Source organism: Ranitomeya variabilis, chromosome 2 (assembly GCF_051348905.1).
Source record: "Ranitomeya variabilis isolate aRanVar5 chromosome 2, aRanVar5.hap1, whole genome shotgun sequence".
NCBI lineage: Eukaryota > Metazoa > Chordata > Amphibia > Anura > Dendrobatidae > Ranitomeya > Ranitomeya variabilis.
The window spans coordinates 458,249,674-458,321,762 of NC_135233.1; the positions used below are offsets into that span (position 1 = coordinate 458,249,674).

At 46.4% G+C, this 72,089-nt stretch overlaps 1 protein-coding gene across 1 annotated transcript; it reads left to right on the plus strand.

Annotated features, from left to right (window-relative positions):
* The first annotated feature begins 6,377 nt into the window (after positions 1-6,377).
* LOC143806636 (protein spinster homolog 1-like) lies at positions 6,378-42,049 on the plus strand. Its single transcript, XM_077287401.1, has 14 exons — positions 6,378-6,485; positions 17,087-17,309; positions 17,485-17,550; positions 17,699-17,835; positions 23,121-23,272; positions 25,329-25,398; positions 27,374-27,516; positions 27,608-27,751; positions 27,924-28,113; positions 28,331-28,396; positions 28,765-28,863; positions 32,681-32,855; positions 40,640-40,717; positions 41,214-42,049. Exons 2-13 carry the CDS (start codon positions 17,108-17,110, stop codon positions 40,675-40,677), a joined length of 1,482 nt encoding a protein of 493 aa, XP_077143516.1. The 5' UTR covers positions 6,378-6,485; positions 17,087-17,107; the 3' UTR covers positions 40,678-40,717; positions 41,214-42,049.
* Positions 42,050-72,089: the final 30,040 nt, after the last annotated feature.

Sequence of the window (72,089 nt, forward strand, 5' to 3'; positions counted from 1 at the left end):
TCTCCAACAGAACAACAACTATTGCAGGTCTTTAATAGCAATAACCTTGTCATAAGAGTCAAAGGGGCCTTTTGGGCCCCCTAGGCTCCAAGGCCCGAGTGTGATTGCAACCCCTGCACCTATTACAGTTACACCCCTGGTTGCAGCTCAGCAGACAGTGTGACATTGACAACCTCAAGACCCTCGTATACATTTGACTAAAGTCTGCCAAACCTATCTATATTGGTTTGATTGACCCCCAATCTAATGTGTATGGGGGCCTACCAACTCTTCACTGGCAGATGGTGTCAGGGGAGATAAGGATCAGCACGTTGGATTTCCGGCCACCGATCCTTTAGTTCTCCGTGAGATAAGGCGCTGCCCGAGGAGTGCTAGGCTATGCCGAGCATCCCTGTGTATGAGGGAGTCGGGGGAGATAGCCATGGACCAAACCATCATTCATCCGACAACCATCTAGTGTGTATGGGGCTTTATATACGTCGACTCAACCGACAGCATCAAATGTTATCAGCTTAGATAACTTATCTCAGCATCCAGTATCACACATGATAGACTTAGATACATATGGGGCAATCTACCAAGACTGGAATCTTGTACAAGTAAGGTGCGCCACATTCATTAAGCCAGTCTCATGGTATATGTGTTGCACTTTTGGGTTGTCCGTTCTCCAGAAAATTACATCTACTGTATTAAGGTAATGAGCTGGCAGATTCCTCCAGTTTTCTGGTGTACTTGATAAGTAAATCTGTTGCACAGTAGTAAGCTAAGCCCCATTTTACTAGACATTGTCTACTTTTTGTAAAAGTGTCAGAGCCGGCGCAGAATGTGTCGCAAATATCACTTGCAAAAAATTTGACTATTTACACCAATTTTTAGTCAATAAGGGACAAATCACCTGTTTGCTAGAAAACTTGGGGGAAAAAGTCACAAGTGGGATTTTTGACAAGTTATGTAACTTTTTACCCTTTACGTTGGTTCTGACACTTTAATAAAAATTACCATAACCGGACACTGGCACATGTAGCTGAATGTGTTACCAGCTGTGACTGGCGTACACTCCATTTTCTGTTGCCCAAAGAGGTTACAAATCTAGTAAAAAGCCTGCGACAATCAATACATTTTGCCCACTCTACTCCAGCGATGTAAGAAACGCCGACCTTGATACATTTTCTGCCATATTATGAACTTATTGGTCACTACATTCAGCCTTGTGCCAGACTATCAGATGCCAGAATAGGAGATAAAGATGAGCAAATCCATCCGATGCAAATCAAATCCATGTGGAATTTTTAGGACTTCGCTGAACCTGGCGTAGTCAAACAATTTGCAATGTGTTTTGCATGAAATGTCTATTTTACAAATTGCAGAAGATTTCATCAGCTGAGAAAGCTCATACATGACCTCAGGCACGGCTGCGGAGGCTTCCCCATAATGCCTTGCAACTATCAGAACACATGATATAACACGGCCAATCATAAGAGACTATCACATGCACTTTAAAAGCCAAGGCTAGGAATGTAGCAGCCCCTTAGTGGTGAATTTAGATAGTGATAGAATGTTACAGCTCACTGATTAGCCATAGATGTAGGGAAAGAAAGCTATAAACCACTGAATTAACATTACAGATAATGTGTGACAGGACAGCTGTGAATAAAAGCTACCATCCATTTACCAATAGATATACAGCAGGTGAAATAAGTATTGAGCACGTCACCAATTTTCCATGAAAATATATTTCTATAGGTGCTATTGACATGAAATTCGCTCCAGATGTCAGTAGCAACTCATCCAATCCACACAGGCAAAAATATCAAACCATAGATGTCCTTAAATTATGTTATTTGTTATATTAAGAAATGACTCCAGGAAAAACTATTAAACACATGAAGAAAGAGATGCAGAAATACCTGGTAATTATAAAGCAATCCTGCCACTTAAACAACAAATAATATCACCTGGTTCAACTAATAAAAGGAGTCTCATTACCAAGGTATCACACAAGAAACAGCTCATGATGGGTAAAACCAGTGAGACATCTCATGACCTTTGCAACCTTGTTGTTACAAAACATACAGCATCGGGCACAACAGGGAGGTAGGTAGCAGGGCACCACAGGGAAGTAGGTAGCAACTACCTGCCTGTTAGTATTTAGGCACGTTTTTCTTTTTTTTTTAAGTCCCGGATATCCCCAATAATCTCCATGACCAGCATTCACACTCACAACACATTTACAGTTTGCTCAACAACATTTAGATAAACCTGTGAAATACTGGCAGGATATAGTCTGGGCAGACGAGACCAAAATTGAACTTTTTGAATGCCATAATACACATTATGTTTGGAGGCCAAAGGCACTGCACATCACCCCAAAAACACCATACCAACAGTGAAGTTTGGAGGTGGGAACAGCAAGATGTAGGGCTGTTATTCAGCATACGGCACTGGCAAACATCATATGAGTGGAGGAAGGATGAATTGACAAATGTACTGAGACATTCTGGATAAAAATGTCCTTCCATCTACCAGGATGGTGAAGATGAAGCGAGAATGGACATTTCAGTGAGACAATGATCCCAAACCCACAGCTAAGGGAACGCTCAATTGGTTTCAGAGAAAGAAAATAAAGCTGCTATAATGGCAGAGCCGATCACCGGACCTGCATCCAATAGAAAATGTATGGAAGGAACTAAAGCTCAGAGTTCCTAGAAAGAAACAATGGAAGCTTCAGGATGTGAAGAGTGTTTGTGTGGAAGAATAGGCCAAAACCACACCTGAGCAATGCCCGCGACTAGTTTCTCCATACAGGAGGCGTCTTGAAGCTGTTATCACCAACAACAGTTTTTGTACCAAGTATTAAATAAATTTCAGTAAGCATGTTCCATATTTTTTCCCTGTGACATTTCTCATTATTACACATAGCTTAATTTATGGACATCTATGGATTGATTTCAAGGCCTATGTGGATTGCATGGGTTGTTACTGGCAACTGGTGAGAATGTCATGTCAATAGCACCTTTAGAAATAGATTTACTTAGAAAATTGGTGATGTGTTCAATAATTATTTCACCCGCTGTATATGTTGAGGCCACTTTATGTTCTGTTACAGAGCTTTAATACAGTCCTAGGAGACCTTGAAGTGTTATATACGTCTTTTCAGGGCAATTGAGGCTTTGCAATACTTTTAATTTGTGTCAAATCAATGACAAACTCGAATTTCAAAAGATTAGATCAGCTCAGATCGCAGCTATCTCCAATACTGGTTCTTGCCGAAGGAGCAGGTGGATTATACCCCGAACCTACTGCAATCTCATAGGTACATTGGGCAGTGCCCACAATATTGTAGTGATGGATATAACCATTGCTGGACTGGAGTCAGCACCCACTGATATCAGATATAAATGTCATCAGTCGTTATGAGGCTAAAATTAGTAATCTGATAGGAAAAATCCCTGTTAAGAAGGATGATTGCCAGAGAGTAGGCTGATCCCAGGTTGTCCCTATTGCAGGTTTCAGCTTTCAGCAGAATCATCAGCACATTGTGGGTAAATGAACTGTTTTACTTGGCACATACAGCAATTGACACAATCCAAAGAGATTACACAGTACAGTATTAGCAAACTCTTATAATTAACACAGCGCCATCTCCTGTTGGCTTTAGATAGTCCCTCCATAGCACAAGTCTGCAGCTGTTGTGTCATCAAACAGTATGCCCCTCCCCAAAGGTGGGATCATGAGTGATCGGCTCTATTCTGTGAGAAAACCTGGCTCTATGTGCTTGTTTTCCCTGCAGCGCCACCTGTGGTGAAATATAACATTACAGAGTGCCCATTCACATTGATCTATTGTACTTTTATGACTTGAACATGGCAGGGTCTCCAGAGAGGGCACTATTTGTATTTCTTCTTAATTCTTGTTACTAAATGGAGGCAACAAACAGGTGCGAACACAGAAATCATGTGGTCCCATAGTGAAAGTCCAAACAAATCACCCCCCCTAAAAAAAATTAATTATTGATTTGATCCGGTAATTTTTTCTACGACAACTTTGTCTATCAATTCCATCATTGCATTTAACTGTCTGGAACTCAAGTATGGAGACCCTCAACTAGCAGCAGCTACTTCATGGACCCAACCCAGGGGGCTTCTGCAGCAAAGGCCAGATCCCTTCATAGGGGGTGAATGGGTGACTACAGCCAGCGGATCCCTGTAACCTGCTATGCTAAGTGACTTCAGCCAGCTCTGGCAAATAAAGTGTTAAAAAGACTTGACAGACCTCTAAAACATCTATTATTTATGTTCTAGATGGACTATTATGTGGCTGCTGTACAGCAGTGCTGTATAGGTCATCTATGGAGGTATTATGTATGTACTGTATGGCAATATTACGTAAGCTCCATTACATACGTTTGTTCTATATAGCACTATTATGTTGGTGCCGTATAGCATTATTATCTAGGTATTTCTGATTGTATATTATATTAACTACGGTGTGCACCCATCCTTGTTATTGAAATGTTTCCATTTAAAAAAACAGTGATCACAAAATAATCTGAGAAGTTATAGTGCTGGAAGTGTCGTGCTGCGGTTTCAGCTTCCCCTTGTATTTTCAATACTTTTGATACCTTGTCCCATAAATACGCACAGGATGTAGTCATACCTTATGTAGGCACCACTATATAGCTATGGTATGGCACTATCATTTTAGAATCGTATAGCATAATATTGCAGATATTTTATAGTATTGTATAATACTTTTACACTCATGGGTAAAAGTGTTGGCACCCCTGAAATTGTTCCAGAATATGAAGTGTTTCTCTCAGAAAATGATTGCAATTACACGTTTTGTGTACACATGTATACTTCCCTTGTGTTTATTGAAACAACACCAAAAAATAGATAAAAAATAGGCAATTTCTACATAATTTCATACAAAACCCCCCAAGATGGGCATGACAAAATTGTTGGTACCTTTCCAAAATAGTGGGTAAACAACTTTGTTTCAAGTATGTGATGCTCGTTCAATCTCACTTGTGGCAAGTAACACGTGTGGGCAATATGAAAATCACACCTGAAACCAGATAAAAAGGGGAGTTGACTCAATCTTTGCAGTGTGTGTGTGTGTGTGTGTGTGTGTGTGTGTGTGTGTGTGTCACACTAAGCATGGAAGACAGAAAGAGAAGAGAACTGTCTGAGGACTTGAGAACCAGCTTTGTTGAACAATATTAACATTCTCAAGGTTACAAGTCCATCTCAAGAGATTTTGATAATCAAGAAGTTGACAACCCATGGCAATGTAGCTAATCTCCCTGGACATAGAAGGCAGAGAAATATTGATGGAAGGTTGCACCGCAGCATAGTCCAGATGGTGGGTAAGCAGCCCCAATCAAGCTCCAAAGCAATTCAAGCTCAGGGTGCATCATTGTCAGCCCAAATTATCCGTCCACATTTGAATGAACGGCAGGAGACCTGGGAAAACCCCACTGCTGACACACAGGCATAAAAAAGCTAGACTGCCAAAATGGACATGAGTAAGCCAAAATCCTTATGGGAAAGCATCTTGTGAACAGATGAGACCAAGGTTGAGATTTTTGTTAAAGCACATCAATGTACTGTTTAACAAAAATGGAATGAGGTCTACAAAGAAGAGAACACAGTACCTACAGTCAAATATGGTGGAAGTTCAAATAGGTTTTGGGGCTGCTTTGTTGCCTGTTGCACTGTGTGCCTTGACATTGTACAGGGCATCATGAAACCTGAAGATTACCACAGGGTTCTGGACTGCAATATAGTGCCCACTATAGGAAAGCTGGGTTTTGTGTCCTAGATCATGGGTCTTCCAGCAGGACAATGTGCGTCCCGTGGAGAGATCTTAAAATTGCTGTTGGGAGAAATGAGAGAATTGGAGCAGTTTGCAAAAGAAGAGTTTTCCAAAATTCTAGTTGAGAGGTGTAAGAAGCTTGTTGATGGTTATAGGAAGTGATTGATTGCAGCTATTTATTCCAAAGGGTGTGCAACCAAATATTAAGTTGAGGGATCCAACACTTTCGCCTGGCCCATTTTTGGGGTTTTGTGTGAAATTATGTCCCATTTGGCTTTTTTTTCTCTGATTTTATGTTGTTCCAATACACACAAAGGAAATAAACGTGTGTATAACGAAACATGTGTAATGGCAATAATATTCTGGGAGAAATACTTCATTTTCTGGAACAATTTCAAGGAAGCTAAAACTTTTGGCCATGACTGTATGTACTGTACATGCATTGCATGATGACATCACAATGGCGTAGAACCCTCGGTGACACGCTGATGATGTCACAATCGGCCCAGGTATAAAACTACGAGCGACGGCCTGAGCCCAGTCACTTTCTAGTGTGTGTTGCAGTCACGAGTTGTGTGTTGCAAAATCTGTTATAGAAAGTGATTATTATTCTGGAAGCGATAATTATTTATTATTATCAGCGCCCTCCGGTGGACAAAGAGAGAAAGGTACGTCTGAACTTAGTCTAATGAGTTATGGGGGTCTTTCCCGGGAGGACACGACCTGCAGATGGTGATAGAGGGACAGATATAGATTTCCCTATAGAATTATCCCCAATAACAGTACAGACACATTCTTAGAAATCACCATTAACCCTTTTTAAAGCAAGGTCAGTATATTTCCTCCTCGTCTTCATTTCTCTTTCACAGTCAGGTGAAAGCTTGTTTTTTTGTGAGACGAGTTGTTGTTTTTAAGAACACCATTCATTTTACCTTACCCTGAAAAAGGAAAAAAAATTACAACTGTGGTAAAATTGTGAAAAAAAGAAATGATGCAGCTGTTTTTGTGGTTTCATTTTACCTCATTCATTTGGGGGAAGATTGAACTAGAAAAATGATTCAGGGTCAGCAAGATTACAGCAATACCAAATATATTGCTGCTTATTATTATTATTATTATTATTATTATTATTATTAATATTATGGTTACAAAATGTTCAAAACTTTGAAAAAAAAGTTTTTTTCTTACCATTTTCTGAGCCCCTGCAGTATATATTGAACTAGATGTTTTCATCGTGCTGTAGTACCACAGCATTCAGCATGCACTTCTAGAAAAGTATAGCACTACAAGTGTCAGCATGTTCTGTCATCAGAGTTTTCATCATTCTCTAGTACTACAACACTCAGCATGTACATCTGGACAAGTATAGAACTAGCGCGCTCCATCCTCGAGCTTTTCATTGTGCTGTGTTCTATATTGAAATTAATGTTCCTCTTTATGGATAGAAAGATAGATGATAGATAGGTAGATATGGGATTTGTAGTGCTTCACCACTGATACACAGCTATTATCTTATTTTAGTATGTTTCTGTCGCTATACTTGTGAAAGTGCATGCTTGTATACATATAGGTCAGCATGAGAGTATATGTGCATATACATATATATATACACTAGCTATTGAACCCGTTCTACGCCCGGGTGGCGAGCATTTATATTGGTATATGGTCTCCATCCTGGTATGTGCTGCTCCCATCTTGCTCTCCCATCCTGTCATGTGCTGCTCCATCCTGCGCCCCCACCCTGTCATGTGCTGCTCCATCCTGCATCCCCATCCTGTCATGTGCTGCTCCATCCTGCATCCCCACCCTGTCATGTGCTGCTCCATCCTGCATCCCCATCCTGTCATGTGCTGCTCCATCCTGCATCCCCATCCTGTCATGTGCTCCCATCCTGCGCCCCCATCCTATCATGTGCTGCTCCATCCTGTGCCCCCATCAGTGCGGGCGGCTGTGCTGAGTGCGGGCGGCTGTGCTGAGTGCGGGCGGCTGTATGTGGCTGTGCTGTGCGTGGGCGGCTGCGCGTGGCTGTGCTGGGTGCGGGCGGCTGGGCGTGGCTGTGCTGGGTTCGGGCGGCTGGGCGTGGCTGTGCTGGGTTCGGGCGCTGTGCGTGGCTGTGCTGGGTGCGGGCGGCTGCGTGGCTGTGCTCGGTGCGGGCGGCTGTGCGTGGCGGTGCTGAGTGCGGGCGGCTGTGCGTAGCTGTGGGCGGCTGTGCGTGGCGGTACTGAGTGCAGGCGGCTGTGCGTGGCTGCGGGCGGCTGTGCGTGGCTGTGCTAGGTGCGGTGGCTGTGCTGGGTGCGGCGGCTGTGCGGTGGCTGTGCTGGGTGCGGTGGCTGTGCTGGGTGTGGTGGCTGTGCTGCTCCATCCTGCGCCCCCATCCTGTCATGTGCTGCTCCATCCTGCGCCCCCATCCTGTCATGTGCTGCTCCACCCTATCATGTGCTGCTCCATCCTGCGCCCCCATCAGTGCGGGCGGCTGTGCTAAGTGCGGGTGGCTGTATGTGGCTGTGCTGTGCGTGGGCGGCTGTGCATGGGGGTGCTGAGTGCGGGCAGCTGTGCGTGGCGGTGCTGAGTGCAGGCGGCTGTGTTGTGAAATTTGATTCTGGGCTCCCCCGGTGGCCACTTGTGGAATTGAACTTGTGTGCATCATCCCCTCTGTTCACCTGCTCCTATCAGGATGTGGGAGTCGCTATATAACCTTGCTCCTCTGTCAGTTTCTTGCCGGTCAACAATGTAATCAGAAGCCTTCTGTGCTTGTTCCTGCTACTAGACAACTCCCAGCTAAGTTGGACTTTTGTCCTTGTGTGTTTTTGCATTTTGTTCCTGTTCACAGCTGCTGTTTCGTTACTGTGTCTGGAAAGCTCTTGTGATCGGAAATTGCCACTCTGGTGTTATGAGTTAATGCTAGAGTCTTAAAGGAATTTCTGGATGGTGTTTTGATAGGGTTTTCTGCTGACCATGAAAGTGTCCTTTCTGTCTTCCTGCTATCTAGAAAGCGGACCTCGATTTTGCTAAACCTATTTTCATACTACGTTTGTCATTTCATCTAAAATCACCGCCAATATATGTGGGGGCCTCTGTCTGCCTTTTGGGAAAATTTCTCTAGAGGTGAGCCAGGACTGTCTTTTCCTCTGCTAGGATTAGGTAGTTCTCCAGCTGGCGCTGGGCATCTAGGGTTAAAAAACGTAGGCATTCTACCCGGCCACTTCTAGTTGTGCGGCAGGTTTAGTTCATGGTCAGTATAGTTTCCATCTTCCAAGAGCTAGTTCTCATATATGCTGGGCTATGTTCTCTCGCCATTGAGAATCATGACAGTTTGACCGGCCTAAAAAAGGGTTAAATTACTGGCTGAGAAAGGAGAGAAAAAAGAAGTCTGCTACAATTTTTTTTTTTTTTTCCTCTAGTTCTGAGTGTGCTCTTAATTGAATCACTTGCTAGTCTGCCTATACTGCAGCCTTCCTCTCTTTCTCTCCTTCTAATCCTTGAATGGCTCTGTGTTCACCTGTTCAAAATGGATCTTCAGAGTGTAGCTACAGGTTTGAATAATCTTGCCACAAAGGTACAAAATTTGCAAGATTTTGTTGTTCATGCACCTATGTCTGAGCCTAGAATTCCTTTGCCTGAGTTCTTCTCGGGGAATAGATCTCACTTTCAAAATTTTAAAAATAATTGCAAATTGTTTTTGTCCCTGAAGTCTCGCTCTGCCGGAGACCCTGCACAGCAGGTCAGGATTGTAATTTCCTTGCTCCGGGGCGACCCTCAAGACTGGGCTTTTGCATTGGCACCAGGGGATCCTGCGTTGCTCAATGTGGATGCGTTTTTTCTGGCCTTGGGGTTGCTTTATGAGGAACCTCATTTAGAGCTTCAGGCGGAAAAGGCCTTGATGTCCTTGTCTCAGGGGCAAGATGAAGCTGAAATATACTGCCAAAAATTCCGCAAATGGTCTGTGCTTACTCAGTGGAATGAGTGCGCCCTGGCGGCGATTTTCAGAGAAGGTCTCTCTGATGCCATTAAGGATGTTATGGTGGGGTTCCCTGTGCCTGCGAGTCTGAATGAGTCCATGACGATGGCTATTCAGATCGATAGGCGTCTGCGGGAGCGCAAACCTGTGCACCATTTGGCGGTGTCTACTGAGAAAACGCCAGAAAATATGCAATGTGATAGAATTCTGTCCAGAAGCGAGCGGCAGAATTTTAGACGAAAAAATGGGTTGTGCTTCTATTGTGGTGATTCAACTCATGTTATATCAGCATGTTTTAAGCGTACTAAGAAGCCTGACAAGTCTGTTTCAATTAGCACTTTACAGTCTAAGTTTATTCTATCTGTGACCCTGATTTGTTCTTTGTCATCTATTACCGCGGACGCCTATGTCGACTCTGGCGCTGCTTTGAGTCTTATGGATTGGTCCTTTGCCAAACGCTGTGGGTATGATTTGGAGCCACTGGAGGCTCCGATACCTCTGAAAGGGATTGACTCCACCCCATTGGCTAGTAATAAACCACAATACTGGACACAAGTGACTATGCGTGTTAATCCGGATCACCAGGAGGTTATTCGCTTTCTGGTGCTGTATAATCTACATGATGTTTTGGTGCTGGGATTGCCATGGCTGCAATCTCATAACCCAGTCCTCGACTGGAGAGCTATGTCTGTGTTAAGCTGGGGATGTAAAGGAACTCATGGGGACGTACCTTTGGTTTCCATTTCATCATCTATTCCCTCTGAGATTCCTGAATTCTTGTCTGACTTTCGTGACGTTTTTGAAGAACCCAAGGTTGGTTCACTACCTCCGCACCGGGAGTGCGATTGTGCCATAGACTTGATTCCGGGTAGTAAATACCCTAAGGGTCGTTTATTTAATCTGTCTGTGCCTGAACACGCTGCTATGCGAGAATATATAAAGGAGTCCTTGGAAAAGGGACATATTCGTCCTTCGTCATCTCCCTTAGGAGCCGGTTTTTTCTTTGTGTCTAAGAAAGACGGCTCTTTGAGGCCGTGTATTGATTATCGACTTTTGAATAAAATCACGGTTAAATATCAATATCCGTTACCACTGCTTACTGATTTGTTTGCTCGTATAAAGGGGGCCAAGTGGTTCTCTAAGATTGATCTCCGTGGGGCGTATAATTTGGTGCGAATCAAGCAGGGGGATGAGTGGAAAACCGCATTTAATACGCCCGAGGGCCATTTTGAGTATTTGGTGATGCCTTTTGGTCTTTCAAATGCCCCTTCAGTCTTCCAGTCCTTTATGCATGACATTTTCCGCGATTATTTGGATACATTTATGATTGTGTATCTGGATGATATTCTGATTTTTTCGGATGACTGGGACTCTCATGTCCAGCAGGTCAGGAGGGTTTTTCAGGTTTTGCGGTCTAATTCCTTGTGTGTGAAGGGTTCTAAGTGTGTTTTTGGGGTTCAAAAGATTTCTTTCTTGGGATACATTTTTTCCCCCTCTTCCATCGAGATGGATCCTGTCAAGGTTCAGGCTATTGGTGATTGGACGCAACCCTCTTCTCTTAAGAGTCTTCAGAAATTTTTGGGCTTTGCTAACTTTTATCGTCGATTTATTGCTGGTTTTTCTGATGTTGTAAAACCATTGACTGATTTGACTAAGAAGGGTGCTGATGTTGCTGATTGGTCCCCTGATGCTGTGGAGGCCTTTCGGGAGCTCAAGCGCCGCTTTTCTTCCGCCCCAGTGTTGCGTCAGCCTGATGTTGCTCTTCCTTTTCAGGTTGAGGTCGACGCTTCTGAAATCGGAGCTGGGGCGGTGTTGTCGCAGAGAAGTTCCGACTGCTCCGTGATGAGACCTTGTGCTTTTTTTCCCCGTAAATTTTCGCCCGCCGAGCGGAATTATGATATTGGGAATCGGGAGCTTTTGGCCATGAAGTGGGCTTTTGAGGAGTGGCGTCACTGGCTTGAGGGGGCCAGACATCAGGTGGTGGTATTGACTGACCACAAAAATTTAATTTACCTTGAGTCTGCCAGGCGCCTGAATCCTAGACAGGCGCGCTGGTCGTTGTTTTTCTCTCGGTTTAATTTTGTGGTGTCGTACCTACCGGGTTCTAAGAATGTTAAGGCGGATGCCCTTTCTAGGAGTTTTGAGCCTGACTCCCCTGGTAATTCTGAGCCCACAGGTATCCTTAAAGATGGAGTGATATTGTCTGCCGTTTCTCCAGACCTGCGGCGGGCCTTGCAGGAGTTTCAGGCGGATAGACCTGATCGTTGCCCACCTGGTAGACTGTTTGTTCCTGATGATTGGACCAGTAGAGTCATCTCTGAGGTTCATTCTTCTGCGTTGGCAGGTCATCCTGGAATCTTTGGTACCAGGGATTTGGTGGCAAGGTCCTTCTGGTGGCCTTCCCTGTCACGAGATGTGCGAGGCTTTGTGCAGTCTTGTGACGTTTGTGCTCGGGCCAAGCCTTGTTGTTCTCGGGCTAGTGGATTGTTGTTGCCCTTGCCTATCCCGAAGAGGCCTTGGACGCACATCTCGATGGATTTTATTTCGGATCTGCCTGTTTCTCAGAAGATGTCTGTCATCTGGGTGGTGTGTGACCGTTTCTCTAAGATGGTCCATCTGGTTCCCTTGCCTAAGTTGCCTTCTTCTTCCGAGTTGGTTCCTCTGTTTTTTCAAAATGTTGTTCGTTTGCATGGTATTCCTGAGAATATCGTTTCTGACAGAGGGACCCAATTCGTGTCTAGATTTTGGCGGGCATTCTGTGCTAGGATGGGCATAGATTTGTCTTTTTCGTCTGCTTTCCATCCTCAGACTAATGGCCAGACCGAGCGGACTAATCAGACCTTGGAGACATATTTGAGGTGTTTTGTGTCTGCGGATCAGGATGATTGGGTTGCTTTTTTGCCTTTGGCGGAGTTCGCCCTCAATAATCGGGCCAGCTCTGCCACCTTGGTGTCCCCGTTTTTCTGTAATTTGGGGTTTCATCCTCGATTTTCCTCCGGTCAAGTGGAATCTTCGGATTGTCCTGGAGTGGATGCTGTGGTGGAGAGGTTGCATCAGATTTGGGGGCAGGTGGTGGACAATTTGAAGTTGTCCCAGGAGAAGACTCAGCTTTTTGCCAACCGCCGTCGTCGTGTTGGTCCTCGGCTTTGTGTTGGGGACTTGGTGTGGTTGTCTTCTCGTTTTGTCCCTATGAGGGTTTCTTCTCCTAAGTTTAAGCCTCGGTTCATCGGCCCGTACAAGATATTGGAGATTCTTAACCCTGTGTCCTTCCGTTTGGACCTCCCTGCATCCTTTTCGATTCATAATGTTTTTCATCGGTCATTGTTGCGCAGGTATGAGGTACCGGTTGTGCCTTCCGTTGAGCCTCCTGCTCCGGTGTTGGTTGAGGGTGAGTTGGAGTACGTTGTGGAAAAGATCTTAGACTCTCGTGTTTCCAGACGGAGACTCCAGTATCTGGTCAAATGGAAGGGATACGGTCAGGAGGATAATTCTTGGGTCACTGCCTCTGATGTTCATGCCTCCGATCTTGTCCGTGCCTTTCATAGGGCTCATCCTGATCGCCCTGGTGGTTCTGGTGAGGGTTCTGTGCCCCCTCCTTGAGGGGGGGGTACTGTTGTGAAATTTGATTCTGGGCTCCCCCGGTGGCCACTTGTGGAATTGAACTTGTGTGCATCATCCCCTCTGTTCACCTGCTCCTATCAGGATGTGGGAGTCGCTATATAACCTTGCTCCTCTGTCAGTTTCTTGCCGGTCAACAATGTAATCAGAAGCCTTCTGTGCTTGTTCCTGCTACTAGACAACTCCCAGCTAAGTTGGACTTTTGTCCTTGTGTGTTTTTGCATTTTGTTCCTGTTCACAGCTGCTGTTTCGTTACTGTGTCTGGAAAGCTCTTGTGATCGGAAATTGCCACTCTGGTGTTATGAGTTAATGCTAGAGTCTTAAAGGAATTTCTGGATGGTGTTTTGATAGGGTTTTCTGCTGACCATGAAAGTGTCCTTTCTGTCTTCCTGCTATCTAGAAAGCGGACCTCGATTTTGCTAAACCTATTTTCATACTACGTTTGTCATTTCATCTAAAATCACCGCCAATATATGTGGGGGCCTCTGTCTGCCTTTTGGGAAAATTTCTCTAGAGGTGAGCCAGGACTGTCTTTTCCTCTGCTAGGATTAGGTAGTTCTCCGGCTGGCGCTGGGCATCTAGGGTTAAAAAACGTAGGCATGCTACCCGGCCACTTCTAGTTGTGCGGCAGGTTTAGTTCATGGTCAGTATAGTTTCCATCTTCCAAGAGCTAGTTCTCATATATGCTGGGCTATGTTCTCTCGCCATTGAGAATCATGACAGGCTGTGCGTGGCTGTGCTGAGTGCGGGCGGCTGTGCGTGGCTGTGCTGTGTGCGGGCGGCTGTGCGTGGCTGTGCTCGGTGTGGGCGGCTGTGCTGGGTGCGGCGGCTGTGCTGGGTGCGGCGGCTGTGCTGGGTGCGGTGGCTGTGCGTGGCTATGCTGGGTGCGGCGGCTGTATGTGGCTGTGCTGTGCGTGGGTGGCTGTGCGTGGCGGTGCTGAGTGCGGGCGGCTGTGCGTGGCGGTGCTGAGTGCAGGCGGCTGTGCGTGGCTGTGGGCGGCTGTGCTGGTTGTGGGCGGCTGTGCGTGGCGGTGCTGAGTGCAGGCGGGTGTGCGTGGCTGTGGGTGGCTGTGCGTGGCTGTGCTGGGTGCGGTGGCTGTGCGTGGCTGTGCTGGGTGCGGCGGCTGTGCGTGGCTGTGCTGGGTGCGGCGGCTGTGCTGGGTGCGGCAGCTGTGCGTGGCTGTGCGTGGCTGTGCTGGGTGCGGTGGCTCAGGCTGTGCTGGGTGTGGGCGGCTGTGCTGGGTGCGGTGGCTGTGCTGGGTGCGGTGGCTGTGCTGGGTGCGGTGGCTGTGCTGGGTGCGGTGGCTGTGCCCCCATCCTGTCATGTGCTGCTCCACCCTGTCATGTGCTGCTCCATCCTGCGCCCCCATCCTGTCATGTGCTGCTCCACCCTATCATGTGCTGCTCCATCCTGCGCCCCCATCAGTGCGGGCGGCTGTGCTGAGTGCGGGCGGCTATATGTGGCTGTGCTGTGCGTGGGCGGCTGTGCGTGGCGGTGCTGAGTGCGGGCAGCTGTGCGTGGCGGTGCTGAGTGCAGGCGGCTGTGCGTGGCTGTGGGCGGCTGTGCTGGGTGTGGGCGGCTGTGCGTGGCTGTGCTGAGTGCAGGCGGCTGTGCTGGGTGCGGGCGGCTGTGGTGGCTGTGCTGGGTGCGGGCGGCTGTGCGTGGCTGTGCTAGGTGTGGGCGGCTGTGCGTGGCTGTGCTGGGTGTGGGCGGCTGTGCGTGGCTGTGCTGGGTGCGGCGGCTGTGCGTGGCGGTGCTGGGTGCGGTGGCTGTGCGTGGCCGTGCTGGGTGCGGCGGCTGTATGTGGCTGTGCTGTGCGTGGGCGGCTGTGCGTGGCGGTGCTGAGTGCGGGCGGCTGTGCGTGGCGGTGCTGAGTGCGGGCGGCTGTGCTGGGTGCGGGCGGCTGTGCGTGGCTGTGCTGGGTGCGGGCGGCTGTGCGTGGCTGTGCTGGGTGCGGTGGCTGTGCTGGGTGTGGCGGCTGTGCGTGGCTGTGCTGGGTGCGGTGGCTCAGGCTGTGCTGGGTGCGGGCGGCTGTGCTGGGTGCGGTGGCTGTGCTGGTTGCGGCGGCTGTGCTTGGTGCGGTGGCTCAGGCTGTGCTTGGTGCGGTGGCTCAGGCTGTGCTGGGTGCGGTGGCTCAGGCTGTGCTGGGTGCGGGCGGCTGTGCTGGGTGCGGTGGCTGTGCTGGGTGCGGCGGCTGTGCTTGGTGCGGTGGCTCAGGCTGTACTTGGTGCGGTGGCTCAGGCTGTGCTGGGTGCGGTGGCTCAGGCTGTGCTGGGTGCGGTGGCTCAGGCTGTGCTGGGTGCGGTGGCTCAGGCTGTGCTGGGTGCGGTGGCTGTGCGCGGCGGTGCTGGGGGCCTGAGCAGGCGGGGACACGGCGCGCTGTGGGGGTCAGGTGCCGGAGTCGCCGCTAGCTCAGGCCCCCGGCACTTGCTATAGTTACCTGGGCCTGATCCAGCGCTGCACGCCGGTCTGTCTTCCGGGTCCTCTGGCTGTGACTGTTCAGTCAGAGGGCGGCGTGCATTAAGCGCGTCATCGCGCCCTCTGAACTGTGAACGTCACAGGCAGAGGATGTGGACCGGAGGTCGGAGGAGCAGCGCGCAACGGAGGAACGGGACAGGTAAATATATCATACTTACCCTCCTGGCGGTCCCTGCTTCTCCGTTGGAGATCGCGGTGTGCGTTCAGTGTTTACGCATACCGCGATCTCCTGGGAGCGTCGCTCTGTGAGGTCTAGACTGCGCCGGCGCGTGCGCTTGCGCAGTCTATAGAGGCTTCGGACAGAATGACGCTCCCAGCGTTATATTATAGATGATTGTGTCCAGGGGTGAACGCTGACAGCTCGGGGCCCCTATTCTAGAATGTGTCTGGGCCCCCTTCCTTTTTTGATGAATAGTGTTACATGGCGCCCTCCCCTGTACTTTACATGTTGGATTCTCTTGTAATCTTTGTGTTTTATTACATTCCGCCCTCTCTTGTTAGAGAATGTAATGGAATGACGGGTGATGGAGCATGGGAAAGCTTCTGTCCTGATGGAGGAGCTGATGGACTGGTCTTCTGTTCAGATGCCGCCCCATGAGCAGTCATTTTATATCTAATAAGAGAGGACTATGTGATAGAGAGAAGGAGCTGTGAATAATAATAATAATAATAATAATAAAGGAGGAGACTATGTAATTAAATCCCAATATGCGGCAGGTGTAATAATATTAGCAAACACCTCCAATTAGGAATGTAGAATACGATGACATCACAGTGGCTTAGAACCCCCGGTGACGCACTGATGATGTCACAATTGGCGGTCCCTGCCTATACCTATGGGCGATGGCCTGAGCCCAGTCACTTTCTATTGTGCGTTGCAGTCACGAGTTGTGTCTTGCAAAATCTGTTATAGAAAGCGGTAATTATTTCTTATTATCAGCGCCCTCCGGTGGAGAGAGAGAAAGGTACTTCTGAACTTAGTCTAAAGAGTTATGGGGGTCTTTCCCAGTGGAACTCACGACCTGCAGATGATGATAGAGGGACAGATATAGATTTCCCTATAGAATTATTGATTTTTACATTATTTTTTAGTCCCCTTAGGGAACTTTAACTTATTATTCTTTGCTTATTATACTATATATTGCATTACACTGAATTTCCGCACCACAGACTGAGATTAATGTAATATTTTTATTTCTTGTGTTTTTCTCCAGTGTTTGCAGGGCTCTGTGAACATGGCATCTCTCTGCAATTCCACCCAAAAAATGCCAATTCCATCTGTGGAAAAAGTCATTGACATTGAAGAGAAGGATGAGAACGGCGAAACGCAGGACCTGCACGAGCAGACTGGAGTTTCCGTCACCCGTTCCTTCATTACCGTAGGCATTCTAACCTTCATGTATTTAGTCATCACCATGGCTACCTTCACTGTCGCAGGTAGGTAGGGGTACACGGGTTATGTCGGGGGGCAAGGTGTACAAGGCCCCTAACTGCAACGTAAAAGGGAACAAACCTTCATGGCCAACGAGACGGCTCGTTACTTGCTGTGACGTCTGTTCCTACACTTCTCTCATTACAGTAATCACTTGTGTTCCTCTTTTTGTTCTGACAGGAGCGATGCCTTACCTGCAAGCCGCCTTTAAGATTGATGACAGTAAATCCGGCCTTATAAACCTAGGTAAAATTTCAACATATAATCTTATTCTAAAGTGAGGAGGACGTGAGAAGTGTTTAAGTGAAACCGTCTAAATAATCCTCAAATATGACAAAATGCAATAATATAGAAATGTTTTTATTGACCTCTTGTTTTTTCCTTCCCATTTTAGTATTCACAGTCAGCAATGCTTTGTGTGGACTAATCTATGGATACCTGGGAGACCGCTGGAGCAGGAAACACATTGTGTGTATAGGAATGGCTCTCTGGTCAGCCATAATTATCGGCCTGTCCTTCGTTCCCAATGAGGTAAACTGAACATAAAGAGAACCTGTCAGCCCCCCATGCCCTCCACCCAGCAGCGCTCACTTATCTAGGAGTAAATCCCCTGCCTACCAGCCATGTAGAACGTGAACATAAAGAGATCCTGTCAGCTCCCCATGCCCTCCACCCAGCAGCACTCACTTATCTAGGAGTAAATCCCCTGCCTACCAGCCCTGTAGAACGTGAACATAAAGAGAACCTGTCAGGCCGCCATGGCCTCCACCTAGCAGCACTCACTTATCTAGGAGTAAATCCCCTGCCTACCAGCCCTGTAGAACGTGAACATGAAGAGATCCTGTCAGGCCGCCATGGCCTCCACCTAGCAGCACTCACTTATCTAGGAGTAAATCCCCTGCCTATCCAGCCCTGTAGAATGTGAACATAAAGAGAACCTGTCAGCACCCCATGCCCTCCACCCAGCAGCACTCACTTATCTAGGAGTAAATCCCCTGCCTATCCAGCCCTGTAGAACGTGAACATAAAGAGAACCTGTCAGCCCCCCATGCCCTCCACCCAGCAGCACTCACTTATCTAGGAGTAAATCCCCTGCCTATCCAGCCCTGTAGAACGTGAACATAAAGAGAACCTGTCAGTCCGCCATGGCCTCCACCCAGCAGCGCTCACTTATCTAGGAGTAAATCCCCTGCCTACCAGCCCTGTAGAACGTGAACATAAAGAGACCTTTCAGGCCCCCCATGCCCTCCACCCAGCAGCACTCACTTATCTAGGAGTAAATCCCCTGCCTACCAGCCCTGTAGAACGTGAACATAAAGAGAACCTGTCAGCCCCCCATGGCCTCCACCCAGCAGCACTCACTTATCTAGGAGTAAATCCCCTGCCTACCAGCCCTGTAGAACGTGAACATAAAGAGAACCTGTCAGCCCCCCATGCCCTCCACCCAGCAGCACTCACTTATCTAGGAGTAAATCCCCTGCCTATCCAGCCCTGTAGAACGTGAACAAAAAGAGATCCTGTCAGCCCCCCATGCCCTCCACCCAGCAGCGCTCACTTATCTAGGAGTAAATCCCCTGCCTACCAGCCCTGTAGAACGTGAACATAAAGAGAACTTGTCAGCCCCCCATGCCCTCCACCCAGCAGCACTCACTTATCTAGGAGTTAATCCCCTGCCTATCCAGCCCTGTAGAACGTGAACATAAAGAGATCCTGTCAGCCTTCCATGCCCTCCACCCAGCAGCACTCACTTATCTAGGAGTAAATCCCCTGCCTATCCAGCCCTATAGAATGTGAACATAAAGAAATCCTGTCAGCCCCCCATGCCCTCCACCCAGCAGCACTCACTTATCTAGGAGTAAATCCCCTGCCTATCCAGCCCTGTAGAACGTGAACATAAAGAGATCCTGTCAGGCTACCATGCCCTCCACCCAGCAGCACTCACTTATCTAGGAGTAAATCCCCTGCCTACCAGCCCTGTAGAACGTGAACATAAAGAGATCCTGTCAGCCCCCCATGCCCTCCACCCAGCAGCACTCACTTATCTAGGAGTAAATCCCCTGCCTATCAGCCCTGTAGAACGGAAACATAAAGAGATCCTGTCAGCCCTCCATGGCCTCCACCCAGTAACACTCACTTATCTAGGAGTAAATCCCCTGCCTACCAGCCCTGTAGAACGTGAACATAAAGAGATCCTGTCAGCCCCCCATGCCCTCCACCCAGCAGCACTCACTTATCTAGGAGTAAATCCCCTGCCTACCAGCCCTGTAGAACGTGAACATAAAGAGATCCTGTCAGCCCCCATGGCCTCCACCCAGCAGCACTCACTTATCTAGGAGTAAATCCCCTGCCTACCAGCCCTGTAGAATGTGAACATAAAGAGATCCTGTCAGCTCCCCATGCCCTCCACCCAGCAGCACTCACTTATCTAGGAGTAAATCCCCTGCCTACCAGCCCTGTAGAACGTGAACATAAAGAGAACCTGTCAGCCCCCCATGGCCTCCACCCAGCAGCACTCACTTATCTAGGAGTAAATCCCCTGTCTATCCAGCCATGTAGAACATGAAGAGAACCTGTCAGCTCCCCATGCCCTCCACCCAGCAGCACTCACTTATCTAGGAGTAAATCCCCTGCCTACCAGCCCTGTAGAATGTGAACATAAAGAGATCCTGTCAGCTCCCTATGCCCTCCACCCAGCAGCACTCACTTATCTAGGAGTAAATCCCCTGTCTATCCAGCCATGTAGAACATGAAGAGAACCTGTCAGGCCGCCATGGCCTCCACCTAGCAGCACTCACTTATCTAGGAGTAAATCCCCTGCCTACCAGCCCTGTAGAACGTGACCATAAAGAGATCCTGTCAGCCCCCCATGCCCTCCACCCAGCAGCGCTCACTTATCTAGGAGTAAATCCCCTGCCTACCAGCCCTGTAGAACGTGAACATAAAGAGAACTTGTCAGCCCCCCATGCCCTCCACCCAGCAGCACTCACTTATCTAGGAGTAAATCCCCTGCCTATCCAGCCCTATAGAATGTGAACATAAAGAAATCCTGTCAGCCCCCCATGCCCTCCACCCAGCAGCACTCACTTATCTAGGAGTAAATCCCCTGCCTATCCAGCCCTGTAGAACGTGAACATAAAGAGATCCTGTCAGGCTACCATGCCCTCCACCCAGCAGCACTCACTTATCTAGGAGTAAATCCCCTGCCTACCAGCCCTGTAGAACGTGAACATAAAGAGATCCTGTCAGCCCCCCATGCCCTCCACCCAGCAGCACTCACTTATCTAGGAGTAAATCCCCTGCCTATCAGCCCTGTAGAACGGAAACATAAAGAGATCCTGTCAGCCCCCCATGGCCTCCACCCAGTAACACTCACTTATCTAGGAGTAAATCCCCTGCCTACCAGCCCTGTAGAACGTGAACATAAAGAGATCCTGTCAGCCCCCCATGCCCTCCACCCAGCAGCACTCACTTATCTAGGAATAAATCTCCTGCCTACCAGCCCTGTAGAACGTGAACATAAAGAGATCCTGTCAGCCCCCCATGCCCTCCACCCAGCAGCACTCACTTATCTAGGAGTAAATCCCCTGCCTATCAGCCCTGTAGAACGGAAACATAAAGAGATCCTGTCAGCCCCCCATGGCCTCCACCCAGTAACACTCACTTATCTAGGAGTAAATCCCCTGCCTACCAGCCCTGTAGAACGTGAACATAAAGAGATCCTGTCAGCCCCCCATGCCCTCCACCCAGCAGCACTCACTTATCTAGGAATAAATCTCCTGCCTACCAGCCCTGTAGAACGTGAACATAAAGAGATCCTGTCAGCCCCCCATGCCCTCCACCCAGCAGCACTCACTTATCTAGGAATAAATCCCCTGCCTACCAGCCCTGTAGAACGTGAACATAAAGAGATCCTGTCAGCCCCCCATGGCCTCCACCCAGCAGCACTCACTTATCTAGGAGTAAATCCCCTGCCTACCAGCCCTGTAGAACGTGACCATAAAGAGAACCTGTCAGCCCCCCATACCCTCCACCCAGTAGCACTCACTTATCTAGGAGTAAATCCCCTGCCTATCAGCCCTGTAGAACGTGAACATAAAGAGATCCTGTCAGCCCCCCATGCCCTCCACCCAGTAGCACTCACTTATCTAGGAGTAAATCCCCTGCCTATCAGCCCTGTAGAACGTGAACATAAAGAGATCCTGTCAGCCCCCATGGCCTCCACCCAGCAGCACTCACTTATCTAGGAGTAAATCCCCTGCCTACCAGCCCTGTAGAATGTGAACATAAAGAGATCCTGTCAGCTCCCCATGCCCTCCACCCAGCAGCACTCACTTATCTAGGAGTAAATCCCCTGCCTACCAGCCCTGTAGAACGTGAACATAAAGAGAACCTGTCAGCCCCCCATGGCCTCCACCCAGCAGCACTCACTTATCTAGGAGTAAATCCCCTGTCTATCCAGCCATGTAGAACATGAAGAGAACCTGTCAGCTCCCCATGCCCTCCACCCAGCAGCACTCACTTATCTAGGAGTAAATCCCCTGCCTACCAGCCCTGTAGAATGTGAACATAAAGAGATCCTGTCAGCTCCCCATGCCCTCCACCCAGCAGCACTCACTTATCTAGGAGTAAATCCCCTGTCTATCCAGCCATGTAGAACATGAAGAGAACCTGTCAGCTCCCCATGCCCTCCACCCAGCAGCACTCACTTATCTAGGAGTAAATCCCCTGCCTACCAGCCCTGTAGAATGTGAACATAAAGAGATCCTGTCAGCTCCCCATGCCCTCCACCCAGCAGCACTCACTTATCTAGGAGTAAATCCCCTGTCTATCCAGCCATGTAGAACATGAAGAGAACCTGTCAGCCCCCATGCCCTCCACCCAGCAGCACTCACTTATCTAGGAGTAAATCCCCTGCCTATCCAGCCCTGTAGAACATAAAGAGAACCTGTCAGCCCCCCATGCCCTCCACCCAGCAGCACTCACTTATCTAGGAGTAAATCCCCTGCCTACCAGCCCTGTAGAACGTGACCATAAAGAGATCCTGTCAGCCCCCCATGCCCTCCACCCAGCAGCACTCACTTATCTAGGAGTAAATCCCCTGCCTATCCAGCCCTGTAGAACATTCCTCTATAAAAATGAGGTTAAAACCCCTTCATACTGTCCCCATTTCCTATGCTAATGGGGGCTCTCACTAGCTGATGGTCGTTAGTTGCCCAGACTAGTCAGCCGTCCTTCCATGTTATCACGGCCTTGTGGGAGTGATAACATAATTTGCAGGGGCTTTCGTCATCATCACCAGCTCCTGCACATCCCGCGCACGCGCTCCACACATTTCGGCAGCGTCACTGCCCCTCAGCAGCTGGGTGTACGCTTCCTAGCCTCAGACGCGCGCCTTCTGAAGTGACGGCCATGTGCACAGCGCCTTTGAAGTTGGAGAACTGTACACCCAGGTCATGGCCGGAAGCTCAGAGGACGGCTCCCGGTCCTGCGCCTCTGATGCCAGGAAGCATCTGTGGATCTCGATGTCATCATGGAGCGCAATGCACGGACAGGCCGCGGGTCTCCCATCATCACTATCACACTGTCTGTGCATTGTAGTCTGTGATCGGACCATGATCCACAGACGTCTGCAGGAGCCGTAAAGCCTCTCACTTGTCTGTATCTAGATCAGTATTTCCCATTAGTATTTGCGAGCCACAAGCAGGAGCGGCTCCAAAATTAGGGAAAGTTACAAATCTTTCTATTATAGTATTTCTTTAGGTGTCTAAGAAAACTTTCTGAAATAAGCACTGAATATTTTTTTTGTGTTTTCACAGAATTTTACAGCTTTTCTGGTGACCAATGGACTGGTGGGAGCAGTAGAGGCGAGCTTTAAAATAATTGCCCCCTCAATCATTGCCGACCTGTATGTGGGAGACCGGCGCAGCCGCGTGCTCTCCTGTTACTACGGAATAGCATTTATTGGCTGGTGAGTGTGGACCCATTTATTCGTGAGTCATTCCGACAATTTACCGATTTGTTGTGGACTTTTTTCGGCCCAGATTGCGCTCCGCAGATGCATGTTCAAGACATATGGATGGCATCTTACAAAACCTTCTGCAAGTAATGAGGAATCATTAATCAGGAAGGAGGAGCCGGAGAAAGACACTCACACATTTATATGTTTACTAGATGGCGGCCCGATTCTACCGCATCGGGTATTCTAGAATATGTGGACTGACAGATCTTGCTCAGTAAATGTGAGTGAACTACGTGGCACTGTGACTGACAGAACTTGTCCAGTAAACGTGACTGAACTACATCATACTGTGAATGACACACTGTGACTGCGCCTGTTGCTGATTGGTCGCGGGGGCGGCTGGTGCGACCAATCAGCGATGCAGGAATTCCATTACAGACAGAATTAGACGATTATATAGTAGACTAGATGGTAGCCCGATTCTAACGCATCGGGTATTCTAGAATATGTATGTAGTTTATTTATGAAGATTTTAGAATAATACATTGAATACACAGGATTTGTCCGGCCGGGCGCGTCCAATTAGGGAAGCGTGGTTCAAATCCCGCGCCAATTCGCGTCCGGACTGCGCCTGTCACTGATTGTTCGCGGCTGGCCACGTAGTATATAGCACAGCCACGTAGTATATAGCACAGCCACGTAGTATATAACAGCCCACGTAGTAAACAGCACAGCCACGTAGTATATTGCACAGCCACGTAGTATATAGCACAGCCCACGGAGTATATAGCACAGCCACGTAGTATATAGCACAGCCCACGGAGTGTATAACAGCCCACATAGCATATAACACAGCCACGTAGTTTATAACAGCCCAGGTAGTATATAACACAGCTCACGTAGTGTATAACAGCCCACGCACGCAGTATAAAAAACAGCCCACGTAGTGTATAACGCAGTTCACGTAGTGTATAACACAGCCCATGTAGTGTATAACACAGCCCACGTAGTATATAGCACAGCCACGTAGTATATTGCACAGCCACGTAGTATATAACACAGCCCAAGGAGTATACAGCACAGCCACGTAGCATATTGCACAGCCACATAGTATATTGCACAGCCACGTAGTGTATTGCACAGCCCACGTAGTATATTGCACAGCCACATAGTATATTGCACAGCCACGTAGTATATTGCACAGCCACGTAGTGTATTGCACAGCCACGTAGTATATTGCACAGCCCACATAGTATATTGCACAGCCCACGTAGTATATTGCACAACCTTGTAGTATATTGCACAGCCCATGTAGTATATTGCACAGCCCATGTAGTATATAGCACAGCCACACAGTATATTGCACAACCACGTAGTATATAGCAGTGTGGGCACCATATCCCTGTAAAAAATAGAATTGCAATAAAAAATAGTTATATACTCACCCTCCGTCGTCCCCCCGGATCCAGGCGAGGCGTTTACCGATGCTCCTCGCGACGCTCTGGTCCCAAGAGTGGATTGTGGTCTCACGAGATGATGACGTAGTGGTCTCGCGAGACCGCTACGTCATCATCTCACGAGATCGCAATGCATGGAGCGGTCACTGGAGCGTCACGAGGTGCGGAAAAGGCCTGTTCCTGATCTGGGGGGCCGACGGACGGTGAGTATATAACTATTTCTTTTTTTTATTATTATTTTTAACATTAGATCTTTTTACTATTGATGCTGCATAGGCAGCATCAATAGTAAAAAGTTGGTCACACAGGGTTAATACCAGCATTAACGGAGTGCGTTACACACGGCATAACGCAGTCCGTTAACGCTGCCATTAACCCTGTGTGAGCACTGACTGGAGGGGAGTATGAAGCGGCCATTTTGCCGCCGGACTGTGCCCGTCGCTGATTGGTCGTGGCTGTTTTGCCGCGACCAATCAGCGACTTGCGATTTTTGTGACAAACAGAAAGACAGACAGAAGGACAGACAGAAAGACGGAAGTGACCCTTAGACAATTATATAGTAGATATGTGTGCAGAAATGATGACAACTTTGTTTTTGTTTATTACAGTGGCCTTGGTTACATCATTGGCTCTAAAGTGACGAGTGCAGCCTCTGGAGATTGGCGTTGGGCCTTTCGGGTAAGTAATAGGTCTGAGGGATCTTGTGGACAAACTGTGCATCTTAATTATAACTCCTATATGGTTTTAAAGGGATTCTGCCAGTAGGAATTTATCATTTAATCTGAGAACAGGGATACTGTAGGCAGAGGTGTATCTAGGGTTTCTGGCACCGGGGGCAAGAATTCATTTTGTCCCCCAAGGACATACGCGATTTGCACACTTAGTCATGTACCGACGAGCTCCTCTCCCTAATGCTCTCAATATTCAGTGAAAAACTGAGAGAAGCAGGAAGAGAAGCTCATTGTCACAGGACCATAAGTATGAAAGTCGCATCCCACTATTGACCTCTACCCCACACCATCATTGCTCTCTTCACAACCTCCATCTTTGCCTTTCTCCACCACCCCATATAATTGCCCATTCCACAACCTTCATCATTTCCTCCCCCCACCCCATCATTGCCCATTCCACCACATCCATCATTTCTTCCTCCCCCACCATCCCCATTATTGCCCTCTCCCCGTCAACCTTCATCATTTCCTCCTTCCCCACCACTCCCATCATTGCCCATTCCACCACCTCCATCATTTCCTCCCCCCACCCCATCATTGCCCATTCCACCACATCCATCATTTCCTCCTCCCCCACCATCCCCATTATTGCCCTCTCCCCGTCAGCCCCATCATTGCCCTCTCCTCCCCCTACACACACAAAACCATTTACCTCTCTGCACATTCACCCACAGTGCTACCCATGCACACACACACACACACACACAACCTCTCACCTCTCCACACGCTCTGCCGCAGCATCTCCACCTACACACACAGAACCATTTACCTCTCTGCACATTCACCCGCAGCGCTACCCATGCACACACACACACACACACACAACCCCTTACCTCTCCACACGCTCTGCCGCAGCATCTCCACCTACACACACAGAACCATTTACCTCTCTGCACATTCACCTGCAGCGCTACCCATGCACACACACACACACACACAACCTCTCACCTCTCCACACGCTCTGCCGCAGCATCTCCATCGCCTTCCTCTGACACAGCCAGCCGCTGAATGATGACATCATCCAGCGGCACTGCCTTTGTGAGAGGAAGAACGGGGTGGGCAGGAAGACAGATCGCTGCAGCTCCGCTGCTATTCTCTCTTGTAGGCAGCGGAGCTGTAGGGATTTCTCCCTGCCCACCGCAGCCACCCTGCAGGGGCCCTCCTCCACCTCCGGTGCAGCCGCAAAGACTGCACATGTGGTATGTCTGCACATGTTGGGAGCCGGCGCGCTGCAACTTCTCTGTGCCGGCTGTCAGCTTGACAGTCGGCACAGAGAACAGCCGACTCTCAGTTTGGGGGGCACAGAATGCAGCCGCTGGGGAGACACTGCAGACCGCCGCATTAGGCGGCCCGACTGTGCCCCCCTGCCGGCTGCACCCGGGGCTCATGCCCCGGCTGCCCCCCCTAGATACGCCACTGCCTGTAGGGGCAGAGAACCTGATTCTTGCGATGTGTCACTTATTGCTCCTTGTAGTTGTTTAGGAAAAAAACACTGTTTTATCAGCAGGAAATTATGAGGAGGGGCTAGATGTCTCATGCCACATAGTCCTTCTCCTCTGTGTAACCCCTCCCCCACCACTAATTGGTAGCTTTCTGCCTATGTACAGTGCACACAGAAAAAGCTGCCAATCAGTGGTGTGGGCGGTGTTATACAGGGCTCAGCATAGAGCTCTGCAAGATCTACAGCAGAAAAAACAGGGATTTTATCAAAACTGCACCAAGCAGACCAGCAAGTGAGGCATCGCTGGATTAGGGGTCTCTGTCCCTACATCATGCTGCTCTCATATCTGCAGCAAACACCTGGTGATAGACTCCCTTTAATAGAACCAGTTCCACAACAGTCTGTGGTCACATCTTTTTTCTGATGACACCTCTGTATATATGTACGGTAATATGTGATGTCTCCTTCTTCATCTCCACAGATCTCCCCTGCTCTGGGCATGATAGGAGTCCTGCTCATGTTTGTGGTTATGAAAGAACCGACCAGAGGAGCAACAGAAGAAAATAACAGCAAACCGCCGAGCTCCAAAACATGGACTTCGGATGTGAATCAACTCCGTAAAAAGTAGGTGTTTTCTGTGCACTGATTGATGTCACTGATCCACCCCGTGACTTCTGTGTTATTTACATGTTTTTTCCCTTTTCACTTTCTCCAGCTGGAGTTTTTTGTTCTCCAAATTTGGGATGATGAGTGTAAAGTTTGCGGCCGGTGCCATCGGCTTCCACGCTCTCACTTTCCTGAAGCGTGCCCGGGACGCCATTCAGCCATGTCAGACTGAAGTCTGCGACTATAACGACAGGTACAAGTTTACAAACTTTGATTTGACAATCACTGGTGGGAATTTAATATTCCCCCTACCCCAGTTTTCTATCTTAAAAAATATTTTTATTTCAAATGATTATTATATCAAATTATTTATATATCATTAATTCAAGCTCCTTGACTAATCTTGTTACTACTTTTCTTTGCAGTCTGATTTTTGGTGGAGTTATGGTCACCGCTGGCATCTGTGGAGTTGTCTCAGGAGCGGAGATAGCCAAAATATACAGGAAGTACACCCCTCGTGCAGACCCGGAAGTGTGTGGGGCTGGCATGCTCTGCTCCGCCATTTTCCTGTTCTTGGCTATATTTATGGGAAACATCAGTCTGGTGGCCACTTATGTAAGTACCTGATGTGTAGATTGCTTTCATTCCCTTACTGGGTCTCGGAAATAGGACGGATGTAATGAGCAGTAGAAATCATAGACTATGGCGGGTGCACTGTATGACTGTATGGAAGCTGGGGTGGATGAATGGATTAGAAAGACAAAACCTATAGAGGATAGGAAAGTGTGTAAGAAACAAACGTCTATATATGTATTGTTCTTTATCTCTGCAGGTGTGTTTATTCATCGGAATCTTATGTCTGACACTGAACTGCTCTGTTTCGGCTGATATTCGCCTGGTAAGTGGAGAAAAATGCTAAACTTAGCACAGCTAAAATTATAGCTATGTAGTCATCCCGTATGTTCTGTTTCACCCATCAATGCCCCTTAACCCCTTAGTGACAGGGCCAAATGCCCCTTAATCCTGGCTGTATCCAAGCGTTTGTTGGATAATTCCCAACTAAACTCCAAAATAGACTTAGCCCAAGAAGATTAAAATCTTCTCTAATGAAATCTCAGTCCACAACGCGTTTCTGGGCTTCTTTTCCAATCCTGGCTGACTGTGCTCTTTCCTTCTGTTTCATGTATGTTCACTTTGCCAATGTTCTCTTAACTTGCCGCGTCTCGTGACTTTCTTCTGCTCACTCAGAATATTCTCTTGTTTCAGTATGTGGTACCTGCTGCAAGCCGATCAACAGCAGAGGCCATATTTATGATAGGGTCCGACCTCCTGGGGAATGCCGGAAGCGCCTATTTCATCGGGCTGGTAAGTAACTGTTACATATTTACACATTAAGGCTACATTCACACATCTTTTTCCATTTGTACATCCTAGAAACATAGAATGTTAAAGTTGGAAGGGACCTCCAGGGTCATCATGTCCAACCCCCTGCTCAATGCAGGATTCACTAAACCATCTCAGACAAGATGTCTGTCAAGTCTCTGTTTGAAGACTTCCATTGAAGGAGAACTCACCACCTCTCGTGGCTGCCTGTTCCACTCATTGATTACCCTCATTGTCAAAAACTTTTTTCTAATATCTAATCTGTATCTTCTCCCTTTCAGTTTCACTCCATTGTTTCTCGTGTTTCCATGTGCAAATGAGAATAAGGATGATCCCTCTACACTGTAACATCTCAACACACAGACATGTACAGGGGATGTGACTGTAGCCGTATCATGAGGTCTGATTGGTACAGTACCTTATGTAACGCTGTATTTTTATGGTGGTCTCCATGTCTACATAAAGTATCCTAACAGATATATACAGATGTAGCCGCGTTAAATGAACTAGCGAGTCTCACTGTGGCCTAATCATAGCATACTTAAAAGGGTTCACCAGGATTATTTTTGTTTTACTATGGGCCTAAGAACTAGTGGATCGCCCCCAGGCGCAGGGCAGTGGGGTACTCGGTACCGGGTCCCTCTGTCTCGGTTCTGGGGATGTCACGGTGGCCCGACCCGGTCCGTGGCCCTGCTAAGGGGCGCCCAATTAAAGGTGTGGTTTGTCAAGTGTTCGTGACGCCACCTGTGGTATTCGGTCAGGATGGCCGACGCTGCTAGGGGTCTGCTGGGGTGATGGAATGGCAGCTAGATGATATACCTTCCCCTTGATGAGTAGGTGGTAATGGTGGGTGTTGTAAGGCGCGATGAATAACGAGGACACAAAGGTTGCAGTCTCTTTACCTTTTACTGAAGACTTCAGTGTCCACAATCCAGAGCACTGCTAACAGGGCTGGCTGAGTCCGGCCGGTCCGAAGGCACATCCAGAGTTCCCTTTGCAGGTGGAAATCAGTGTCCTTCCTACCAGCGCCTGTGTGTTGTAGTACCTCCCTGCTGAGCACCACGGGATAGTCCTCACAAGTTGTCGGACGGACAAGGGACGGAGAGAGAGAAACAGAAACATACACGACAGTTGTGAGTCACAACTGTCGTGTATGTTTCTGTTTCTCTCTCTCCGTCCCCCAGATGGTATGGATAGGACGACCCGTATGACGGAGTAGGCCTGGAGCTATTTTATAGGGACCCTAGTGACGCCCCTCTCCCACATTTTGCCTCTGTTGTCTTCATTAGGTTAAAGGTTTAGCAGCCAACTTGGAATTAACTGTCCTGCCATTGTTTGAAGTAATGCGTAAAGCCTATTACTCCCTCGGTGTTCCGGCCACCGGCTATGCGCCTCAGAAGGATGTTGCCGATCTTAAGGCAGGACTCCTCCTGGTATTATCTCCCTGTGCTGTGATCTCGTTTCTCACTTCTCCACAATATACTTCGCTTCGTGTCCTTTCTTAAGATGCTGCCGCAATGAGGTGCAGGCGCAGCTCCGTAACTTTCTATCTCTTGCTAAGTCTCTGCCAGGATCCCACCCCTGACAGGGACCTCTGTCTGCAGCTCAGATGTTCCTCCTTCTCCCCCTGTCTGCCTGACAGGTTTTCTCTGGGTCTCACCCAGGTAGCTTTCTGACTAACTTCCTATCCAGCCCCCAGTTTTACCCGAGTGTGAGGAGTGGCCTAATAGATAGAACCTTTTGCTCCCCCTGGTGGCCGGAGTGTGAAGTGTAGTGTGTGACTGTGATAACTGGTCAGGTGAACTCCTTTATTGCCATCAGACGTAACATCACTCCCCCTGGTGGAAGAGCGACATTACTGCAATGACCAGGACTCTGGGGCGCTGCACTAGCAGGCGTGTAGTTGCTAAATACCTGCCTGTAGTGCCCGGTACGCACTGATTTTTGCCGACGCAGAGTGCTCTTACCTCCGATTCAGCGGCTTCCGCTGATGTCACATCGACATAGCAGCATCTTCTCTTCCACTCTGATCTGTTGACACAGAGTGGTTGCTGATGTCATGGTGATTGACAGCTGGCTCCACGCTACCTAACTACGGGGCATCAGCATGGCCTCAGCACTCACGCCCTGTTAACAGAGCAATCTGGAAGAAGAAGAGCTGCTCTGTTGATGTGGAACAGCTGAATCAGTGGCAGGAGGGGTCTGTGATGGCTCTGAGCTTGCGCAGGGTAGAACAAGCAGGTAACTGCCTGTCATAGCAACTACCTCACGTGCCCATTAGTTTTTAGGCTAATAGTAAAAAAAATAGTCCTGAATAACCACTTTAAGCAATTAGATAATTTATTAGGTGGTCATATTTAGCAAAATGAACAATTGCGCTTAGGAATGTTGTGTCCTGCAAATAAATGTTCATGGCCTAATGATCACTTATTCTGCGAATTCTACCTCTGCAGACAGCAGACATTCAGGACATACAAGCAGTATCCATACACATACATTACCCAGCAGGACTATACATGGAAGCTATGCACCAGCAAACTATTCTTACCTTGTGTGCACAGCAGGAGAACTCCAATGACAAGATGGCCTGGAGTGATGTCATAGATCATCTGCTGAGGGAGGATGTCACATCAGTCCTGTCTCTAGACAGTGTGTAGTGCTGGGGCTGCAGAAACTGGAGCCAGTGCTGTTCATGGTTTGGAGGATGGAGCTCCTCCACTATCTGCAGTGAGGCACCTTCTCATTCTATGAGCACCAGATTCCATTGTTATCCATTGACTACTGTCAGTGTAAGGCCATGTGCACACGTTCAGTATTTTTTGCGTTTTTTTGCTATAAAAACGTGATAAAAACACGAAAAAAACGCGAAAAAAAGCTTACATATGCCTCCCATTATTTTAAGTGTATTCCGCATATCTTGTGCAAATGTTGCTTTTTTTTCCGCTAAAAAAATCGCATCGCGGAAAAAAAAGCAACATGTTCATTAAATTTGCGGAATTGCGGGGATTCCGCACACCTAGGAATGCATTGATCTGCTTACTTCCCGCACGGGGCTGTGCCCACCATGCGGGAAGTAAGCAGATCATGTGCGGTTGGTACCCAGGGTGGAGGAGAGGAGACTCTCCTCCACGGACTGGGCACCGTATAATTGGTAAAAAAAAAAAAAGAATTAAAATAAAAAAGTCATATACTCACCTTCAATGGCCCCCCCAGTCTTCCCGCCTCTCCGGTGCACGCTGCCGCTTCGGTTCCTATAGCTGGTGTGTGTGAAGGACCTGCGATGACCGCGATGACGTCGCGGTCACGTGACTGCGACGTCATGGAAGGTCCTGCACACACCATCTATAGGAACGGACGCCGCTGAGGAGATCGGCTGTCTGCAGGTGAGTATAACCATTTTTTTAATTTTTTTTATTATTTTTAACAATCTATCTTTTACTATTGATGCTGCATAGGCTGCATCTATAGTAAAAAGTTGGTCACACTTGTCTAACACTATGTTTGACAAGTGTGACCAACCTGTCAGTCAGTTTTCCAAGCGATGCTACAGATCGCTTGGAAAACTTTAGCATTCTGCAAGCTAATTACGCTTGCAAAATGCTAAAAAAACCGCGAAAAAAACGGGAAAAAACTAAAAAAAAAAAAACATGCGGATTTCTTGCAGAAAATTTCCGGTTTTCTTCAGGAAATTTCTGCAAGAAATCCTGACGTGTGCACATACCCTAAATGTGTCTAGTCAATTATGTTTTTTTCTACTTTCATTCACCACACATAACTATTTATTTCATCATATCTTCAGATATCTGACCGCATCAATCTTCAAGATCCAGTCACGCCTCTATGGAAGTTCCACAGTTTGCAGTTCGCCCTCATGGTTTGTTGTCCCTTTATCGTGGCTATCGGAGGAGGATTCTTTTTTGCATGTGCCTGCTTTATTGAAGAAGATCGTAAGAAGGCAGAGACAGAGTCTGAAGGTTCGTGCACAAATATGTTCATTATCCACTCATATCTCCTGCAGAATTTGGATTAGCATTAGCTCCATAATCAGTAACTGTAATACCCAGCATCTGTATAATACATCTATCTCCATAACAAAGCGCCATAACATAAGATTAACAAAGCTCCATAACTAAATATGCATATGTGTTAACCTGATATAAATTCTGCTCTTCTTCTGAATCTGGCGTTGTTTGTCTTTTGTTCTCGTATCTCCCCATTCCTGATATATGTCTCCCTGTATATTTATCAAGCATTTTAGACAACTAGGCATGATCATCAGGATATTTCTCAAAAAGAGAAAAATTTAGAGGGTCACGCCCACTTGACAAAAAAAATACTAGATTTATATAAATAGAGAAATGAGAACCCCAGGAATAAAGGACGAGCAACGATAATTTCAGAAGAATGATGGCATTTAGATAAGGTGAAAAAAATAGTGAAATGTCCGGTCATCTTGTTCAATTGAGTTTGGAGCGCCCCCAGACGCAGGGCCGCGGGGTACTCGGTACCGGGCCTCTCTGTCTCGGTCCTGGGGTTGTCACGGTGGCTAGACCCGGTCCGTGACCCTGCTAAGGGGCGTCCAATTAATGGTGATGGTGCGTGGTGCAAGGCGCGATGAATAACGAGGACACAGGGTTGCAGTCTCTTTACCTCTTTACTGAAGGCTTCGGGATCCACAATCCAGAGCACTGCTTAGGCCGGAGACACACTGGTGCGAGAGACGGCCGAGTCTCGCTGGTTAAAAGCAAGCTGTGGCACCTGCACTCCGGAGCGGAGCGTGCGGCTCCATAGCAATACATGGAGCTGCACGCTCAGCTCCGGAATGCAGGTGCCACAGCTTGCTTTTAACCAGCGAGACTCGGCCGTCTCTCGCACCAGTGTGTCTCCGGCCTAACAGGGCTGGCTGAGACCGGCCGGTCCGAAGGCACATACGGAGTTCCCTTTGCAGGTGGAAATCAGTGCCTACCTACTAGCGCCTGGGTGTTGTAGTACTTCCCTGCTGAGCACCACGGGATAGTCCTCACAACTGTTGTGTCTGTTCCTGATGTTCTCTCTCTCCGTTCCCCAGATGATATGGATAGGACGCACCCGTATGATGGGGTAGGCCTGGAGTTATTTTATAGGGACCCTAGAGACGCCCCTCTCCCACATTTGCCTCCTTTGTCTTTATTAGGTGATTTAGGTGAGACAGCCAACCTAAAGTTAACTGTCCTGCCGTTGGTTTGAAGTAATGCTTAGAGCCCAATACTTCCTCGGCGTTCCGGCCACCGGCTACGCGCCTCAGTAGGATGTTGCCACGATCTTAAGGCAGGACTCCTCCTGGTATTGTCTCCTTGTGCTGTGATCTCGTTTCTCACTTCTCCACAATATTCTTCGCTTCGTGTCCTTTCTTGAGATGCCGCCGCAATGAAGTGCAGGTGCGGCTACTTAATGATCTGTCCTTTCACTAGGCCTCTGTCAGGATCCCACCCCTAACAGGGAACCCCCTGAATCTTCCCAAGCAACCTCTTCTCTCACTAGATGTTACCTGGGCAAAACCCAGTCAGCTTCTCCCTAACTTCCTATCCAACCCCCAGTTTTACCTGAGTGTGAGGAGTGGCCTAATACATAGAACCCTTTGCTCCCCCTGGTGGCCGGAGTGTGAAGTGTAATGTGTGACTGTGATACCTGGTCAGGTGAACTCCTTTAGTGCCATCAGACGTACCATCACTCCCCTTAGTGGCAGAGCGACAATACTGCACGACCAGGACTCTGGGGCGCTGCAGTTTTATTTAACATTTCCAAATTTTACACCAATAATAATGTTAGCAAGGAGTATAAATTGGGGCGGTATAAAAAGGGAAGAATGGGGTAACAATGGGAAGTTACAGGAAAGAAAGTAAAGTCAAGGCTGCTCATTATTATTAGGAGTAAACAGACTATTATAATATTGCAATTTGTACATAGTATTTATAAACATTTAATTTGGTACATATCTGGTACATTTTGGTAATACACCTCCTTTAGTTTTTAAGTTGTAGGTTTAGCCTGTGTTAAAACAAAAACACTTACATCATGACACTCATCCAACTAAATATGTTTTAAAAAAAACATTTTTACCTAAGTACAAAGTTGAACTTATATATTGTGCGTTGATGCCCCTTCCATTACTTCTGATATTGATGGAGGAATTATTTGCTTCCATTTTGTTGCAATTAAATGTTTAATCACCAAAAAAATGTAACAATAGATATATTGAAATTTGGGTGGGATTTCATCTACATCTTGTCATAATACTGCTAATTATGGAGTAATATTGGGTTTAGAAATTCATAGGAGTAAGTTCGAAGTTTCTTTCCACAATTCCTTTAACCCCTTCATGACCCAGCCTATTTTGGCCTTAATGACCTGGCCGTTTTTTGCAATTCTGACCAAGTGTCCCTTTATGAGGTAATAACTCAGGAACGCTTCAACGGATCCTAGCGATTCTGAGACAGTTTTTTCGTGACATATTGGGCTTCATGTTAGTGGTAAATTTAGGTCGATAATTTCTGAGTTTATTTGTGAAAAAAACAGAAATTTGGCGAAAATTTTGAAAATTTCGCAATTTTCACAGTTTGAATTTTTATTCTGTTAAACCAGAGAGTTATGTGACACAAAATAGTTAATAAATAACGTTTCCCACATGTCTACTTTACATCAGCACAATTTTGGAAACAAATTTTTTTTTTGCTAGGAAGTTATAAGGGTTAAAATTTGACCAGTGATTTCTCATTTTTACAACAAAAGTTACAAAACCATTTTTTTAGGGACCACCTCACATTTGAAGTCATTTTGAGGGTTCTATATGGCTGAAAATACCCCAAAGTGACACCATTCTAAAAACTGCACCCCTCAAGGTGCTCAAAACCACATTCAAGAAGTTTATTAACCCTTCAGGTGTTTCACAGCAGCAGAAGCAACATGGAAGTAAAAAATGAACATTTAACTTTTTAGTCACAAAAATTATCTTTTAGCAACAATTTTTTTATTTTCCCAAGGGTAAAAGGAGAAACTGGACCACGGACGTTGTTGTCCAATTTGTCCTGAGTACGCTGATACCTCATATGTGGGGGTAAACCACTGTTTGGGTGCACGGCAGGGCTCGGAAGGGAAGGAGCGCCATTTGACTTTTTGAATGAAAAATTGGCTCCAATCTTTAGCGGACACCATGTCGCGTTTGGAGAGCCCCCGTGTGCCTAAACATTGGAGCTCCCCCACAAGTGACCCCATTTTGGAAACTAGACCCCCCATGGAACTTATCTAGAAGCATAGTGAGCACTTTAAACCCCCAGGTGCTTCACAAATTGATCCGTAAAAATGAAAAAGTACTTTTTTTTCCCCAAAAAATTATTTTAGCCTCAATTTTTTCATTTTCACATGGGCAACAGGATAAAATGGATCCTAAATTTTGTTGGGCAATTTCTCCTGAGTACACCGATACCTCACATGTGGGGGTAAACCACTGTTTGGGCACATGGTAAGGCTCGGAAGGGAAGGAGCGCCATTTTACTTTTTGAATGAAAAATTATCTCCATCGTTAGCGGACACCATGTCGCTTTTGGAATGCCCCTGTGTGCCTAAACATTGGAGCTCCTCCACAAGTGACCCCATTTTGGAAACTAGACCCCCCAAGGAACTTATCTAGAGGCATAGTGAGCACTTTAAACCCCCAGGTGCTTCACAAATTGATCCACAAAAATGAAAAAGTACTTTTTTTTCACACAAAATTTCTTTTAGCCTCAATTCTTTCATTTTCACATGGGCAACAGGATAAAATGGATCCTAAAATTCGTTGGGCAATTTCTCCTGAGTACGCCGATACCTCATATGTGGGGGTAAACCACTGTTTGGGTGCACGGCAAGGCTCGGAAGGGGAGGTGTGCCATTTGACTTTTTGAATGGAAAATTAGCTCCAATCGTTAGCGGACACCATGTCGCGTTTGGAGAGCCCCTGTGTGCCTAAACATTGGAGATCCCCTACAAGTGACCCCATTTTGGAAACTAGACCCCCCAAGGAACTTATCTAGATGCATAGTGAGCACTTATAACCTCCAGGTGCTTCACAGAAGTTTATAACGCAGAGCCGTGAAAATAAAAAATAATTTTTCTTTCCTCAAAAATGATTTTTAGCCCAGAATTTTTTATTTTCCCAAGGGTAATAGGAGAAATTGGACCCCAAATGTTGTTGTCCAGTTTGTCCTGAGTACGATGATACCCCATATGTGGGGGTAAACCACTGTTTGGGCGCATGGCAGGGCTCGGAAGGGAAGGCACGCCATTTGGCTTTTTGAATGGAAAATTAGCTCCAATCATTAGCGGACACCATGTCGCGTTTGGAGAGCCCCTGTGTGCCTAAACATTGGAGCTCCCGCACAAGTGACCCCATTTTGGAAACTAGACCTCCCAAGGAACTAACCTAGATGTGTGGTGAGCACTTTGAACCCCCAAGTGCTTCACAGAAGTTTATAACGCAGAGCCATGAAAATAAAAAATAATTTTTCTTTTCTCAAAAATGATTTTTTAGCCCACAATTTTTTATTTTCCCAAGGGTAACAGGAGAAATTGGACCCCAAAAGTTGTTGTCCAGTTTCTCCTGAGTACGCTGATACCCCATATGTGGGGGTAAACCACTGTTTTGGCACACGTCGGGGTTCGGAAGGGAAGTAGTGACGTTTTGAAATGCAGACTTTGATGGAATGCTCTGCGGGCATCAGGTTGCTTTTGCAGAGCCCCTGATGTGCCTAAACAGTAGGAACTCCCCACAAGTGACTCCATTTTGGAAACTAGACCCCCAAGGGAACTTATCTAGATGTGTGGTGAGCACTTTGAACCCCCAAGTGCTTCACAGAAGTGTATAACGCAGAGCCGTGAAAATAATAAATGTGTTTCCTTTCCTCAAAAATGTTTTTTTAGCCCAGAATTTTTTATTTTTGCAAGAGTAACAGGAGAAATTGGACCCAAAAGTTGTTGTCCAGTTTCTCCTGAGTACGCTGATACCCCATATATGGGGGTAAACCACTGTTTGGGCACATGCCGGGGCTCGGAAGGGAAGTAGTGACGTTTTGGAATGCAGACTTTGATGGAATGGTCTGCGGGCATCATGTTACGTTTGCAGAGCCCCTGATATGCCTAAACAGTAGAAACCCCCCACAAGTGACCCCATTTTGGAAACTAGACCCCCCAAGGAACTTATCTAGATGTGTGGTGAGCACGTTCAACCCCCAAGTGCTTCACAGAAGTTTACAACGCAGAGCCGTGAAAATAAAAAATAATTTTTCTTTCCTCAAAAAAGATGTTTTAGCAAGCAATTTTTTATTTTCACAAGGGTAACAGGAGAAATTGGGCCCCAATATTTGTTGCCCAGTTTGTTGTGAGTGTGCTGGTACCCCATATGTGGGGGTAAACCACTGTTTGGGCACACATCAGGGCTCGGAAGGGAAGTAGTGACATTTGAAATGCAGACTTTGATGGAATGGTCTGCGGGCGTCACATTGCATTTGCAGAGCCCCTGATGTGCCTAAACAGTAGAAACACCCCACAAGTGACCCCATTTTGGAAACTAGACCCCCGAAGGAACTTATCTAGATGTGTGGTGAGCACTTTCAACCCCCAAGTGCTTCACAGAAGTTTATAACGCAGAGCCGTGAAAATAAAAAATGATTGTTCTTTCCTCAAAAATTATGTTTTAGCAAGTAATTTTTTATTTTTGCAAGGGTAACAGGAGAAATTGGACCCCAACAGTTGTTGCCCAGTTTGTCCCAGTACGCTGGTACCCCAAATGTGGGGGTAAACCACTGTTTGGGCGCACGTCGGGGCTTGGAAGGGAGGGAGCACCATTTGACTTTTTGAACGCAAGATTGGCTGGAATCAATGGTGGCGCCATGTTGCGTTTGGAGACCCCTGATGTGCCTAAACAGTGGAAACCCCTCAATTCTAACTTCAACACTAACCCCAACACACCCCTAATCCTAATCCCAACTGTAGCCATAACCCTAATCACAACCCTAACCCCAACACACCCCTAACCACAACCCTAACCGCAACACACCCGTAACCCTAATTCCAACCCTAATCCTAACCCTAATCCCAACCCTAACCCTAATCTTAACCCTAACCACAACTGTAACCCCAACGCACCCCTAACCCTATCCGTAACCCTAACCACAAGCCTAATCTTAACCCTATTTCCAACCCTAGCCCTAATTCCAACCCTAACTCTAATTCCAACCCTAACCCTAAGGCTATGTGCCCACGTTGCGGATTCGTGTGAGATTTTTCCGCACGATTTTTGAAAAATCTGCAGGTAAAAGGCACTGCGTTTTACCTGCGGATTTACAGCAGATTTCCAGTGTTTTTTTGTGCGGATTTCACCTGCGGATTCCTATTGAGGAACAGGTGTAAAACGCTGCGGAATCCGCACAAAGAATTGACATGCTGCGGAAAATACAACGCAGCGTTTCTGCACGGAATTTTCCGCACCATGGGCACAGCGGATTTGGTTTTCCATAGGTGTACATGGTACTGTAAACCTGATGGAAAACTGCTACGAATTCGCAGCGGCCAATCCGCTGCAGATCCGCGGCCAATCCGCTGCGGATCCGCGGCCAATCCGCTGCGGATCCGCAGCCAAATCCGCACTGTGTGCACATGCCATAACCCTAACCCTACCCCTAACCCTAACCCTACCCGTAACCCTAACCCTACCCCTAACCCTAACCCTACCCCTAGTTCTAACCCTAGTTCTAACCCTAACCCTAGTGGAAAAAGAAAAAAAAATATTTTCTTTATTTTATTATTGTCCCTACCTATGGGGGTGATAAAGGGGGGGGGGTTATTTATTATTTTTTTTTATTTTGATCGCTGTGATAGAACCTACCACAGCGATCAAAATGTACTTTGTAATGAATCTGCCGGCCGGAAGATGGCGGCGCCCATGGAGGAGGCGGACGGGCACCGGGAGCCTCGGTAAGTATAAGGGGGGGAGATCGGGGCACGGGGGGGCGTCGGAGCACGGGGGGGTGACATAGGAGCACGGGGGGAGCGGACAGGAGGACGGGGGAGCGGAGCACAGGACGGAGGGGACTACGGGACAGATCGGTGGCTTGGGGGGGCGATCGGTGGGGTGGGGTCACTTCAGTATTTCCAGCCATGGCCGATGATATTGCAGCATCGGCCATGGCTGGATTGTAATATTTCACCAGTTTTTTAGGTGAAATATTACAAATCGCTCTGGTTGGCAGTTTCACTTTCAACAGCCAATCAGAGCGATCGTAGCCACGGGGGGGTGAAGCCACCCCCCCTGGGCTGAAGTACCACTCCCCCTGTCCCTGCAGAACGGGTGAAATCGGAGTTAACCCTTTCACCCGCTCTGCAGCGACGCGATCATTCCATGACGCCACATAGGCGTCATGGGTCGGATTGGCACGGGTTTTCATGACGCCTACGTGGCGTCAAAGGTCGGGAAGGGGTTAATAAGGGACAATTCCAACATCTGGGTAAAATTTCCCCTTTTCCCACAGCCTCTCCAGCATAGAGGAGATTGGGAAGGGAATACTCTGTGGAGTTGCATTGGAGTAAAGTACGACCGTAACATAATGTCACAGTGTGTCCCATGGAGAGAAGCGCACGAAGTGGTAGAATACGTTAGGTTTAATGCTTTACTGTATATAGAGATAATCCTTCTGTATTATTTTGTATAAAATCATTTTTTAATCCTGTTTCTATTTCTTCTTTATAGATTGTGTCCTGCAGGAGGTAATAGTTGCACCTCCATAAATTTGATTTTTTTAAGGCTGGACCTGAGGAAAACTTAAAGGTAAGATAAGATAGGAATGGTCAGACTATGTCTTTTGACCAATAGTCATTTTTTACATTTTTGATAAAGAGAATATATTTGTGAGAACCAAATCGAATCTAGACAGAGTTTTATGTCTGTCGGAGAAGTGTGTGACCTGCCTTGAAGAGACACCATAATACATCATATAGTTCTTATTTATTTAGCCAGTAGTCTAATATTTGGGATAGTTATCCTGTCTGAGCAGTCGAGTCTAAGTAACCATTTGGATCAATGTTAAAATCACCAAAAAGTAACAAATCTCCCTTCTGGAGTTTGTTGACAGTCATCTCTATATGAATGGGGGGGGGGGGGGGGGGGTATAGTCCAAACCCAAGAATAAGCAGATATCAATTATCTTAAATATTTTCTCACAAGGCGATAATTCAGTAACCAGGAGCACATTGCGTGCCACTTATATATGATATCCAGTTGTTCCATCTTCAGTCATAACCAGTCATATTTATTATTTCTGCAGATCACTATTCCCAGAGAAAGGCCTGAGTTTGATCCATCAATGAATATGGAATACAGCTGGATGTGATGACTATTCTACAAGACGAAAACATGTCAGAAAAAAAGAGACAGATTCCGGGCTCGGTCTCTGTTCTCATGTATGGACATTTCACTTACTGGACTTTCCGCAGTCAGACGTACTCACGGAATAATGTGAGTTTCCTGCTGCAAAAAAGAGGCAGATTCCGGGCTCGGTCTCTGTTCTCACCTATGGACATTTCACTTACTGGACTTTCCGCAGTCAGACGTACTCACGGAATAATGTGAGTTTCCTTCTGCAAAAAAGAGGCAAATTCCGGGCTTGGTCTCTGTTCTCACTTATGGACATTTCACTTACTGGACTTTCCGCAGTCAGGACATACTCACGGAATAATGTGAGTTTTCTGCTGCAAAAAAAGAGACAGATTCTGGGCTCGGTCTCTGTTCTCACTTATGGACATTTCACTTACTGGACTTTCCGCAGTCAGGACGTACTCACGGAATAATGTGAGTTTCCTGCTGCAAAAAAAGAGACAGATTCCGGGCTCGGTCTCTGTTCTCATGTATGGACATTTCACTTACTGGATTTTCCGCAGTCAGACGTACTCACGGAATAATGTGAGTTTTCTGCTGCAAAAAAAGAGACAGATTCTGGGCTCGGTCTCTGTTCTCACTTATGGACATTTCACTTACTGGACTTTCCGCAGTCAGGACGTACTCACGGAATAATGTGAGTTTCCTGCTGCAAAAAAAGAGACAGATTCCGGGCTCGGTCTCTGTTCTCATGTATGGACATTTCACTTACTGGACTTTCCGCAGTCAGACGTACTCACGGAATAATGTGAGTTTCCTGCTGCAAAAAAGTGACAGATTCCGGGCTCGGTTTCTGTTCTCACTTATGGACATTTCACTTACTGGACTTTCCGCAGTCAGACGTACTCACGGAATAATGTGAGTTTCCTGCTGCAAAAAAGTGACAGATTCCGGGCTCGGTTTCTGTTCTCACTTATGGACATTTCACTTACTGGACTTTCCGCAGTCAGACGTACTCACGGAATAATGTGAGTTTCCTGCTGCAAAAAAGTGACAGATTCCGGGCTCGGTCTCTGTTCTCACTTATGGACATTTCACTTACTGGACTTTCCGCAGTCAGGACGTACTCACGGAATAATGTGAGTTTCCTGCTGCAAAAAAGAGGCAGATTCCGGGCTCGGTCTCTGTTCTCACCTATGGACATTTCACTTACTGGACTTTCCGCAGTCAGACGTACTCACGGAATAATGTGAGTTTCCTGCTGCAAAAAAGTGACAGATTCCGGGCTCGGTTTCTGTTCTCACTTATGGACATTTCACTTACTGGACTTTCCGCAGTCAGACGTACTCACGGAATAATGTGAGTTTCCTGCTGCAAAAAAGTGACAGATTCCGGGCTCGGTCTCTGTTCTCACTTATGGACATTTCACTTACTGGACTTTCCGCAGTCAGACGTACTCACGGAATAATGTGAGTTTCCTGCTGCATGAAGAGGCAGATTCCGGGCTCGGTCTCTGTTCTCACTAATGGACATGTCAGACGTACTCACGGAATAATGTGAGTTTCCTGCTGCATGAAGAGGCAGATTCCGGGCTCGGTCTCTGTTCTCACTAATGGACATGTCAGACGTACTCACGGAATAATGTGAGTTTCCTGCTGCATAGAGGCAGATTCCGGGCTCGGTCTCTGTTCTCACTAATGGACATGTCAGACAAACTCACGGAATAATGTGAGTTTCATGCTGCATGGAGGCAGATTCCGGGCTCGGTCTCTGTTCTCACTAATGGACATGTCAGACGTACTCACGGAATAATGTGAGTTTCCTGATGCATGAAGAGGCAGATTCCGGGCTCGGTTTCTGTTCTCGATATTTACCAGACTTTTCATGCTGAGAAGTGACTTCTATATCAAGTTATGTCTTCGTCATAAGGCCTATCATAATTAGGGCCACACTGAAGACTATTGGGCAACACGGTGGTTCAGTGGTTAGCACTATTGCTTTGCAGCGCTAGGGTCCAAACCCAACCAAAGAAAACAATTGCAAGGAGTTTGTATGTTCTCCCCGTGATTGCGTGGGTTTCCTCCGGGTTCTCCGGTTTCCTCCCACACTCTAAATACAAACCGATAGGAAATTGATAAACAACTGAATATTATTCCAACTATTATTGAGAATTCTTATCTTTGACACCTTGAATGAAGTTAATAGTCAGTATGATGACACAGCTGTGTACCTGAGCCTCTGTATGGATCTTCACAGTGCTCAATAGAGTCAAGTAGTGGTCAACCCAACAAATCATTGGAACCGCATATATGGTCCATGATTCCTCCCCAGGTCCACACTTTACATTCCATGTCCTGAGCCCACATATGTGGTCAGTCCTTAATTATGGTAAATGGAAAATACATACAGAAAAAAACAATGAAAGGTCTAACACCTTACTGCCCTATGACATATATACTATTACTTCATGGGCACGTGGGATTTAACATGAACTCTGCTGTTATTATGGCAATAGGGCTGTGCAGGCTTAGCAGCTGAGCCCGTACTTCAAGGAGTGAGTATCAGCTCCTCACTGCCGAGCTCAGTGCTGGCAGCGATCCCGACAGTTTAACCCTTTAGATGCAGCGATCAATAGAGACTGCCACATCTAGATGGTGGACAGAGGGAGAGGGAAGGTGCTCCCTCTGTATCTTCATTAGCACCCTCTTACAATCACGGTGTGCTGATGGCTATAATGACTAGCAGAGACCTAACAACAGCCTCTGGCTGTTTAGACCCTGCTATCATGAATACAATTAACATGGAGTATAGAGTCCCTAGTATAATTGAAAAGAATATCTTTATTAATCATACAACGGTATATATAGAGATACAAGAACATGTAGTAATTCAAAGTCATTATTGAAGCAAGGGTCATGTAGAAAAGAGTGAATGTCACACGGTGGATAAGGGGCGGAAAGAGCAGCAGCAGATAATATATATCAATATAAAGTGCTAGTGGTTCAGTGCCTTACATATAAGAATGTATGAGGATGCAAAAGGGTTTATGGCATTATATCTACTCTTTTAGTAGAGTCATTATATCTGTAAATCTAAAGGATATATCCTATAACAATTGCGTCCATGAATATATCTACAAAAGGCTCATACCCATTGTTACCCAAATGCGACACCACGCAAATAGCCCCAACACGCGCTTCGCATTGGCTTCCTCAGGTGGCCATAGATGGAAGTGTGTCTCAGCTATTCTTTATATAATTCCCATCACAGGTGTGCAAACTATTGATCTTACATGTGGCGCATGTGTCACATTGTCCGCCAGGGAAGTTGCATCCCATCCGGCCGCCCATGACGATGAGGGTCACGGGGAACTCCCCAATGACGTCATGTCTCGCACGTGTCATAATCAGGCACCGCAAGAAATGTTCCGGTGTGCAAGACGTCGGAGACATACGCACAGATAATTTCCTGTCCAGAAATACAGGGAGCGCCTATCCGATAACATGGGTACCATATTAGGTATGAGCAAAAAAGGGCAGATATGTAACATTGCACACATGATCCACAAAAGGAAGACAATTATAAAGATTTGACATAATCTAGAATAATGAATAATCACTATAGCAGTGTACACAATACAAAGTAAGTAAAGTGACAAAAATATAAAAGGGGACTGCAAATCTCACAGTTTTATTTAAGGTGACAGTGCACATAATAAGACAAATAAAACACAAACATACCACATTTCATAAATTACATAAACCGCATGTAGGAATAATGAAGTTAATACATACATATATAAAAGAATAAAAAAATGTGCAACTAAACAAAAACAACTGACTATATCTAGGGCCATACAGAATTCATGATTGTAGCGACATAATCTTTAGTTCACTCCAATACATCCCTTGCTTGGTGAGGATGAACCTGGTATATGGTAGATGCTTTTATAGGAACGAAATCAGTTATATACCTTGTCACACAATTAAACATTGGAAACAAAAGACACACAAATTAAAATAAATCCAGAGACCACATCTAATATATAAAGCTGAATGTGTGTGTGTGTGTATGTATGTATGTCCGGGATTGGCATCTGAACCGTAGCAGCTACAGCCACAAAATTTTGCACAGTCACACGTCTGGACCCCGAGAGCGTCATAGGCTATGTTGTGAGGTGAAATTTTAACCCCGCGCTTTCCAATTCACCAAACAATTTTGCCCCTATCTACATAATGGGGAAAAAGTGAAAGGAAAAGTGTTGGAGGCGTCGCAGCTACAGGCACAAAATTTTGCACAGTCACACGTCTGGACCCTGAGAGCGTCAAAGCTATATTGTGAGGTGAAATTTTAACCCCGCGCTTTCCAATTCACCAAACAATTTTGCCCCTATCTACATAATGGGGAAAAAATGAAAGGAAAAGTGTTGGAGGCAAATTAACAGCTGCCAGATGTGAACAAGGGGGACTTAAAGAATGACAGCGATGGCACCAAAGAGTATATACTGTACAGTTGCTAAGGTGGGGCCCCAACATGGGATAATCACACCACCACGGGGATATGAACACACACACAAAATGTGCCACACACTACCACGTGCTCGAACACATATACCACCCTCAGTGCACATTTCACCACACATACACCAACCTCGCCACATAAAAGTAGAAACACAAAAGTCGCCGCTCAAAACTCGCCACGCGCAAAACTCTCCACATGCAAAACTCGCCACACGTGCAAAACTCGCCACACGCAAAACTTGCACACGCAGAAAAATTGCCACACGCAGAAAAATTGCCACATGCACAAAAGTTGCAACACATGCAAAAGTTGCCTCACACAAAACTTGCACATACTCAAAAGGCACCACACATAAAACTCGCCACGCGCAAAACTCGCCATGCGCAAAACTTGCTGCACACAACTTGCTACACTAACCTGTCACATGCAACTCGACACACAAAAAGTTGCTACACGCATGTCGCCACACAAAACTCATCTCACAAAAGTCCCTACATGCATGTCGCCACACGCAACTCAACACACACAACTTGACACACGAAACTCGCCCTAAAACACACACAAGTCTGGTATCCTTCAAAAATAAAAATCTGATTAATAAGCAGACAAACTACAAGAGCAACAAATGTACCATATAGGAATCCGGCAGCTGTCAGTCACATGACCAGTCTATTATGTGTATGTGTGAGCTAATATATACTGCCAGGGGGTGGGCTTACTGTTGGCTGGGGATTTATCAGGCTGCCATTTTAGCTTACAAATACTGAGGTAAAAATACTGACCAAATAACGTGTGAACGAGGGCTAATACAGGAGGAGATGACATACAGCTATATACTATATACAGGAGATGACACACAGGTATATACTATTTACAGGGGAGATGACACACAGGTATATACTATATACAGGAGGAGATGACACACAGATATATACTATATACAGGAGAGATGACACACAGGTATATACTATATAGAGGAGGAGATGACATACAGGTACATACTACATACAGGAGGAGATGACATACAGGTATATACTATATACAGGAGGAGATGACACACAGGTATATACTATATACAGGAGCAGATTACCTACAGGTATATAGTATATACAGGAGGAGATGACACAGGTATATGCTATGTATAGGAGGAGATGACATACAGGTATATACTATATACAGGAGATGACACACAGATATATACTATATATAGGTGAGATGACACACAGGTATATACTATATACAGGAGATTACATACAGGTATATCTAATATATAAAGCTGAATGTGTGTATGTATGTATGTGTGTATGTCCGGGATTGGCATCTGTACCGTCGCAGCTACAGCCACAAAATTTTGCACAGTCACACGTCTGGACCCCGAGAGCGTCATAGGCTATGTTGTGAGGTGAAATTTTAACCCCACGCGTTCCAATTCACCAAACAATTTTGCTCCTATCTACATAATGGGGAAAAAGTGAAGGGAAAAGTGTTGGAGGAAAATTGACAGCTGCCAGATGTGAACAATGAGGACTTAAAGAATGAGAGCGATGGCGACAAAGAGTATATACCGTACAGTTGCTAAGGTGGGGCCCCGACATGGGATACTCACCACACACGGGGATATGAACACAAACACAAAATGCGCCACACACTACCACGTGCTTGAACACATATACCACCCTCAGCACACATTTCACCACACACACACACCAACCTCGCCACATAAAAGTCGAAACACAAAAGTCACCACTCAAAACTCGCTACATTCAAAACTCGCCATATGCAAAACTAGGCTCACGCAAAACTCGCCACACGTGCAAAACTCACCTCATGGAAAACTCACCTCATGCAAAACTTGCACACACAGAAAAATTGCCACATGTACAAAAGTTGCACCACATGCAAAAGTTGCCTCACACAAAACTTGCACATACTCAAAATGCACCACACATAAAACTCGCCACGCGCAAAACTCGCCATGCACAAATCTTGCTGCACACAACTTGCTACACTAACCTGTCACATGCAACTCAACACACAAAATGTTGCTACACGCATGTCGCCACACAAAACTCATCTCACAAAAGTCGCTACATGCATGTCGCCACACGCAACTCAACACACACAACTTGACACATAAAACTCGCCCTAAAACACACACAAGTCTGGTATTGTCCTTCAAAAATAAAAATCTGATTAATAAGCAAACTACAAGAGCAACAAATGTACCATATAGGAAATACGGCAGCTGTCAGTCACATGACCTGTCTATTATGTGTATGTGTGAGCTAATATATACTGCCAGGGGGGAGGGCTTCCTGTTGGCTGGGGATTTATCAGGCTGCCAATAGCAACCAATCACAGCTCAGCTTCTATTTTGCTACAGTTAATTAACCTGAGCTCTGATTGGTTAATATAGGCAACAAAGACATTCTCAGTATAACAAAGCTAATATATGTTGTGAAATGCTTCTATTTGCTTAGTTTTTGCCTTTTAATAATTACATTTCTATCTATTTGTTTTGTGGTTTTTGTGTGCAGAATAAATTTTTGTTAACACATTCTATTTTGCTAACAGCAGTCATTAACCCGGGCGAAGCCGGGTAGTACAGCTAGTATTCTTATAAAAAAGAAATGAAGCTCAGTGCTTCATGAAGACCCGCCGGCACCATAGTGTCCAAAACCGAAATCCATCGGCACTCCCTTTGTGCAAGAATACGTTCAGCATCCCCACCCCCAATCTCAAAATGTATTCTGTCAATTCCCCAGATTTTAAGTTCATTGGGGCTACAATTGTGGAAGGAATTAAAATGTCGCTGGATAATTGTTAAAGTGCCAGAGTCATCCACATCGCGGACGGCCACGATATCGCTTACGTGTTCGCGTGTTCTCACGTGTAACTCCTGAGACGTGAATCCAGTATAGATCAGATTGCACGTACATCGGGCATAATATATCACGTGTGTTACTACAGGTGATGTGGTCCTTAGTTTTAAATTCTCTGAGGCCGTCCGATGATGTAAATGATACAGATCGGACCAAGTTCCTACATGCCACCAAGTCACCACAGGGAAAGAAACCTGTTCTCTCGTTCCCTGCATTAAAGATGTTTTGAGGTTTTGTCACATAACGGCTGTTGCACTTGATATCTTGGAGATTTTTGGGGAGATGTTTGGATAAAACGGAATTGGTCATAAGTATTTGCCAATGTCGATTCAGGATGGTGCACATGGTATTCCATTGATGATCATACGCTGAAATAAATCTAGCTGCAGGACGTCCATAGTGTCTCTGACATAGGAGAGCAATGTCTCCATCTGTGGTTTTAAACAATGTTCTATGAACTAAGATATGAGATTGAATAGCCCTCCAATGGCAGACACAATCGTAAGTCCCAGGTACCCCCTGGGACTTACGATTGTGTCTGCCATTGGAGGGCGATCCTTGTGGACCTTGGGCAGGAGATAGAAGGTGGGGATAACCTAGAAGTTAACTGTTAGTTCCTCAAGTGTTTTCTTATATATAATCCCCTCTCAAAATCCCACTCCAGAATATACATTAATTTCTCTCTGAATGACGGCAGAGGATTCTCAGTTAGTTGGGTATATGTGTCTTTATTCTGCAATTGTTTAAAAGCCTCTCGCTTGTACTCCTCCATCGGCCATATCGCCACGTCCCCACCTTATCCGCAGGACATCATCAAGTGATCTCAATTCTTCCAGTGTCCTTCGTTGGTGTGGGGTGAGATTATCCTTTTTTCTATTGTTTTTAATTGTTCTGATATCATCTGTCACCAGTTTAGTGAATATATCAACCTATGGACACAACGAAAAGGGGGGAAACGTGGTGGATTTGGAAAGAATGGGAGGTAAAGAAATACCTGTTAGTCCCAAATTGGACTCATGTTCCAATTCCTCAAGAGTGCTGATAGCCTCGTGCTCTGTAACAGCCAAATCAGAGGATGATTTGGAGGGTAGTTTTTTCAATACTAGTTTCCTTGAAAACAAATGAAGATCCTTCAGGGCTGTGAAAAAAATCTAAATAATTATGTAGAGAAAAAGAGAGACCAAGACCCAACCACACCTTTTGTGATTCATAGATATGGTGTGAGGATAAGTTAATTACCTCTAACATGTTTGTTTTTGCCTTTGTGTCATTCTGATGGGAGACTGTCATCTTCTGTTTTTGGTTATTTCTTCCCTTACTAAACCGGTTATCCTTATTATGGTCCCTTCTATCCCGTAGAGGTTTCACATTATTGCTGTTTGGTGCTTTTTCTTCCAGAGAGGATACAGATGAGAAAGACACTGAACGGGATCTTGGGTATGATCTATTGCTAACATTGTGTAATGATTATAGGGAATAACTCAGGAGACTCTTTGCTTGGAACAAGACAACTACAGGACACAGTTTTATAAGTGGTAAAGTCTATATTATCACACGGTGATTCAAACAGGTGCAGAGCAAAGCTCAAGTCCACAACACTTGGTGTAATTATAAAATGCAGCTTAACAGTCTATATGAACTTTAGATATGCTTATAAGGCAGTTCAAGCAATGTCTTAGCTCAACCAGGAAGGCCTGGGTGATAGTCTCAGGTGTAAGCAGAGCAGCAACAGCTTACATGTCCAGCAAATGCAGATGGGAACAAACACAAGCAGCCAGATGGAGGAGGATTACTGGAAACCGATGTATGCAGCAGAAACTCAGAACTGAGAAGCAGGATCTCCACACAGGTTCACAGGAGCAGGTGTATAGCCAGGGAGTCACCAGAGTAAGAAGCTGGATGCAAGGCAGAATACTCTAGCACAGACTAAAGGCTGGGGTGGAGTTATATAGCAGGAAGGCACAGTGCACATGAGACCAAAGACGCCATCTTGGAAAAGGGCAGTAATGCACAAAAGGTAAAAATGTTCAGAGTCCTGACATTACTCCCTCCTTAGAAGCGGCCTCAGGACGATCCTGGACCTGGTTTCTCAGGGAATCTCTGATGAAAACGAGAGATCTTCTGTTGGGCATTGATGTTTTCCACAGGTTCCCAAGGGTCTTCCTCAGGGGGATATCCCTGCCATCTTATAAGATATTGGAGCCGATTCCTGCGAATCCTGGAATCAATAATTTCCTCCACCACAAATTGTTCTTGCCCATCAATCACCACAGGCTGCGGAGGTGGCACAACACATCCCTGGAAGGTATTAGGATATACAGGCTTTAGTAAAGATACATGAAAAACTGGGTGTACCTTCATAGTCCTAGGCAGCTTCAGACGGCAGGCAACAGAGCTCACAATACCGTTGATCTTGAAAGGGCCAATAAATTTCTGTCCAAGTTTTTGTGAAGGAATGTTTAACTTCAGATTCTTACTTGATAACCACACAGAATCTCCTACCTTGAACATGGGTGCAGGTTTACGGTATCTATCAGCCGATCTCTTATAACGTTCTTGAGCCGTGGTCAGGGATTCCTTCAGAACCTCCAGATTTTGCCTCATCTCAGTCATCCTTTCCTCCACTGCTGGAACCGGAGAATTAATCGGAGACCTAGGTAAGATACATGGATGATAACCCAGATTGGCAAAGAAAGGAGTGAACTTAGTGGAGGCACTCTAAGAATTGTTATATGAAAATTCGGCTAATGGCAGTAACTCCAACCAATCATCCTGGAGATGGCTGACATAGCATCTTAGATATTGTTCCAATGTCTGGTTGGTACGCTCAGTCTGACCATTTGTCTGGGGATGGTAAGCGAAAGAGAGACAGACATTAATATTGAGTGCAGAGCAAAACCCCTTCCAGAATCTTGAAGTGAACTGTACTCCACGGTCAGAGATGATCTCATTCGGGACCCCACGCAGCCGGAAGACATTCTGAATAACCAAGTTCACTGTATCCTTAGCTGAGGGGAGGCCGGTGCATGGAACAAAATGAGCGGCTTTAGTCAGGCGATCAACTACCACCATGATCGTATTCATGCCCCCCGATGTAGGCAGCTCCACAATAAAGTCCATTGATATAGACCCCCAAGGGCGGGACGGAACAGGTAATGGTTGCAGGAGACCCGTAGGTGCCACATGAGGAGTCTTGTAATGAGCACATACCTCGCAAGAGAGAACATAATCCTTAGTATCCTTCAGGCAAGTTGGCCACCAGAAAAATGGGCTTAGGAACTCTTGTGTCTTCTGTACCCCCTGTGACCAGCCAACCTGGAGTCACGTACCAACTTGAGGATCTGCAGACGGACGGCCTCAGGGACGTAGATACGTCGATCTCTGAACCACATGCCACCCTTAAAGACAAGATTAATATCAACAGGAGGGTTGGCCAGAAATACATCACCGTCATAAGCCTCCCTGCACTTCTTCCACAAGTCCTGATCGTGGATAACTCCGATGAAATTGGCATCAGATAGAATGGTCCAGGTATGGAATCCGCAGCATGGATTCGGGATAAAGCATCAGCCTTCCCTTTACGAGAACCTGGACGGTACGAGATAACAAAATTAAATTGATTTAAAAATAAATTCCAACGAGCCTGGCGAGGAGAAAGACATCTAGCGGATCTGAAGAACTATGAATTGCGATGGTCAGTAAGCACTACGATCTGTTGTGCAGCTCCTTGCAGATGATGCCTCCATTCCTTGAAAGACGCAATAATAGCCAGCAATTCCTTGTCTCCCACATCGTAATTCTTCTCTGCTGAGGTTAGTCTACGGGAAAAGAAAGCAAAAGGATGTAGCAGACCCTCCTCTCCAGTTCTTTGGGAGAGAATAGCCCCCAAGGCATTATCAGAAGCGTCCACCTCCACAATGAAAGAAAGTGTTGGATCTGGGTGTATCAACAGCGGTGCTGAGGTGAAACAGATCTTAAGCCGATCAAAAGCTTCTTGAGCCTGTGATGACCACTTAAAGGGCTTTTTCTTCTTTGTTAAGGAAGTAATGGGACGGACAATATCAGAAAAATTTTGAATAAAACGTCTGTAGAAATTTGCAAAACCAATAAAACGTTGGAGCTCCTTAATGTTCTTGGGTACCGGCCAGTCAAGGATAGCCTGAATCTTACCAAATTCCATGTTCAGCCCCTGGGGAGAGATGATATAACCTAAGAACTGTATCTTAGAATGATGGAACTCGCATTTCTCCAGCTTGATATACAGATGGTTCTCTTTCAGACGTCTTAAAACAGCTTTGACATGTTCTTCATGTTCCTGTAGAGAGTCAGAAAAGATTAGAATGTCGTCCAAATAGATCACCAGAAACTGGTCCAACAAATCTCTGAAAATGTCATTAGCAAGGTGTTGAAACGTTGCAGGGGCGTTACAAAGCCCGAAGGGCATCACGAGATATTCAAAATGTCCATACCGGCATCTGAATGCTGTCTTCCACTCATCCCCTGGACGAATACGCACCAAATTGTAAGCCTCACGAAGATCCAGTTTAGAGAACACCTTAGCATGGCGGACTCTTTCCAGTAATTCAGGAATCAGAGGCAAAGAGTAACGATTCCGTATGGTTACCTTATTGAGCTCTCGATAGTCCACACAGGGTCTCAGGGGCCCACCCTTCTTCTTTTCAAAAAATCTAGGTGCCCCTGCTGGTGAGGAAGAAGGATGTATGAAGCCCTTGGCCAGATTTTCATCAATATACTCCTTTAAGGCTTGAAGCTCAGGTGCCGCCAAAGGGTATACATTACCAAAAGGAATAGCTGCCCCAGGAAGCAGCTCAATGGGACAGTCATAATGCCTGTGTGGAGGAAGCTGATCTGCATTCTTCTTGTCACAGATGTCAGAGAACTCTTTATATGCTGAAGGTAAAGTAAATACCTGTACCGGTGGTTCCGTAGCTGTGGACTCGGGGACAGCTTCAGTTAATGCTGAGTTGCTCCTTGTTGGAAAGATAATCTCCTTGGTCTCCCAGTTGATAGTTGGATTCTGAGAACGCAGCCAAGGGATGCCTAAAATCACAGGAAAATGAGGAGAAGAAATTAACAAGAAAGAGAGTTGCTCCTGATGATTAGGCTCCAACAAAATCTCAAGGGGTGCGGTCCACTGATCCTCAGGCCCGGAGATTAAAGGTGACCCATCCACTTTTTCCATGGTAATTGGAGAGGCTCTTTGCTGAATTTCAATACCATGGTCCTTGGCAAATGCGATATCCATAAAATTGCCACCTGCACCAGAGTCAATCATAGCTGCACTGGAAATCCACTGTCCTGTACACAGGATCTTAATTGGGAGAGAACAGTGAGAGTTCCTTTCATTTAGCTCCTTGGTTGGTGAAGTCATAGAAAGCGAATGGAATACAGCGTTTAAAGGCAGGCTACATTCAGAGATGTCAGATTCATCATCATAGTTGTCATACTCCCCTACCGCTGCTAGCACCTTGTTAGGCCGCTTGGGACACTTGGGACAGTTGATTAGAAAGTGGTTAGACTGGCCTCAGTAGAAACATAGACTTTCTTGAAGGCGATGCTCCCGGCGCTCATTACTCCCGCACCTCTGAACGGAATCAATTTGCATGGGCACCTCCTCTACCTCTCGAGATGTTTTACCTGCAGGTTCTTTGGAAGGAAAGGAAAAGTTAGAAATACGGTTATATGCAGCAAACTTCTCCTGCCTACGCTTAGTAAGGCGAATGTCAATGCGCACACAATGCTGTATAAATGTTTCTAGCTCTTGTGGTGATTCAGAGCGAGCTAATTCATCCTTTACAATGCTAGACAGACCCCTTTTAAAAATAGGCAATTGTGCATAACTGTCGCAAATAGTATCTACCGCTAATCTCCTGAATTCAGTAGCATACTCAATAACAGAACGTTTAGCCTGGCGTAAAGACAATAAAGCAGATTCAGCGGTTGCACGGCGATTAGGGTCATCAAACATTAATGCCATAGCGGCCAAAAAATTGTCCAAATTATTTAACCGCGGGTCACGAGACTCAATCATCGGATTGGCCCAGGCGAGCGCTTGTGCGGTCAGCAGCATTATTACATACAATACTTTGGATCTATCATTAGGAAAACGGTCAGCATGCACATCAAAATATAGCATACATTGATTCACAAAGCCACGAAATTTGTCGCGATCACCATTAAATCTGAATGGGGGCAACTTAGCTGGGCTAGCTGGTGGCGGTTGCCCAGAGGGTAATGTGGCTTGTGCCGCTACTTGTGTGCTTATGTCCTGAAAAGCCCATCCATACTGGGACTCCATGCCAGCAAGTTTGTTTTCCTGGACTGCCATTCGGGTGCTTAAATCCTGCAAAGTTTGTCCAAACACTTGTTGATTGTGTTCAAAGCTTCCAAACTTCTTTTGCAGACCTTCCACATCTTTCTGCAGTGATCTAATTATGGAGAATACCTGCTCTAGTCTGCTTTCTGCAGTCATTGTTCCAGCAGTCTCCTCTTTTGAGGCTAGAGTATCCTGTAATGATTATAGGGGATAACTCAGGAGACTCTTTGCGTGGAACAAGACAACTACAGGACACAGTTTTATAAGTGGTAAAGTCTATATTATCACACGGTGATTCAAACAGGTGCAGAGCAAAGCTCAAGTCCACAACACTTGGTGTGAATATAAAATGCAGCTTAACAGTCTATAGGAACTTTAGAAGAAAAACACAATCAAGCAGAAAGTCTATGAAGCACAGTTGTACTTGAGGATACTTGACACGAATAAGTGCTTGTTTAGTCCAAACACAGATAGATATGCTTATAAGGCAGTTCAAGCAATGTCTTAGCTCAACCAGGAAGGCCTGGGTGATAATCTCAGGTTTAAGCAGAGCAGCAACAGCTTACATGTCCAGCAAATGCAGATGGAAACAAACACAAGCAGCCAGATGGAGGAGGATTACTGGAAACCGATGTATGCAGCAGAAACTCAGAAATGAGTAGCAGGATTTCCACACAGGTTCACAGGAGCAGGTGCAGATGCAGGTGCAGGAGCAAAGCCAGGGAGTCACCAGGGTAAGAAGTTGGATGCAAGGCAGAATACTCTAGCACAGACTAAAGGCTGGGGTGGAGTTATATAGCAGGAAGACACAGTGCACATGAGGCCAAAGACGCCATCTTGGAAAAGGGCAGTAATGCACAAAAGGTAAAAATGTTCAGAGTCCTGACACATTGCTTCTTTTCCATCTATAGACGTGATAATTTTGGAGGTTGGCCATGTCACTTTGATATTTCTTTGTTTTGGACCATATTCTTTTCCCCTTTTTGTAGCTCTAGTTCCAAATTGTTTTTTCATGTTGTTACCATTTCAGGAGTCAGTTGTTTATCTCTATCATCCTGTACGGCATTCAATTCAGTGTCCAAGTCATCTAATTTGCTCACATTAGACTTGATAAGAAGCTCCATGAATTTTCTGGAACATTGGGATGCAGTATCTCCCCACTGCTTTTTAAAGTCATCCTCATTAATGGGAAAAGAGGGAATGACCTGTATTTGTTGTCCCCTTGGGATAAGACCACATTAAATATATCTCTCTAGGAATGCTTTATTCCACCATAGGCGGGTATGTTTGTTGAGTAATTCCTTGTATTTATTAAAGGGAAGGTGCCGTGATTTTAATTTTTGTATTAATAATTATTGATTATATAATCAATTATTTTTAATACAAAATTAAATTATCTACTTTCATAGTTTTTTTAATTTATTCCCTTTTATTTTTGCCACTGGAGGCTGCCATTTTCATTAGTGGGGGCGTAAGTGTCTGGGCACGACACTTGCACACCTCACTTACGGCAGCCTTGGACTCCGACCGCATCCCTTACATTGAGGCTGCTCCTCCTGCCTCTTAGCTGTGACCTGGGCATGCCCACTGGGCTGCCCAGGTCACAGATGTGGGAGGAGATCGCGGCCATTTTGTTGTAGCCCACAGCTGTAGGCTTTATTTTCCTCTGTCATCGCACACACAGCTCAGTGCGTGCGATGGCAGGAGCTGCCAGGAAGAAGCTGTTGTGAAGCGAGGGTACGGGGTAAGTAACTGCAGCAAGGAGCTGTGATTGCAGCCTGTATTTAGTATCACTGCTCACTGCCGACCTGTTCAGAGCACAGTAGGGAGATCGTCACACTGCTCTGCCCTGACCAGGATGCAGCACTTCCTGGGAGAGGAGGGAAGGTAAGTACAGGTTTTTTTTTTTATTATGCATCTACCACTGCTACCTGCCCCTATATGCACTACGGTTCCAAAGTTTAGAGTCACCCAGACAATTTTGTGCTTTCCGTGAAAACTCATACTTTTATTAATCAAATGAGCTGCCAAATGAATTGAAAATCTAGCCCAGACATTGACCAAGTTCGAAAAAAAGATTTTTATTTGAAATGATAATTTTCTCCTTCAAACTTTGCTTTCGTCAAAGAATGCTCACTTTGCAGCAATTCCAGCATTGCAGACCTTTGGCATTCTAGCAGTTAATTTGCCGAGGTAATCTAGAGAAATTTCACCCCATGCTTCCAGAAGCTCCTTCCACAAGTTGGTTTGGCAACTCCCGCAACTCCCGCAACAGCTCAATGGGGCTGAGATCGGTGACTGCGCTGGCCACTCCATTACAGATAGAATACCAGCTGCCTGCTTCTTCCCTAAATAGTTCTTGCATAATTTGGAGGTGTGCTTTGGGTCATTGTCCTGTTGTAGGATGAAATTGGCTCCAATCCCGCGCTGTCCACAGGGTATGGCATGGCGTCGCAAAACTGAGTGATAGCCTTCCTTATTCAAAATCGCTTTTACCTTGTACAAATCTCCCACATTACCAGCACCAAAGCAACCCCAGACCATCACATTACCTCCACCATGTTTGACAGATGGCGTCAGGCACTCTTCCAGCATCTTGTCAGTTGTTCTGCATCTCACAAATGTTCTTCTGTGTGATCCAAACACCTCAAACTTGGATCACACTTTTTTCAATCTTCCTCTGTCCAATGTCTGTGTTCTTTTGCCCATATTAATCTTTTCCTTTTATTAGCCAGTCTCAGATATGGCTTTTTCTTTGCCACTCTGCCCTGAAGGCCAGCATCCGGAGTCGCCTCTTCACTGTAGACGTTGACACTGGCGTTTTGCATGTACTATATAATGAAGCTGCCAGTTGAGGACCTGTGAGGCGTCGATTTCTCAAACTACAGACTCTAATGTACTTGTCTTGTTGCTCAGTTGTGCAGCGGGGCTTCCCACTTCTCTTTCTACTTTGGTTACAGCCTGTTTGTGCTCTCCTCTCAAGGGAGTAGTACACACCGTTGTAGGAAATCTTCAGTTTCTTGGCAATTTCTCGCATGGAATAGCCTTCATTTCTAAGAACAAGAATAGACTGTCGAGTTTCACATGAAAGTTCTTTTTTTTCTGGCCATTATGAGAGTTTAATGGAACCAACAAATGTAATGCTCCAGATTCTCAACTAGCTCAAAGGAAGGTCAGGTTTATAGGTTCTCTAATCAGCCAAACTGTTTTCAGCTGTGCTAACATACTTGCACAAGGGTTTTCAAGGGTATTCTAATCATTCCTTAGCCTTCTTACACAGTTAGAAAACACAAAGTACCATAAGATCACTGGAGTGATGGTTGTTGGAAATGGGCCTCTATACACCTATGAAGATATTGCATTACAAATCAGACGTTTGCAGCTAGAATAGTCATTTACCACATTAACAATGTATAGAGTGTATTTCTGAATCATTCAATGTTAGCTTCATTGGAAAAAAAAATTTGCTTTTCTTTCAAATATAAGAAAATTTCTAAGTGACCCTAAACTTTTGAATGGTAGTATATACCACCTGTTATGATCTGGTGGCTTAGGAGCAGCATCAGACGTGCTCTGGAGGAGGTGGTACCTGTACTGACCGCAGACCCTGAACTTAACACCGCAACTAGCAGTAGCCGTGGGATGTACCTACCAGTCCTAGACACCTTGACACAGCCGGAGAACTAATTACCCCTATAGATAGAAACGGAAAACTATCTTGCCTCAGAGAAAATCCCCAAAAGATAGACAGCCCCCCACATATATTGACTGAGAGGAGAGGGAAAAAACATACGCAGACTGAAAACAGAATTTAGCAAAGGAGGCCAATCTAGCTAAATAGACAGAATAGGACAGAGTACTATGCGGTCAGTATTAAAAATCACTAGAAAAATCCACCACAGATAATACAAAAATTTCCACACCTAACTAAAGGCATGGAGGGAAAATCTGCTTCTCCAGAGCTTCCAGCTTGACTAAATAAATCCACACTGACAAAGCTGGACAAGAAAAACATAGAAATGCACTGAACAATAAAGTCCACAGTATGTGGACTGCAAAAACCAAGCCAGGACTTATCTTTGATGATTTGAACAGATAAGCAGGAGAATCCAGGAAGAGATGTGAATCCACCCAGGAACAATGGACAACTGTCACTAACCAAAGGATCTGGCCAGACTAAATAGCCCAGTCAGAATTGGCAATAAGTGAAAGCACCTGATGACTGCTGAAATCCAAAGGAGCAGCAGTACCACTTATAACCACCGGAGGGAGCCCAAGAGCAGAACTCATAACATTACCACTTATAACCACCGGAGGGAGCCCAAGAGCAGAATTCACAACAACCACCTACCACTGCTACCTGCCCCTATATATACCACCTATCACTGCTACCGGCTCCTCTATATACCACCTACCACTGCTCCCTGCCCCTATATACCACCTACCATTGCTACCTGCCTCTATATACCACCTACCACTGCTACCTGCCTCTATATACCACCTATGTCACGGGGAGACTAGGTGGGCGAGAGCTAATAACCCGGGCCCCTGCAATTTCCCTCAGACTAGGGAAATACTGACTGACCCTCTACCTGGAGTTTACACTGATGGTGTGCATGTCCAGGCCTCGACCCTCGCCCTATCTCCTGTTTCAACCCTAGGCTGAAACCACCGCACACCACCCAGTGAAAAGATAATACACCAATACCCACAGTAAGCACAGACAAGGATAACGGAAAATATACACCACGCCGCAGTCACTCAGGAATACACTATAAATGCGCAGGGCAAAGTAAATACAAATATAGGAAGGAGTAAATTAAACAAAGGGGAATACACCACCAGCAACGATACCCCAACTACTTGCTCACCCCTCCAGACCGAGATAACAAACGCACGAGACAGAAGCTATAATCGGCGACGCCCAATGTTCAGGAGAACTATTTAAAGGCAGTGGGCATGGCCCAGCTTCCAGTCCGATCACCAGGAAAATTAACCCCGGACCAGCTGGATAAAATCTAGCGGACGCCAATGAGCGCATAGTGGACAAAAGCGGAATTACCGCTGTCTGTCGGACGACCTGGTCTGAACAGCGTCCGACATGACAGTACCCCGCCTTCTACGAGGGACCCCAGGGCCCTCACGGCTTATAGGACCCGGCTTGTCCGGATGGCGGCGGTGAAACAATCTGACCAGCCGATCCGCATGAACGTCCGAGGCTGGTACCCAGGACCTCTCCTCAGGCCCATAACCACGCCAGTGTACCAAGTACTGTAAAGTGTGTCGCACTACATGAGAGTCAACCACCTTGGAGACTTCAAACTCCAAATTACCATCCACCAAGACTGGAGGTGGCATTGGCGCCGCGTCCACAGAACCCACCATCTTCTTTAGAAGAGACCTGTGGAACACGTTGTGTATCTTATACACCGTAGGGAGCTCCAATCGGTACGCTACTGGGTTAATGACAGCGGTGACCCTAAATGGACCAATAAACCGTGGACCCAATTTAAGGGACGGTATTTTGAGTCTTATGTTTTTGTGGATAACCACACCCAGTCATCCACACTCAGGTCCGGACCTGGCACACGCCTACTGTCAGCCACACGTTTGTACCTGGCACCCACACTCAACAGACGCTGTTTAACTCTCCTCCAGACTGATGACAATTGTGCTCCCAACTGATCCTCCTCCGGAACACCGGAAGAGCCCCTCTGACTCAAAGTACAAAATTGAGGATGTAGCCCGTAAACACAAAAAAACGGAGACTCCCCAGGCGACTCCTGGCGGTGATTATTGATGGCAAACTCAGCCAAAGGAAGAAAGGTAGACCGCTCCTCCTGGTTATCAGAGACAAAGCAGCGTAGGTTCTGTTCCAAATTTTGGTTCATACGATCAGTCTGACCATTTGACTGAGGATGGAACGCCGAAGAATGAGACAACTTGATCCCCAGCCGTGAGCAAAATGCTTTCCAAAATTTTGCCACAAACTGAGACCCCCTATCAGACACGATGTCAGACGGAACCCCATGAAGTCTGACCACCTCCTACACAAATACTTGAGCCAGAGTCTTAGCGTTAGGCAACGAAGGTAAAGACACAAAATGCGACATTTTAGAAAACCGATCAACAATCACCAAGATGACCATGTTCCCAGCTGATGAGGGCAAATCAGTGATGAAATCCATGGAGATTTCCATCCATGGCTTACTAGGTACTTCAAGAGGAAGTAGTGTGCCAACAGGACGGGAGTGGGGCGTCTTAGCCCTAGCGCACGTGGTACAAGCTGACACGTATGAGACCATATCCTGTCGGATCTTGGGCCACCAAAACCGACGTGACACCAACTCCAAGGTACCTCTAACCCCTGGGTGACCAGCCAGGACAGCATCATGATGCTCCGCCAAAACCTTTAAGCGAAGATGAAGCGGTACAAAAGATTTGTTGATGGGAAGCTCAGATGGTACCTCCTCCTGAGCCTCGGCAATCTCAGCCTCAACCTCGGTAGTGAGAGCCGAAACCACAACACCCTTTTGGAGGATGGGTACTGGATCCTCCCGAGGTTCTCCCCCCCCCCCCCGGAAAACACCTGGACAGAGCATCCGCCTAAGTGTTTTTAGACCCCGGTCTGTAAGTGACCACAAAATTGAACCGCGTGAAAAACAAAGCCCAACGAGCCTGCCTGGGGGACAGACGCTTGGCTGACTCCAAATACAGCAGATTCTTATGATCGGTAATAACAGTAACCTGATGTACCGACCCCTCCAAGAAGTGTCACCATTCCTCAAAGGCCCACTTAATAGCCAACAACTCCCTGTTGCCGATATCGTAGTTACGTTCGGCAGACGACAGTTTCTTGGAGAAATAGGCGCATGGACGCAAATCACTCAAAGATGAGCCTTGTGACAGTACCGTCCCCACTCCAACCTCAGACGCATCGACTTCCACCACAAAAGGTTTCGATACATCTGGCTGCACAAGAATGGGGGCCGAAACAAACTTGTTCTTAAGAGATTCGAATGCGCACACAGCAGCCTCAGGCCAAATGGAGAAATCGGTACCCTTTTTAGTCATGTCAGTTAGCGGTTTAGCAATGATGGAAAAATCCTTGATAAATTTCCTATAGTGGTTAGAAAACCCAAGGAACCGCTGAAGTGCTTTCAGGTTATCAGGACGTTCCCAATGCAACACCGCTTGCACCTTAGCGGCATCCATTTTAAAACCAGAAGCAGACACAATATAGCCCAAGAAAGGCAACTCCTGTACCGAAAACACACATTTCTCCAGTTTTGCATATAGCTTATTCTCTCTGAGAAGTTGTAACACCTGCCTGACATGATCTAAATGAGTATCACGGTCGCAAGAATATATGAGGATGTCATCTAGGTACACGATAACGAATTTCCCCAAAACATGCGAGAAAACATCATTAATGAAATGCTGAAACACTGCAGGTGCGTTTGTCAACCCAAATGGCATCACCAAATTTTCAAAATGACCCTCAGGGGTATTAAAAGCCGTCTTCCACTCATCACCTTGATGGACTCTTATGAGGTTGTACGCCCCCCTGAGGTCAAGCTTGGTATACCACTTAGCACCTGCCACCTGGTTTAACAAATCCGGTATCAATGGCATAGGGTATGGATCACAAATCGTAATCTGGTTTAACTCCCTGAAATCCAGACACGGCCGTAGTCCACCATCTTTCTTCTTAACGAAGAAAAACCCTGCTGCCACAGGTGAGGATGAAGGTCTGATGTGCCCTTTGCTCAAACTTTCAGCAATGTAATCCTTTAGCGCTTGTCTCTCCGGACCGGAGATGTTAAACATCCTTGCTTTAGGCAATTTAGCCCCTGGTTTAAACCTGATGGTACAGTCATAGGGCCGATGTGGTGGCAACTCTGAACAACCCTTCTCAGAGAACACATCCACAAAATCCAGAAGTGACTCAGGAACGCTTGGAGTCACAGTAGCAACACATGTGGCCAAGCAATTTTCCTGACAGAAATCACTCCACTGAATTATGTCCTGAGTTTTCCAGTCAATCACCGGGTTGTGTGTAGACAACCATGGAAAACTAAGAACCAATTGTGCCGGAAGACTCTTGAGCACCTTGCATGTAACCTGCTCGAAATGAAGAACCCCAATGTGGAGTTTAATCTCAGCCACAAACTCAGTAATCTCCCCCTGTGGGAGAGGAGCAGAATTGATGGTGACCACGCGGATAGGATGAGGCAGTCTTTCAATCCTAAAACCAGCAGTGCGCGCAAACTCCTCATCAATGAGATTTGTGGCAGAACCACTATCCACAAAAGCAGTGATTGGCAGCTCTCTGCCAGCAACATCAACTTTGGCAGGGAGCATGCACTGAGAAACCATCATGGAGAATATACATAAGCTCAGATTGGACCCCTCCACACCCTCTAAGAAAAACGCAACGGCGGAAAAACGTCTAAACTCAGACAGCAGAGGATAGATATTACTAAAATGACCAGTTTTACCGCAGGAAAAACAGGCTCCCTGCTTCCTGAGAACAGGGGCTCGATGCTTAACATGTGATACCCCTGCGATTTGCATAGGTTCTGTGGGCTCACCTGCAGCAACCTCACGTGAACCTAAACCTCCTCCCACAGGCGGCGTCTCATGCTCCCCCAGACACAAACGGTGATCAATGCGGACAACAAGACTCATAGCGGAATCTAGTGAAGTAGGAGTCTCGTACATCAGGAGGGCTTTTTTAACCCTATCAGAAACTCCATGAATAAAGTGACTCCGCAGCGGGGAATCATTCCACTGAGTGTTGACTGCCCAGCGGCGAAATTCAGAACAGTAATCCTCTGCAACTCGCTCACCCTGGCGAATAGTGCGTATCTTAGATTCTGCTAGAGCCATTCTGTCAGGTTCATCGTAAATATTTCCAAGAGAGGAAAAAAAACTCTCCACAGAGTCAAATGTAGCTGAATCAGATGGCAAAGAAAACGCCCATGCTTGGGGATCCCCACTTAATAATGACAACACCAGGCCCACACGCTGAGCCTCATTACCGGAGGAGATCGGACGCATCCGAAAATACAGTTTGCAAGCTTCACGAAAAGTAACAAATTTACTGCGTTCCCCAGTAAAATTTTCAGGCAAAGGAAACTTAGGCTCAGCAACTTTATCTGTAACTCCGGCTTGCACATTAGACACTGCTAGTCCCTGTTGCTGCACTGCCCCCCTCAACTCAGTGACCTGTAGGAACAGCGCCCTCAACTGGCGGTTTATGGAAATCATGGGATCCATGACAAAACACGAAAAAAAAGAAACCCCTTTTTTTTGTTTTTTTTTTGTTGTTGGGCTGATTATAATGTCACGGGGAGACTAGGTGGGCGAGAGCTAATAACCCGGGCCCCTGCAATTTCCCTCAGACTAGGGAAATACTGACTGACCCTCTACCTGGAGTTTACACTGATGGTGTGCATGTCCAGGCCTCGACCCTCGTCCTATCTCCTGTTTCAACCCTAGGCTGAAACCACCGCACACCACCCAGTGAAAAGATAATACACCAATACCCACAGTAAGCACAGACAAGGATAACGGAAAATATACACCACGCCGCAGTCACTCAGGAATACACTATAAATGCGCAGGGCAAAGTAAATACAAATATAGGAAGGAGTAAATTAAACAAAGGGGAATACACCACCAGCAACGATACTCCAACTACTTGCTCACCACTCCAGACCGAGATAACAAACGCACGAGACAGAAGCTATAATCGGCGACGCCCAATGTTCAGGAGAACTATTTAAAGGCAGTGGGCATGGCCCAGCTTCCAGTCCGATCACCAGGAAAATTAACCCCGGACCAGCTGGATAAAATCTAGCGGACGCCAATAAGCGCATAGTGGACAAAAGCGGAATTACCGCTGTCCGTCGGACGACCTGGTCTGAACAGCGTCCGACATGACAACCTACCACTGCTACCTGCTCCTCTATACCATAAAAGATAGGAGAAAACTCGGAGTATGTAGGTAATAAATGGTTTATTAATGCACATATAATTTACATAATAACTAATCCATACAAAAATTACACAAAATGTAATAAAATACCAGGATGGTAAAACAGAAAGGTGGGAATCCCCCAGTGTGCACCGTCTATGGGGCCAGCATGCATACCATTAATGTAAGAGACCTACTGCTGTAGTTGCATATAAAGCTATGAGCCAAACTGGCATAAAGTAACAAATGATAAAGGCTGCTCTTACCGCTGCTAGGCACCAAGGCGGCGCACACCGGGTCGGATCCTCAGGCACAGTCCCCGACGCGCGTTTCGCCCACGAGGTAGATTGCTTTATCAAAGGGAGATGCCCCTGAGCGTGTCCACCATCTTTAAATGTCGCCGGCAGATAATCATGTGACCGGTCACATGTCAGGCGGTATCCAATGAATGCCGGATATGTCGGCGCATGCGCACGCCGCACGCCGAGACCCATGCCGTAGAGGGCGTCATGCATCACAGGCGCGCCCGGGACTGAAGACCAAGAACGCACGCGCGAGGCAGACGAGACGCCGCCACGGCAGGGGACAAGGAGAGAGGCGGCGCATGCGCACTCCGGCATGGGATCGGCCAGTAAGTATATAGTGAAAAAGACTTCAGAAACAAAAGCTTATTACAGAATAGAAACAGACAAAATGATCGGTCAACCGATAAATATGATCCATAAGGGAGAATCAATAATAATGCAGTGAAAAAAACACAGTCATTAATATACGGACTTATACATCCTCCACCACAAAAATAATATTGTCACCACAACATAAAATATCATAATTAGAAGACTGAAAGCTCAAATCCATTTTGTTGTAGGAAGATGAAGATTGCTGTATGGTGGGAGAGATTCTGCTGCGGCCAGCGATAGTATAAATATGAGGAGATGCGCTCAGACATCAATAGATTAAAACTAGAAAATATACAATCAAAAAAGAGGAACATTAGTAAAGAAAATTTAAAAACAACATAAAATAACAATAGTAGGATCCCGAATGGATACCCACCCACGGGGGAAGATGGTATGGAGGGCAAGGGATAATCAAAAAAAGAGGCATAACTTAATACACATTGGTGCATATATATGTGAACTGCTGCAATGTATCAAACATTTGATACCCCTAGAATGCCAAAAAGACTCACAAAAAAGAGGAAAAGCTTAAGGACTCATTCAGTCCTTTAGGTGTCATTGTGTCCACTCGGACAACCCAGCCAGCCTCACGCTGGGCAAGAACCTTTTTATAGTTGCCCCCTCTTAATCCAAGGTGGATGCTCTCGATACCCCTGACCTGAAGAGTCCTCGCATCACAATCGTGAAATAATTTGAAATGGCGAGGAATAGTCTTCAGGTCAGAGGTATCCTCTACCGTTCTAGCCGCCTGTATGTCTCTGACGTGTTCACGGACACGTATCCGCAATTCCCTCGATGTTAATCCAATATAGATTAAAGAGCATCCACACATGGCATAGTACACAACGTTAGATGTACCACACGTGATACGCTGCCTGATGGAGAACTCCTTTCTCCCGTCAGAGGATTTGAAGGTTGTGGCCCGTACGATATTTTCACACGCCATACAGTGGCCGCATTGAAAGGAGCCCAACATCGGGCCCCTGGTACTGAAGGGGTTAGTAATAGGTGCAACATAATGGCTGCGGACAAGAAGGTTACTCAGGTTTGGAGATCTCTTTGCGGTCATTAATGGGAAATCACCCAATACCTGAGCAAGAGAGGGTTCGGTTTTTAAAACCGACCAATGTTTTTTTAGAATCTCTCTCATGTTGGACCATTCATGGTTATAAGTTGTTATAAACCTAACCTTGTCTCCGTTTGTCTCTCTCCTACGTTTACTGCCATCAGTATATAGGAGATCTCGCCGGGGCGTCCGCCTAGCCCTCTCAAAGCCCCTCCTAATACTTCTTCGGCTATATCCTCGATCCCTAAAACGTCCCCCTAAGTCAGCCGCCTGCGCAAAGAACCTATCCTCTGTTGAGCATATCCGCCTCATTCTAAGGAACTGTCCGACCGGGACAGCCCCAATGGTGGTAGGATTATGTGCAGAGTCTGCACGCAATAAAGCGTTGACAGACGTCGACTTCCTGAAGACGTCAGTCTGGATCCGACGAGTAATGTCGATCTCCAGTGTGACGTCCAGGAAGTCAATACGCTGCAAATCATAATTGTACGTCAGCTTAATGTTAAAGGGGTTCGTGTTAAGCTGCCCCATGAAATCCCCGAGCTGCTGCGCCGTCCCCGCCCAAAGAAAGAGGACGTCATCTATATATCTGAGCCAGCACAGCACATGGTCAGCGGCCTGCACCCCCCCATCGCCAAAAATATACCTCTCCCATGCGCCCAGGAAGAGGTTGGCATATGAAGGGGCACAGGCCGCACCCAGAACAGTAATCCTCTGCAACTCGCTCACCCTGGCGAATAGTGCGTATCTTAGATTCTCCTAGAGCCATTCTGTCAGGTTCATCGTAAATATTTCCAAGAGAGGAAAAAAAACTCTCCACAGAGTCAAATGTAGCTGAATCAGATGGCAAAGAAAACGCCCATGCTTGGGGATCCCCGCTTAATAATGACAACACCAGGCCCACACGCTGAGCCTCATTACCGGAGGAGATCGGACGCATCCGAAAATACAGTTTGCAAGCTTCACGAAAAGTAACAAATTTACTGCGTTCCCCAGTAAAATTTTCAGGCAAAGGAAACTTAGGCTCAGCAACTTTATCTGTAACTCCGGCTTGCACATTAGACACTGCTAGTCCCTGTTGCTGCACTGCCCCCCTCAACTCAGTGACCTGTAGGAACAGCGCCCTCAACTGGCGGTTTATGGAAATCATGGGATCCATGACAAAACACGAAAAAAAAGAAACCCCCTTTATTTTTGTTTTTTTTTGTTGTTGGGCTGATTATAATGTCACGGGGAGACTAGGTGGGCGAGAGATAATAACCCGGGCCCCTGCAATTTCCCTCAGACTAGGGAAATACTGACTGACCCTCTACCTGGAGTTTACACTGATGGTGTGCATGTCCAGGCCTCGACCCTCGTCCTATCTCCTGTTTCAACCCTAGGCTGAAACCACCGCACACCACCCAGTGAAAAGATAATACACCAATACCCACAGTAAGCACAGACAAGGATAACGGAAAATATACACCACGCCGCAGTCACTCAGGAATACACTATAAATGCGCAGGGCAAAGTAAATACAAATATAGGAAGGAGTAAATTAAACAAAGGGGAATACACCACCAGCAACGATACTCCAACTACTTGCTCACCACTCCAGACCGAGATAACAAATGCACGAGACAGAAGCTATAATCGGCGACGCCCAATGTTCAGGAGAACTATTTAAAGTCAGTGGGCATGGCCCAGCTTCCAGTCCGATCACCAGGAAAATTAACCCCGGACCAGCTGGATAAAATCTAGCGGACGCCAATGAGCGCATAGTGGACAAAAGCGGAATTACCGCTGTCCGTCGGACGACCTGGTCTGAACAGCGTCCGACATGACAACCTACCACTGCTACCTGCTCCTCTATACCACCTACAACTGCTACCTGCTCCTCTATATACCACCTACCACTGCTACTTGCCTCTATATACCACCTACCACTGCTACCTGCCCCTATATACCACCTACCACTACTACCTGCCCCTATATATAGTACCTACCACTGCTACCTGCCTCTATATATACCACCTACCACTGCTACGTGCCTCTATATATACCACCTACCACTGCTACCTGCCTCTTTATATACCACCTACCACTGCTACCTGCCTCTATACTGTATATACCACCTACCACTGCTACCTGCCTCTATATATACCACCTACCACTGCTACCTGCCTCTATATATACCACCTACCACTGCTACCTGCCTCTATATACCACCTACCACTGCTACCTGTCTCTATATACCACCTACCACTGCTACCTGCCCCGATATATACCACCTACCACTACTACCTTCTCTATATACCACCTACCACTGCTACCTTCTCTATATACCACCTACCACTGCTACCTGCCTCTATATACCACCTACCACGGCTACCTGCTCCTCTATATACCACCTACCACTGCTACCTGCCTCTATATACCACCTACCACTGCTACCTGTTTCTATGTACCACCTGCCACTGCTACCTGCCCCTATATATACCACCTACCACTGCTACCTGCTCCTCTATATACCATCTACCACTGCTACCTGCCTCTATATACCACCTACCACTGCTACCTGTCTCTATATACCACCTACCACTGCTACCTGCCTCTATATACCACCTACCACTGCTACCTGTCTCTATATACCACCTAACACTGCTACCTGCCTCTATATACCGCCTACCACTGCTACCTGCCATTATATATACCACCTACCACTGCTACCTGCTCCTCTATATACCACCTACCACAGCTACAGTACCTGCTCCTCTATGTGCCATCTACCACTGCTACCTGCCTCTATATACCACCTACCACTGATACCTGCCCCTATATATACCACCTACCACAGCTACCTGTCTCTATATACCACCTACCACTGCTACCTGCCTCTATATACCACCTACCACTGCTACTAGCTCCTCTATATACCACCTACCACTGCTACCTGCCTCTATATACCACTGCTACCTGTCTCTATATACCACCTACCACTGCTACCTGCCCCTATATGTACCACCTACCACTGCTGCCTGCTCTATATATACCACCTACCACTGCTACCTGCTCTTCTATATACCACCTACCACTGCTACGTACCTCTATATACTACTGCTACCTGCCTCTATATACCATCTACTACTGCTACCTGCCCCTATATATACCTCTGCTACCTGCCTCTATATACCACCTACCACTGCTACCTGCTCCTCTATATACCACCTACCACTTCTACCTGCCTCTATATACCACCTACCACTGCTACCTGCCTTTATATACCACCTACCACTGCTACCTGCCTCTATATACCACACCTACCTCTGCTACGTGCCTCTATATACCACCTACCACTGCTACCTGTTCCTATATATACCACCTACCACCTGCCTCTATATAACAACTACTACTGCTACATGCATCTGAGTAGCCTGTTGTGAATTCTGCTCTTGGTCTCCCTCCGGTGGTTGTTGGTGGTAGTGCAGTTGTCTTGGGGTTGTAATCCAGGGCAGGTGTTTCTGCTGATTTCAGCTCTATTAGGTATTTAGGGTTGCAGGATCCATGAGTCCTTGCCAGTTGTCCATTGTTCTTGGAGGGATTGCATCTCTCTCTGGTTCCTCATGCCCTGCTGCCAATTCAGCTAAGATAAGTGTCTGTTTTTCTGTCTCTGTGCACACATGCAGTGTGCTTTGCAATTCAGTGCAATTCATTGTGTTTTTGTCCAGCTTAGACTTTGTTTGGATTTTTCAGTCATGCTGGATTCTCAGGAGATGCAGATATACTTTCTATGTCTTTAGTTAGATATAGAATATTTGTATTATCTGCTGTGGATATTTTTAGGATTTTAATACTGACCGCTTAGAATTCTGTCCTATCCTTTTCTATTTAGCTAGAAGTGCCTCTTTTGCTAAATCCTGTTTTTCTGCCTGCGTGTGTCTTTCCTCTTATACTCACAGTCAATATTTGTGGGGGGCTGCCTATCCTTTGGGGTTCTGCTCTGAGGCAAGATAGAATTCCCATTTCCATCTATAGGGGTATTTAGTCCTCCGGCTGTGTCGAGGTGTCTAGGACGTGTTAGGTACATCCCACGGCTACTTCTAGTTGTGGTGTTAGTTTAGGGTTTGCGGTCAGTACAGGTACCACCTACTCCTGAGAAAGTCTCTCATGCGGCTCCAAGGTCACCGGATCATAACAGTACAACTGGCCAACAATGAGTTAAATGCATCTCAGAAGAAGGGAAGAAAGAGCCTTTTTTTTCTGTAGCCTGCTTTGTCTTTTCTTCCCTCTTTTCCTCTGGGTGACTGAGGAGTCTTGTGCTAGCATGGATGTTCAGGGATTAGTTTCTCGTGTAGATCAGCTTGCTGCTAGGGTACAGGGTATTTCTGATTATATTGTTCAGACACCGCTTTTAGAGCCTAGGTTTCCTACTCCTGATTTGTTTTTTGGGGACAGGTCCAAATTTTTGAGTTTTAAAAACAATTGTAAACTGTTTTTTGCTCTGAAGCCTCGTTCCTCTGGTGATCCCATTCAGCAGGTTAAAATTGTCATCTCCCTGCTGCGTGGCGACCCTCAGGATTGGGCATTTTCCCTGGAATCTGGGAATCCGGCCTTGCTTAATGTAGATGCCTTTTTTCAGGCTCTAGGATTATTATATGATAAACCAAATTCTGTGGATCAAGCGGAGAAGACCTTGTTGGCCCTGTCTCAGGGTCAAGAAGCGGCAGAATTGTATTGTCAGAAATTTAGAAAATGGTCTGTGCTGACTAAATGGAATGAGGATGCTTTGGCGGCAATTTTCAGAAAGGGTCTTTCTGAATCTGTTAAAGATGTTATGGTGGGGTTTCCCACGCCTGTTGGTCTGAGTGATTCTATGTCTCTGGCCATTCAGATTGATCGGCGCTTGTGGGAGCGCAGAACTGTGCGCGCTGTGGCGTTGTCCTCAGAGCAGATGCCTGAGCCTATGCAGTGTGATAGGATTCTGTCTAGAATGGAACAACAAGGATTCAGATGTCAGAATAGGTTGTGTTTTTATTGTGGCGATGCTTCTCATGTCATTTCAGTCTGCCCAAAGCGTACAAAGAGAATCGCTAGTTCAGTTACCATCGGAACTGTACAACCTAAATTTCTGCTATCTGTGACCTTGATCTGCTCATTGTCGTCATTTTCTGTCATGGCGTATGTGGATTCAGACGCCGCTTTGAACTTAATGGACTTTGAATTTGCCAGGCGTTGTGGTTTCCCCTTGCAGTCTTTGCAGAACCCTATTCCTTTAAGGGGCATTGATGCTACACCTTTGGCTAAAAATAAACCCCAGTTTTGGACACAGGTGACCATGTGCATGGCGCCAGCCCATCAGGAAGATTGTCGTTTTCT

Bases quoted from the DNA above. Each gene is read 5' to 3' on its own strand.
- LOC143806636 (XM_077287401.1), top strand. From the start codon at position 17,108: ATGGCATCTCTCTGCAATTCCACCCAAAAAATGCCAATTCCATCTGTG. The intron at 17,836-23,120 runs GTAAACTGAACA...GTGTTTTCACAG, and splicing joins TGTCCTTCGTTCCCAATGAG to AATTTTACAGCTTTTCTGGT. The intron at 32,856-40,639 runs GTTCGTGCACAA...TCTTCTTTATAG, and splicing joins GGCAGAGACAGAGTCTGAAG to ATTGTGTCCTGCAGGAGGTA.